The 72,089-nt window shown below is 44.2% G+C and overlaps 2 protein-coding genes and 1 pseudogene across 2 annotated transcripts; all 3 read left to right on the top strand.

The window, feature by feature from the left end:
• The first annotated feature begins 21,146 nt into the window (after positions 1-21,146).
• Positions 21,147-24,346, top strand: LOC142312646 (olfactory receptor 5B21-like). The gene is made up of 2 exons (XM_075351644.1): positions 21,147-21,246; positions 23,397-24,346. The coding sequence occupies exons 1-2, from the start codon at positions 21,147-21,149 to the stop codon at positions 24,344-24,346; spliced, it is 1,050 nt and encodes a 349-aa protein (XP_075207759.1).
• Positions 24,347-50,531: 26,185 nt separating this feature from the next.
• LOC142312645 (olfactory receptor 1G1-like) lies at positions 50,532-51,221 on the top strand (annotated as a pseudogene).
• Positions 51,222-58,468: 7,247 nt separating this feature from the next.
• Positions 58,469-59,470, top strand: LOC142312644 (olfactory receptor 1G1-like). Its single transcript, XM_075351642.1, has one exon. It carries the CDS (start codon positions 58,469-58,471, stop codon positions 59,468-59,470), a length of 1,002 nt encoding a protein of 333 aa, XP_075207757.1.
• The last annotated feature ends 12,619 nt before the right edge of the window (positions 59,471-72,089 follow it).

Here is a 72,089-nt window from a genome sequence, read left to right as displayed (position 1 = left end):
TGATTAAGAGGGCTAGACCGGCCACTGTAGCATGTAGAGGGGGTAATTAATGTTATTGTATTGCTGTGTAGAGTTGAGCGCGGTTCGTGGTTCGAGGTTCTCCAGTTCGCGGCTCGAGTGATTTTGGGGGCTGTTCTAGATAGAACTAGAACTCGAGCTTTTTGCTAAAGCTCGATAGTTCTAGATACGTTCGAGAACGGTTCTAGCAGCAAAAAGACCAGCTAATTACTAGCTGGCTTTCCGCTGTAATAGTGTAAGTCACTCTGTGACTCACACTATGAAATTTCAGTGTATAGTGTGCGGGAACAGCGCATTCAGATCACTGCTGTATGGATAATGGCGATCGCCATTTTTTTTTTTTCCTAGTCTTCCTTCGCTAAGCGCGCACGTGTAGTGGGGCGGGCCAGCATGTCATCCAATCCCAGACACACACACAGCTAAGTGGACTTTTAGCCAGAGAAGCAACGGCATGTGTGATAGGATGTCCATGTCACATGTCCCTGCATTATAAAACCGGACATTTTCCTCCAGCACGCCATTATCTGCCTTCTGCGTCCTTGGTGTCAGTCATCACTGGCGCAGCTCCTATCGCCGATACTGCTGTGTACGCTCCATACACAGCGCTGTACAGCATAGGGATAGAACTTTCTATCAGTCCTTTTAAGGACTCATACCGGCAGGGTAAGAGCCATAGGTGACAGGTCCGTGAAAACAGAGTTTAACAGCTACAGATGACAGCGTCTGTGTAGCTAAGGTCAGGGATTTCCTCGCTGCATTTCCCCATTAGGAGGGATAGAAAGGCAGGCTTCCTTTCCTCTACCCAGAGACACACAATCCTGCCACTGTACCCTCCTGCCCTTTGCACACTCCAACTCATTGTTACTAAGCCATTATACTAGCAAACACTGAGTGAACTTAGTGGCATCCTAAACGTGGCTGTTGGACTTCTGTATTGTCCCAAAAGTGCAAAGATATTTGCAGCATGTCTGCCTGCATTGCACACTCAAACTCATTGTTACTAAGCCATTTTACTAGCAAACACTGAGTGAACTTAGTGGCATCCTAAACGTGGCTGTTGGACTTCTATATCGTCCCACAAGTGCAAAGATATTTGCAGCACGTCTGTCTGCATTGCACACTCAAACTCATTGTTACTAAGCCATTATACTAGCAAACACTGAGTGAACTTAGTGACATCCTAAACGTGGCTGTTGGACTTCTGTATCGTCCCACAAGTGCAAATATATTTGCAGCACGTATGCCTGCATTGCACACTCAAACTCATTGTTACTAAGCCATTATACTAGCAAACACTGAGTGAACTTAGTGGCATCCTAAACGTGGCTGTTGGACTTCTGTATAGTCCCACTAGTGCAAACATATTTGCAGCACCTCTGCCTGCATTGCACACTCAAACTCATTGTTCCTAAGCCATTATACTAGCAAACACTGAGTAAACTTAGTGGCATCCTAAACGTGGCTGTTGGACTTCTGTATCGTCCCACAAGTGCAAAGATATTTGCAGCACCTCTGCCTACATTGCACACTCAAACTCATTGTTACTAAGCCATTATACTAGCAAACACTGAGGGAAATTAGTGGCATCCTAAACGTGGCTGTTGGACTTCTGAATCGTCCCACAAGTGCAAAGATATTTGCAGCACCTCTGCCTGCATTGCACACTCAAACTCATTGTTACTAAGCCATTATACTAGCAAACACTGAGTGAACTTAATGGCATCCTAAACGTGGCTGTTGGACTTCTGTATCGTCCCACAAGTGCAAAGATATTTGCAGCACCTCTGCCTGCATTGCACACTCAAACTCATTGTTACTAAGCCATTATACTAGCAAACACTGAGTGAAATAAGTGGCATCATAAACGTGGCTGTTGGACTTCTGTATCGTCCCACAAGTGCAAAGATATTTGCAGCACGTCTGCCTGCATTGCACACTCAAACTCATTGTTACTAAGCCATTATACTAGCAAACACTGAGTTAACTTAGTGGCATCCTAAACGTGGCTGTTGGACTTCTGTATCGTCCCACAAATGCAAAGATATTTGCAGCACGTCTGCCTGCATTGCACACTCAAACTCATTGTTAGCCATTATACTAGCAAACACTGAGTGAACTTAGTGGCATCCGAAACGTGGCTGTTGGACTTCTGTATAGTCCCACTAGTGCAAAGATATTTGCAGCACGTCTGCCTGCCTTGTGCACTCAAACTCATTGTTACTAAGCCATTATACTAGCAAACACTGCTGCCAGTTTAAGGGCCGTAGTTGCATTGTCAGTGATAATTATTGTTGTTTATTCTGCTGTTAATAAAGATAGACCACCGCTGCAATCTACACCACCTCTCAATTTTTACTACCACATTTTAAGTGCACAATCTTGTCGCAATAAAAATGAGTGGCAAAATGACAGATGCTGGTGGAAAGGGTAAGAGGCGTGTTGGAAAAGGAAAAAAAGGGTTTGTCCGTGGGGAAGGTGGCATAGCTCCATTATCATCTGCTGAAGTAGACCATCTTCCAGCAAAAGTAAGATGTCTACTACTTACCGTGGACAATCCGATGTGCTCCCTTTTTTACGGACACGGACAACTGGAACAAAGCTAGATGATGGCCAAGAAAGGAAAATGCTTGAATGGATCTCAAGTGGTCCAACAAGTGCCCTCTCCGCCACCTCAACTACCGCATCCAAAAAACACCAGTCCTCTGAGTTGTCATCCCAATCAAACTTGCTTTCTCCCAGCTCTGAAGTCTCCATCCGTCCTGCACAGTATGGTGGAACTGAGATGACTGAGTCTGCAGAGCTGTTCAGTCACACTATAGCCTGGGAATCAGAGGTCTGCTCCCAAGCTACAGTGAGTACAGACCAAGAAATGGTCTGCAGTGATGCCCAGAACCTTTGTGACTCTGATTCAGGCCGTGAGGACCAAGTTTCTGAGCATAATGTTGACCCTTTTTCACCAACTGTAACACCTGTTGTTATAGACAATGAGGAACATACTGATGACGATGAGACGCAGATACCAGATTGGGATGACAACTTAAATATTCGGTCAGGGCAAGAAGAGGCTTGGTCTGTGGGTGAGGGGAGTGCAAACACAACAATTGATGAGGAAGTTCTAGATCCCACCTACTGTCAACCCACAGTCAGGCACTCGAGGAGGTCAACAGAGGTGGTGGAGGAGGATGCAACTGATGACGAAGTTACCTTGCGCCTTCCTGGACAGAGTCGGAGTACTGGTAGCACGTCTACAACTGCATCCTCAGCCACCACTCTGCCTCTGAGCACTAGTCGGGGTGGATAAACAGGTCGCATGCCCTCTGAGCCTTGCCTAGCCTGGTCCTTATTTGACATAGCAAAAGATCGCCCAAATTATGTGATCTGTAAAATTTGTCATGATTCTGTTAGTAGAGGTCAAAACCTCAGCAGTTTGACAACTTCTTCCATGAATCGTCACATGAATAAATATCATATGTCCCGGTGGGAAGCTCACCGTGCTGCAATGCGGCCTAGCGGAGCGAACCATCCACCGCCTGCCCCTTCTAGTGCATCCGCGCGCTCTTCATCTTCTAGGACTGTGGGGACAGCTGTCACACCTGGTTTTCCACGCACAACTTCCACCACTGTAACCGCAACAGGCAGTTTGCTTGGTAGGTCGTCAGTTGGTTTGGAAGGGGAAACAAGTGCGTGTGTACAGCTCTCTCAGACATCGATAGCACAAACGTTGGATGAAGGCAACATCATGTCTACGCCTGCACTTTCCTCACAAAGCTGCATTTTTCCAGGGACACACTACTCAACACCGTCTACACACAGCAGCCAGATCTCTGTCCCTCAGATGTGGACAAATAAAAGGCCATTTCCTGCGACCCATGACAAAGCTAAGAGGTTGACTTTATCCCTCTGTAAGCTCTTGGCTTAAGAAATGCTGCCTTTCCGCCTGGTGGACACACAGGATTTTAGAGACCTTATGTCTGTCGCTGTGCCCCAGTACTAGATGCCCAGTCACCACTACTTCTCTAAGAAAGGTGTGCCCGCGCTACACCAGAATGTCGCACACAACATCACCGCTTCCTTGAGAAACTCTGTGTGTCAACGGGTGCATTTCACCACCGATACTTGGACCAGTAAGCATGGACAGGGACGTTACATGTCGCTGACTGGGTACTGGGTAACTATGGTGATAGATGGTGAAGGGTCTGCTGCACAAGTCTTGCCATCCCCACGACTTGTGTGTCAATCCTCTGTCTGTCCAAGTTCCGCCACTGCTTCTGCCTCCTCCACCTCATCTGGGTCCTCCACCTCCGCCCCAAGCCTGCCTGGTCAGGCCACCAGCGTTCTCACTGCGCAGAAGGAATCACGCACCCCTCATTACTATGCTGGCAGCAGAGCGCAACGGCATCAGGCGGTCTTTAGCTTGACATGTCTTGGGAATAAGAGTCACACAGCGGCTGAGTTGTGGGCAGCTCTGGAGACTAAGTTTGGTAAATGGTTGTCTCCACTCAACCTCCAGCCTGGTAAGGCCGTGTGCGACAATGCTGCAAACCTGGGTGCGGCCCTTCGCCTGGGCAAGGTGACACACGTGCCTTGTATGGCTCACGTGTTGAACCTTGTTGTCCAGCAATTTTTAATACACTATCCCGGCCTAGATGGCCTTCTGACCAGGGCACGAAAACTGTCTGCTCACTTCCGCCATTCAACCGCCGCAGCTGAGCGACTTGCATCGCTCCAGAAGTCTTTCGGCCTGCCGGTTCATCGCCTGAAATGCGATGTGGCGACACGCTGGAATTCAACTCTCCACATGTTACAGCGACTGTGGCAGCACCGCCGAGCCCTGGTGCAATACCTCATGACGTATAGCCTGGGCCAACGAGATGCAGAGGTGGGGCAGATCACCCTGATGGAGTGGTCTCAGATCAAGGACCTATGCACCCTTCTGCACAGTTTCGACATGGTGACGAATATGTTTAGCGCTGACAATGCCATTATCAGCATGACAATTCCAGTCATTTACATGCTGGAGCACACGCTAAACACTATTCGGAGTCAGGGGGTGGGACAACAGGAAGGGGAGGAACTACAGGAGGATTCATATGCGCAAGAGACAACAACATCACCAAGGTCCAGACGTTCATCATCACCAACGCGGCAGGCATGGGACCATGGGGGACAGGGATCAACAAGGGCACATGGTAGCAGGCGAAATGTTGAGGAAGGTGCAGGAGAACATGAAGAAATGGATGACGAACTATCCATGGACATGGAAGACTCAGCGGATGAGGGAGACCTTGGTCAAATTTCAGTTGAAAGAGGTTGGGGGGAGATGTCAGAGGAAGAAAGAACGGTTAGCACCTCTATGCCACAAACACAGCGTGGACTTGGTCCGCATGGCTGCGCAAGGCACATGAGCGCCTTCTTGCTGCACTACCTCCAACATGACCCTCGTATTGTCAAAATTAGAAGTGATGATGACTACTGGCTTGCCACACTATTCGATCCCCGGTAAAAGTCCAAATTTTGTGACATAATTCCAGCCATAGAAAGGGACGCACGTATGCAGGAGTATCAGCAGAAGCTGTTACTCGATCTTAGCTCGGCTTTTCCACCAAACAACCGTGCAGGTGCAGGAAGTGAATCTCCCAGTTGTAACTTGACAAACATGGGACGGTCTCGTCATCTTCAACAGTCTACCCGTACCAGTAGCACCGTATCTGGTGCTGGTAACAGCAATTTTATGGAATCTTTTCATAATGTTTTTAGACCGTCCTTTGCAAGGCCACCAGAGACAACAAGTCTGACACATAGTCAACGGCTGGAGAGGATGATACAGGAGTATCTCCAAATGAACATTGATGCCATGACTTTGCAAATGGAGCCTTGCTCATTTTGGGCTTCAAATCTTGAAAAATGGCCAGAGCTCTCCACTTACGCCTTGGAGATTTTGTCGTGTCCAGCTGCCAGCGTTGTCTCTGACCGTGTCTTCAGTGCTGCTGAGTGTGTGCTGACAGATAAGTGCACGCGTCTGTCCAGTGACAATGTGGACAGACTAACGTTCATCAAAATGAACAAGTCATGGATCCACAAGGAATTTACTACCCCTGTGTCATCCTGGGGAGAGTAAATGCTTGTAGATTTGGAATGTGCTTGATGCAAATCAAAACATCCTGTTTGCAACTAGGGCACAAGTGCTGCCACTGATGGGGTGTCTGTGTGGCCCAATTTTTTAAAAAAAGGGAGAGTCCGCTTGGAGTAACCCTTGCTTGCTGTGTTTTTTAAAAGGAGCCAAGATGAACAAGTCATGGTTCAGCAAGGACTTTATCTACCTACCCCGGTGTCATCCTGGGGACGGTTAAGAATGGCGTATTTTTGAATGTGCTTGATGCAAATCTAGCTGTGAAGTGTACAACTAGGGCACAAGTGCTGCCACTGAAGGGTTGGGTGTGTGTGGGGCCCAATTTTTGGAAAAAAGGGAGACTCCGCTTGGAGTAACCCTTGCTTACATTCTTTTTAAAAATGATCCAAGATGAACAGAGCTGGGATCAGGAAAGACTTAGCTACCTGCCCCGGTGTCATCCTGGGGACGGTTAAGGATGGCGTATTTTTGAATGTGCTTGATGCAAATCTAGCTGTAAAGTGTACAATTGGGGCACAAGTGCTGCCACTGATGGGTTGTCTGTGTGGCCCAATTTTTGGAAAAAAGGTAGACTCCGCTTGGAGTAACTCTTGCTTACATTGTTTTTAAAAATGATCCAAGATGAACAGAGCTGGGATCAGGAAAGACTTAGCTACCTACCCTGGTGTCATCCTGGGTACGGTTAAGGATGGCGTATTTTTGAATGTGCTTGATGCAAATCTAGCTGTGAAGTGTACAACTTGGGCATAACTGCTGCCACTGAAGGGGTGGGTGTGTGTGGGGCCCAATTTTTGGAAAAAAGGGAGACTCCGCTTGGAGTAACCCTTGCTTACAGTGTTTTTAAAAAGGAGCCAAGATGAACAAGTCATGGTTCAGCAAAGACTTTATCTACCTACCCCGGTGTCATCCTGGGGATGGTTAAGAATGGCATATTTTTGAATGTGATCGCCATTATACAAACAGCAGTGATCTGAAGGCGCTGTTCCCGCACACTATACACTGAAATTTCATAATAGTGTGAGTCACAGAGTGACTTACACTATTACAGCGGAAAGCCAGCTAGGAATTAGCTGTTTTTTTGCTGCTAGAACCGTTCTCGAACGTTTCTAGAACTATCAAGCTTTTGCAAAAAGCTCGAGTTCTAGTTCGATCTAGAACAGGCCCCAAAATCACTCGAGCCTAGAACTGGAGAACCTCGAGCCACGAACCGCGCTCAACTCTAGTCATGATCAGGACAGTATCTGTGCCCCCCATTGAGGACTGTAGCTGCGCTGTGGAAGAACCACAATATAAATGAGAATTACCGCTGCAGTTCCATAAATCATTTTCATCTAATATTGGACAACATTTATTATATGACAGTATTTAGGAAAGCCATGACATACAGTATGTTTGAAGTTTGTATGATATATGGTAGCACACAGAGTTTAGACTGGTTTCAAATCAGCATTTTTATGAAATGTGCAAGAATGTTTTTTTTGCCGCAAAAATGGATCTGTTTTTCATCCAATGTATTTTCAATGGACTTGCAGTAACATGCGTTCGCATGCGTTACCATCCGGATTCGGTGACTTGCAGTTTTTTACTTTTTTGAATGTTGTGTTTTTCACCTGCGTCCAAATACTGCAGGTCAACGGATCCTGTACATTGCGGCCATTGGTGCAATGTAGTTCAATGGGCGCCGGATCCTGCTTGTGCATGTGCGGTTGTATCCTTTCTGAAGGATCCTGTTAGGTGTACTGGGCATGCTCTGAAGCTGCATCTTGCTCTCTCTCTCTCTCTCCATGCAGTCACCTCAAATTCACTTCAATCCACGCCCAATACAGCTCATTCCCAATCACATAACTCATAAACTGCAACTTACAGGATCCTGTAAATAACACTTGCGTTTGCATGCGTTTGTCAATAATTTCACAGGATCCAGTCACTTGCGGCTTGCATTTTTATTGCCTGAAGACAAAAAAAAAACTCGCTTATATGAAACCAGCCTTATATGGGTCCATATTATGGAACCTTAGGGTATTCGACATGTTGATTGGTCAGGGTTAGAGTTGAGCACGGCTCGCGGTTCGAGGTTCTCCAGTTCGCGGCTCGAGTGATTTTGGGGGCTGTTCTAGATCGAACTAGAACTCGAGCTTTTTGCTAAAGCTCGATAGTTCTAGATAAGTTCGAGAACGGTTCTAGCAGCAAAAAGACAAGCTAATTCCTAGCTGGCTTTCCGCTGTAATAGTGTAAGTCACTCTGTGACTCACACTATTATGACATTTCAGTGTATAGTGTGCGGGAACAGCGCATTCAGATCACTGCTGTATGTATAATGGCGATCGCCATTTTTTTTTTTTTTTTTCCTTGTCTTCCTTCCCTAAGTGCGCGCGTGTAGTGGGGCGGGCCAGCATGTCAGCCAATCCCAGACACACACACAGCTAAGTGGACTTTTAGCCAGAGAAGCAACGGCATGTGTGATAGGATGTCCATGTCACATGTCCCTGCATTATAAAAACGGACATTTTCCTCCAGCACGCCATTATCTGCCTTCTGCGTCTTGGTGTCAGTCACCGCTGGCGTAGCTCCTGTCTCCGATACTGCTGTGTACGCTCTATACACAGCGCTATACAGAATAGGGATAGAAGTTTCTCTTAGTCCTTTTAAGGGCTAATACCAGCAGGGTCAAAGCCATAGGTGACAGTCAGATCCGTGAAAACAGATTTTAACAGATACACAAGATGACAGCGTCTGTGTAGCTAAGGTCAGGGATTTACTCTCTGCATTTCCCCATTAGGAGGGATAGAAAGGCAGGCTTCCATTCCTCTACCCAGACCTACAACCCTGCCACTGTACCCTCCTGCCCTTTGCACACTCAAGCTCATTGTTACTAAGCCATTATACTAGCAAACACTGAGTAAACTTAGTGGCATCCTAAAAGTGGCTGTTGGACTTCCATTAGTGTCCCCCTGGTGCAAACCTATGTGCAGCACCTCTGCATTGCACACTCAAACTCATTGTTACTAAGCCATTATACTAGCAAACATTAAGTAAACTTAGTGGCATCCTAAAAGTGGCTGTTGGACTTCCATTAGTGTCCCACTGGGGCAAACCTATGTGCAGCACCTCTGCATTGCACACTCAAACTCATTGTTACTAAGCCATTATACTAGCAAACACTGAGTAAACTTAGTGGCATCCTAAAAGAGGCTGTTGGACTTCCATTAGTGTCCCACTGGTGAAAAGCTATTTGCAGCACCTCTGCATGACACCCTCATGCACAATTTGCTACGCTAATTTTATAGCAAACTCAGGGAATTCCTTGCTGCATTTGATCTATCGGAGGGATAGAAAGTGAGGCTTCCTTTACTGTCCTGGTACCCACAGAACACGGCCACTGTACCCACCTGTTCACTTTTGCCACGCTATTTAATTTGCCCAAAGAGCTGACTCTTTTTCTGCCTTCCTAAAATTGTCTGTAATACTAAGTTAGTGTTCCTTTGCTGCCAAGCAAGGTACAACACATGTGCATTCTACACTCCTTTCCATTTCTAGAATGCAATTATTAACTGCAGGTAGTCCAGCCAATCTGTGACGAAGGGGCAGGTGTTGATATAATGTAGCCTGCATCCAATGATGGTTTTCTCGATGTCTGACAGCTCAACAATACCATCTGTTTCAACTTCCAAAACAAGTGATGACCTGCCAATCACACTCCCTGTTGTGTGTAAAGGGGTTGAAGTTCAGTGTGAAAAACCATGTGAGACTGCTGTCCCCACAGTCACAGAGGATGAAGAGCACGCAGATGCACTTGATGGGGCAGGCGGTGGTTGCACAGGCACACTAGGCCGCATTGTAGCACAGTGAAATTCACATTGCGACTTATGCTTCATTTTAAGTCGTGTACAGGGTGGGCTCCCCAGTATGCAGCAAAACCAGGCAACAGGAAAAGGACTCTAGTCAGTTGGGTTGATAAATGATTGTTTAACTTTACCAAAACAAAGAATAAGAACCATGCATACAATTTAAATAATTGAACAATCTATTCTGTTGCCTACTACCTGATAATCCCTCTGCGTAGCAGTAATTGTGTGTTTGTGCGTGTGTGTGTGTGTGTGCGAACACGACTTACCAGTGGCGCATCACAAGAGCTTCCCAGTTATCTACCTAAACATAGACAAAACACATTACCCCCCCTGAATACCCTTGTTAGCTGAAGCCTCACAGATAAGGCAGCTGATAACAGTGTGAATGCAAACCACACAGCTCTGCAACACAGTCATGGAAATATTGAAAATCAACAGTCAATGCAAACATGTGTCGCTGTCCCTCTATGATTTAAACTGTACGTGACAATTTGACAGTGCAGAGGCAGCAAGTCTTATTGTCTATAAATAGTCAACCTACCCAGAACAGATATGTGTTTTGCTAATAAAACAAAGTGTTGCGTGCCCGCATTATTGTCTGGGCACAGCCTACCGTACCCGGGTACTGTGATGTCCGGTTGCCAGAAATAAAGACTTTACGCTGCTCTCACGGTAAGCAGTATAGACAGCACCGTAAGAATGTTGGTCTGTGGCACAGGATGCTGCTCACTGGCGTTACGGTACTCCTCACCAAATTCCAAAATGACTCCCCTCACAATTGAACGAAGTGTTTCCGCGGTGGCTCCTTGCTGTCACACACCTTTAGCTTTTTCTTCTATTCATAGACAGCATCTCCAAGTCCACACTCGAAGAGCAATTTCTCCTCCATGTCTAAGTGTGGAGAGGCAGCTAGTGCGCATGCGTGTGCCGATTTACCCCAGCCGCAGCCTAACTACAGTGTTTCGCCTAGTGACTATGCTCAGCCTGACTGTGCCATTCCTGAGGCTAAGTCTTCATTTTGGGATACAGCGCATGCTCCCACACTTAGTGTGAAAAGCCTCTTTGCACAGGTACTTGCACTCCGTGCCGGGTCTATGCCCTGTTTTGTGCCTAGACACCATGCTAAAACTGATAGTCTTTTTTCAGAGACTGTATTTCATGCTACTGAGCATGCTCAGGCACTTACTGCATCAGAGACTAGGTCCGGTAATGAACTCTTTGGCCCTGCCCCTGATGTGGGGGGCCCATATAGACCACAGGGCATCAGGTGTCCTGACGATGTGGCCATGCCACTCCCAAATGGCTTGCAGAGGCCCGCCCCTATGACTTGTCACCTCATTATTGATGGTCAGACGATGACTGGTGAGGTGTTTATGTCGTGGCAGCCATGAGGTCACAATTGAAGTTGCGGTTCCAAATAGGACGCTAGTTATGCCACTCATGACGTGTCGCTCTGCTTTTGTCTCCAGGAGGTGCATTGTGGTCCACCCTGGTTTGGGGCGGACCCAGGTTATAAAACGGGCTGGAGCCAACAAGGAGGTGCACAGTCTTCTATTATGCTCCGAGAGAGCACAGCTCCATATGTTGAACCCATTGCGGCTTTAGGCCAGAGGTAGGCAGGAATAGGGCATCGATGCAGGCCGCCACCACAGTTGGTAACGCAGAACGGTTAAGACCAGCTCCTGTCCTACCAGTCCTGCTTGTGCAGCCCAGTGGCATTAACAGGCCTGCTGCTGCTGATGCGCCTGCTGTCCACAGGTGTGGCCCCAATGCACATGGTCAGCGTACTCAATGGCCCCTGTGATGTTAACAGGGAGTTCCTGGGCTGGGTGGGCGTGTGGACCCTGTGACGCTAACAGGGCTCCCCATCTTGAGATCCGAGTGGCGTCTAACTCGGTTCAGGCTACTATTAGTTTCATAGCCACACAGCTCTGTATCCTTCACCTAACCTTCCAGTTGCCAACCTCTCCTTTTCCATCTGGGAGCACGGTGGACACTGACTGCTGATGGGGATATATACTTTTCTCTTTCTTTTCTTATTAATTTTCGTTATATAGTGGTAACATAGTATATACCACCTTATCCAAATCTGCCAGTCCCACCGTAACAGATGGTGTTTCTTCAGCAAATGTTACTTTTGCTTAACCACCAAACCCACGGACAAAAACTTTTTTCCCCTTTCCAACACACCTGTTCCCCTTTCCACCAGCATCTGTCCTTTTTCAACTCATTTTGTATATGACCAAAAGTGCAACTCTGCAGGGACACCGTACTCAATGCCATCTCAGCACAACAGCCAGCCCTCGGTCCCTCAGATGTGGACAAGTAAAAGATCATTTCCTCCTATCCATGACAAAGCGTTGAGATTCACTCTGTGCAGCACTGGTGTTTAGAGGAAAAGCAGATCTAAGATTGCGTACCACCTTCTGCAGATACTCCTGTATACGTGCGTCCCTTTCTATGGCAGGAATTATTTCGCCAAATTTTGTCTTGTACCGGGGATCTAACAGTGTGGCAACCCAGTAGTTAGCATTACTTCGAATTCGTACAATCCGAGGGTCATGTTGTAGGTAGTGCAGCAAGAAGGCGCTCATGTGTCTTGTGCATCCAGGAGGACAAAGTCCTTGGTGTGTTGGTGGCGGAGAGGTGAGAATCGTGCCTCCTTCCTCTGCCCTCTCCCCCCAACCTTGCACAACCGAAATGTGAGCAAGCTCTCACTCCTCTGCTGAGTCTTCCATGCCCATCGCCAGTTCGTCCTCCATTTCTTCATGGGCTCCTGCACCATCCTCAACACTTTTTGCTGATACTATGCGCCCTTGTTAATCCCTCTCCCCCACCATGACAGCCGCCTAGGTGCCGCTGACTATCTGGACCTCGTAGATCTTGTTATCCCTTCCGCATATGACTCCTCCTGTACTTCCTCCCCTTCCTCTTGTCCCAACACCTGACTCCGAATAATGCTTACAGTGTGCTCCATCATGTAGATGACCAGAATTGTCATGCTGAGAATGGCATTGCCAGTGCTCAACATCTTCGTCAACATTTGTAAACTGTGTAGAAGGGTGCATAGGTCCTTGATCTGACACCACTCCAGCAGCGTGATCTTCACCACCTCTGGATCAAGTTAGGCCATAACGTATTGCAGCAGGGTTCGGCAGTGCTGCCACAAACGCTGCAACATGTGCAGATTCAAATTCCTGCGTGTCGGCACATCGCATTTCAGGCGTTTAACCACCAGATCTAAAGACTTCTGGAGCGAAAAAGTTGTTGAGCTGCTGTGTGCGAACGATGTAAGTGAGCACATAGCGAGCGTACCCGCTGCACAAGGCCATGTAGGCCGGGATGGTGTTTTAAAAATTGCTGGAGAATTAGATTCAACACGTGAGCCACACAAGGTACGTGTGTCACATTGTCACGGCGAAGGGCCGACCCATGTTTGCATCATTGTCACACCCGGCCTTCCCTGGCTGCTGGTTGAGTGGAGACAACCATTGATGAAACTTGGTCTCCAGAGCTAACCGTCCACAACTTCTCAGCGGTGTGACTCACATTTCCCATACATTTCAAAGTAAACATTTGACCGCATGATGGCATTGAGCTCTGCTGCCAGCATAGTAAGGAGGTGTGTGGTTTTCCTTGTGCGCAGTTACAAGGAAGGGTGCCCAGACCACACAGGGTTTGGGCCGAGGTGAAGGACCCACACGAGGTTGAGGAGGCAGAAGCAGTGTATTAACTTCTACATACAGAGGAAGGATTGATACAACTCATGGGGACAGCAAGACTTGTACAGCAGACCCTTCTCCATCTCTCCCCATAGTAACCCAGTGCCCAGTCAGCGACATGTAACGCCCCTGTCCATGCTTACTGGGCCAAGTATCTGTGGTGAAATGCACCCTGTCACACAGTTTCTCAAAGAAGCGGTGATGTTTGGTGCGACGTGCTGGTGTAGCGCGTGCACGCCTTTGTTGGAGAAGGAGTGGTACCTGGGCATCGGCTCTTGGGGCACTGCGATGGGCATATGGTCTCGAAAATCCTCGGTTAAAAAGGTTGGAAAGGAAGCATTTTGGTAGCCAACAGTTTGCAGATGCTGAAAGTCAAGCTCTAAGCCATGTCATGCCCTTCTAAAAGCATGTAAAACACAGCGAGGGGACTCCAACCACAGTCTCCCTCGTTTCCACTAATTGGGCCACACACACCCCACTTGACTGGCATCAGTTGACCCCATTTTCAAGATGAAAAAGATGCTTTGCATGAAGCACTCTCAAAAATATGCGTGCCTTTCACCTCCCCTGGCTGAGCCAGGGGAAGAAAAGTCCTCTGAGAGCCATGACTTGTTCATCTTGGTTCTTTTTTCAAAAGCGAGGGGACTCCAACCACAGTCTCCCTCGTTTCCACTAATTGGGCCACACACACCCCACTTGACTGGCATCAGTTGACCCCATTTTCAAGATGAAAAAGATGCTTTGCATGAAGTACTCTCAAAAATACGCGTGCCTTTCACCTCCCCTGGCTCAGCCAGGGGAAGAAAAGTCCTCTGAGAGCCATGACTTGTTCATCTTGGTTTTTTTTTCAAAAGCAAGGGGACTCCAACCACAGTCTCCCTCATTTCCACTAATTGGGCCACACACACCCCACTTGATTGGCATCAGTTGACCCCATTTTCAAGATGAAAAAGATGCTTTGCATGAAGCACTCTCAAAAATACGCGTGCCTTTCGCCTCCCCTGGCTGAGCCAGGGGAAGAAAAGTCCTCTGAGAGCCATGACTTGTTCATCTTGGTGAACGTTAGTCTGTCCACATTGTCAGTGGACAGATGCGTGTGCTTAGCTGTCAGCACACCCCCAGCAGCACTGAGGACACGTTCCGAGAAAACGCTGGCTGCGGGACTCAACAAGATCCCCAAGGCGTACGTGGTGAGCTCAGGCAATTTATCCAGATTGGAAGCCTAAAATGAGCAGGGCTCAAGTTGCACAGTAATGGCATCGACGTTCCCTTGCATATACTCATATCTGTGTCTCCTCCTCTTTTTCCTTGTCCTGCTCTTTTGTTTTCGCATGAGTATATGTCCTTGTCACTTTCCCATGTGTTTGTGTTGTGAGTTGTTTGTCACCTTTTGGACACCTTTGAGGGTGTTTTCTAGGTGTTTTTATGTGTTTGTGATTGCCTGCCATTGTTTCCTATGCGGTTCGAGTTCAGTTCGTCGAACGTTCGCCGAACCGAACTCGAATGAGACGTCCATTCGGCGAGCCGAACCGCGACCAGTTCGCTCATCTCTAGTCAGGGTGCATTCCACTGTAGCACAATATGCAATATAACATGCCACATTTTTCTTACTTTTGTACTTGTCTGCTTATTTGCAATATTAGAGGCATATAGAGGTAGTTTGGGCTTTTAACAGGGTAGTGGCACTGTTTTATGAATCTAAACAAAATGAACCTGTAATTTTCTGTAGTGATTTTCATGAGACCATTTTTGTTATGAAACTAATGGAGGATGGATTGTTTATTTGTTTTTTATTGCTCGCTGCCTGGTTACAGCACCTCTATACTGTCTTTAATAATTTACCGATTTCCTACACAAAGAAGGCAGGGCTCGCAAGCTCTTTGCCATAGAGCTTGCAAGCACTGCTATGAAACTAGGCGGATAACAGGATCTGGCCAACTTCAAAGACTCTCTAGTTCTCCATGGACTGTGACACAACCATGCCGCTGGTCCAAATGTCAATTATTCAAGAGCCCACTTACAATGGTGAATGGCTCCTAATGATCAATCATAAGAGCAAACTTTTAAGTAGCGGTAGTTAGTCAAGTTAAAGTGTAAAAGTTTTTGCATACTACTTTTACAAACACTTTGAAAACTAGGTTGCGTAATAAAAATTTGATTTATTGCCAGGATTTGTAAACTCCAGTGAGGATTAAATAAAGCACATAAAGTAAACGCTTTATAAGTAGGACGTGACTTGCCACATAAGAGACTCCACAATGAAAAGTGGAGGGTGCCATTTTTATAATTAATTTTTTAATGATCTAAACTGAATTTCATAACTGTAGAAACTGGTAAGTTTTGTAGAGCTAAGGCAATGTGATATTTTAAAGCACCAATTTAGCATTTTTTATTGCACTGCTGGAGTTGTGCTTTAAATCTAAGTCTCCAACCTTCTGTCTCATACTCACCTGCCGCCATCTTCACCTTCTACCATCAGTGCTCTGGTCGATCTTCGGCAATTTGTGACTTGCTGGTAGCTCCAGTGTTTTATGTAGCAGCTAATGCAAGTCTATAAGAGTCTCATTCTGGCCTCGTACTGTCTCTCATAGAGATGTAACTTCTGACTTCTAGCCAGTCAAGTTACGAGCACAAGGTGGCTTCATGGGTCTTGAGCGGCGTCAGTAACGAAGCCGCCGGAAGGTGAATATATGACAAAGGGCAGGGGACTTAGATTTAAACAGTCACTCCAATGCTGAAAAAAAATGCTGGGGTGGTGCTTTAAGGAAAACTTATGTTATGTTTTAGGTTTTATTTTAATAGGGGTAGGTTAAAAGAAAAGTGTATATACTTAAATGTGGCACAATAAAAAAAATGTATATCATGTGATTTTTCAGAATTAAGAACTGCAAATGTGTTTTACCTCTTATCTTTCTAAAACATGTGTAGTTTTATACCAAATAGAAATCTAAAATGAAATATTTTATAGCTAGTCCTTTTACTTCTGCTGTCTTCTGCACAAGGATTAAAAGAAGCTTTTATCAAAGTAAGTTGTCTTCAGCTATTTTAGGTTTTCTCTTAACATACATTTTAATAATATGGACGATATCCACTACGTTTTAGAAAAATGGACCCATGATCCAAAACTAAAATGTGACCACGGATTGTAGACCGGTCGTGACCATGTGTGTTTAAAAATTAGACTAATCAGGTTTGCAATAATTTGTAAATTACTGTTTTAAATAATAATTAGAGTTGGGTGAATCAATTTGCAGGACACTGATACTTTGGCCCAGTCAGAAGTGAATCCATGATCCCCAACATGGCTTTTGGTTAGCCAGACTGGCGGGATGGGATGTCATCTGTGTATCACGTCCCAATGATGACATTGCACCAGCCTGGTTAATCAAAAGCTGCTACAGAGACCCCAGAAGGTAAACGATTTGCAAAACTCCCCTCCAGCAGCTAGAGGCTAAAAACCTGGCCAATGGGCCCCAAATCTAAAATCGATGCAGTTCTAAGAATAATATTAAGTTAGAGATCACATAAATATTCAATGTAATTAAATTATGTATAGTGTCTCACTTTATTCCGTATGTGTAGCAATGTCCATTACTAACAGTGTCCTCCCTTTATATTGAAGAGTATTGTTCTTTTTACATAGTGTCCTCCCTTAGCAATTATAGCATAGGACTTTGTTAAATTGTGTCCTCCTCAGTATGTATAGCATTGCTCTTTATTACATACCACTTTCTCCCTTAATGTTTTCTTTCATTATTATATATTTTATTAGTATATACAGTGTCCTCCCTTATTGACATATATTGTGCAATACATGAATAAGAGATGTATTGCTTCTTATTATCCTTTTTGGTGTGTCACAGACATCTCTCCCAAATGTTGCCCAATATACAGTACTTATATGCCAAACCACCAGGAAAGCAAGTCTTCATATGTTAAATAATGGTTTGGTGTAAAAATAAAAGCTACTCAGGAAATGCAATAAATAGATTGTTCACATTGTTTTTATTTGCACACCATTAGATTGTATTGCCCTCCTTAAGGAAAATGATTTTTGTGCACCCCTTGGTAGTAGAAAACATAATAGTAGAAAACATCTGTTATATGCAAAAAAACTACTTAAGTGGATTCTGCCATTTTTGTCTCAGTCATCACAGGTCCACCAACACAAAATTAACAGAAATAATACTTTCTTTAGAGCATGGAAAATTAATTTCATTAATTAAAAAGTAAACAATACATTTTTGACCATTACCATTACTAACATGACTCTTTTTGCAGTTTTGGAAAACTTTTGTAAAGAAATCTGTGTAATCGAATAAGAGCAAAAAAATGCAGAAATCTAAAGGTAACTAATGATATTGTTCTCACCATTTGTTATCATCACATAATCACTGTATATACTGGTATGGCATCGTATTGATAACGTTTCAATCATATACAATGGTTACCTATTTTGATTTTACAGTAAAAATTCAACTGTTCCTATATAGCAAATATGAATCCATGTGTAAGTGACTGTAAAAAATAGTTGCCGGGAAATTAAGAAATTACATGTGTATCTTACTTTGACGCTTTATTTTGCTTCAAGTAATCTCTACACAAGAATCAACTCTGTAACTCTGGCCAAAGCAAGTTCAGAAATTTCATGAAAGTTTTTTTTTTTTACAACATAGTTGTAAACAACAATGCTAGTCTAGTGCAGGAGAAGAAATCAGTTACATGACATATAGTACTGTTGGTTCATTTTGTTTGCACTAGCTTTTACATGAGCAAAGAGAGCATTATCAAGACCAAGATGATTCATGAAAAGGTATGAGAGAACCGAAACTGTAACGTTCAGGCTTCAAACCGAACAGTGGGAGCCTGGGTCTTGGACCTGAACACGAACTAAAAAAGAGCCCAAAACTATTACCCCGATTGCCACTGCCCCAGGGCAATGGGGAAGAGATGGGCAAAGTGCCAGAACTTGAGCATCTAATGGATGTGTAAGGGCCCAGATGTTCCCTGCTATCCACCCCCACACAGTATCCACAGCTGATGGACAGTCCACAGACACGGTCTTGGGGATAACAGTTGCTTTAATATAGCAGGAACAAAGCAAATCAATACGGAATATATGTTTCACAGTCTCTCGTGGGTAGGCCATGGCAAATACAGCTTGGAGTTGAATGCTGAAGTGCAATTAGGGTACTGGAGCTTTAAGTGCACGATTTGTTTCAGAATTAATACTGGTATGTTTTAGGTTCAGAGTCTCTTGAGTTTAGAGGGTAGATATGATAAGATTGTACAGACCTGGAGTCCTGGGGTTAATTTCACTGCTAGTTCAGACACGTGCAGTACTTGTAAGCAAATGAAGACAGTTAACCAGCGTGCTACGGGGAGCAGACGGCTGGTGCATGGACAATGGCATGAAAGCCACTAATATTGCAGTGGGGCGGGAGACCCTCAAACTTCCCCAATCTGCGTGCAGTAGGGTCTGGTATATAGTCAGTATGCCCTACTGTCTGAAGAGATGCACAATGTCAGGATAGGAAGCCTTCAGCATATTGGCTGTAAAAATCAGGAAATGATGAAATTCTAGGCCTCGGGCCTAGGAGGAGTCTTGTGGTGAAGAGATTCTCCACATAATGTCTTCTCTCAGAGGAGACTCATCCAGAACCAGCTCATTCCACTTGTTTCTAGACAGAGGCTGGAGAATAGCTCCACCTATTGAGCCATGTGACCAAGAACTAGCTAATAGGATAACACCCAATTAACACTTCAGATTCTTACAGTTTTCACCATTAGATGGTGCTAGAACACAACAAATGAAAAATGCTTTACTTATAACATATAGCATAATATTAGATATAAGTAAATGTTCTTAAAGAAACAGACACAATCTGGACCGGGCCACTACAGATGTACTACTTAAGGGTGCAGGTGCAGGCTTCTATTTTTGAGCTGGGAAGGAGACAAGTAACCATGGGCTTTCCCAGCCTGATAATACCAGCCCCCAGCTGTCTGCTTTATCTTGGCTACTTATCAAAAATAGGGTGGAGAACACACCTTTTTTAAAATTATTTATTTATATACATAATTTAAGAAAATGGTGTGGGATCCCCTCTTTTTTTGATAACCAGCCAAGGTAAAGCTGAAAGCTGAGGGTTGCAGCCCGCAGTTGCCTGCTTTACACTGCTTTACCTGCGCTGTTTAGATAACTTTTTTATTTATTTCTTCCCTATCCCTATCTATAGGATGTTTTCCACCATCTTGCATGCTTTTGCACCCTTCTAGGCCTTTCTACAACCATTTTACAGCACACACGTGTGGTTCTCCCTTGGCTTATATGTAGAGATGCGCAGAGCCTTTGAAGTTCAGGCTCACTGAGTTCAGCCAGAGTTTAGATAAAGATCAGTTTGGGACCCGGACTTTACCTGAACACCTTTGTAAATCACTGATTGGGCAGTTCAGCTTTCCGCCCACATGCATCCATAAACAGATCACTTCCTGGGAAGGGGCAAGGCTTTTTCATTTTTTTTGTACACACTACATCCCCCAATGTGAGCTATTTAAACACTGCAAGTAGCTCACAATGGGCCGAGAACTGAGTTTACCAGAGCAGACCGATACTCGCTCGAGTGGTTTGCATAAGAAAAACACCCGAAACTCTGATCTCGACCACTTACTTTTTTTGTAAAGTCTGTGTTTGGTACAAACACCGATGTTTACTGTTTGGGTCTGCTCATCTCTATTTAAAAGGAGTTCGGTGTCTGTGGTCAAGGTTGGGTCCTGAACTGCACTTTTAACTAAAGTCCAGCCAAACCCGAATATTCATGGGTCTGGTCATCACTATTTATGAATAATAACAAAAGATTTATGTATGAAAAGAGACCTTTATTAATAAATGTCTAGTAATAACTCTGATTGATCTTAAATGGCACAAATTATTGAGTCAAGACTAAGTTGAAATTAGGATTTGTTATGTTTGTAAAAAAATGAAGTCTCCTAGTATATACTTTGAAATACATCATATGGCTGACTTTGGTTATGAATTATACTTCTGGTTCGCACAGTGATGAACATGTACATACACACAATCTGGAATTCACAAAGTATGTTTTGTGATTAATAAGTCAGTATTTGGTTATACAGCTTACATAGGCATATAGTGTTAAGGGAGATGGTTTCATTCGTTTTCAGGCTCAGAATGATGAAGGGGTCAGATTTGGGATGTACTCTTTCAAAACGACTAAGGGCCCACATACATATTATACTGAAGTTGTCTGCACCCATCAATATCAATTGATTCGACTGATGGTCTACTGTGTATGGGGTGTTGGCCGACTGACTGATGGATGGGAGAGATGTTGTTTGTTGATTGGGCATGTCCAATTTTGGACTGCTGATCACTTTATTCTCCGTCTGACAAGCAAACAGGCCGATATGTCATATGGTGGCTTTCTCATAGACATTACAGGAGTGCTTGGCCAAGCGAATGCTCCTGTGTATGGGAGAGTCAGTTCAGACGGCTGCTGGTTGAATGGTAAGCCAAAACATAGTTTGGCTGACAGCCACCTAATGTTTATTGCCAGCCTTACTTTTCAATAGCCTGACTCCATGCAAACCAGTTCGGTTTCAGAAATCCCATGCACACTGTTTTGGTGCTCACTGATTTTGAGAACAAGAGCATTTCTTAAACCTGCAGAATGTCAATTCTTTCAGCGTTTTTGCAGCACTTTTCTTTTCTGTAGAAAGCAATGGAAATAAAAATTCTGCAAAGCAACAAAATAGCAGAGAAAATGCTGCAAAACATGCATTTTGAACATAGAGTTTTTACTGCCAAGAGAGTATGTTTGGCTGCAGAAAAAAGCAGCAAAAACAATGTGTGTGAACAGTGAACCTAGCCTAAACCTGGCAACATTTTCAACTGGTTTAAAGTGAACCTGTCAGGTCTAATATGCACCCATAACCACGAGCAGTTCTGTGTACATATTGCTAATCCCTGCCTAAGAGTCCCTGTATCTAGTAGTATAGATAAAGAAATCTTTAGAAAAAGTTTTCTATAGATATTTTATAATATACTAAAGAGGGCAGCGACTAGTCGCAAGGGCGTTACTTCCCCTGACTAGTCGGCCCCCTTAGCATGTAAGCATATCCCTGTGGGCATACTAACATGATAATGAATGCGCAGTATTAGAAGCATAGTCACATTCGCCTCTCTGCTGCCACTGCTGGTTTTTGCTTCAGTTTGCAGGATCAGAAGTCCATTCCATTCAAGCGTACAATGAAGCCAGATGCATCCTGGCTTCAAACGGGTATAGTGTGCATGACCGGAAGTCCAGGGACATTCTGATCTTGTGAACTGAACCAAAAACCAGCAGTGGCAGATGAGGTGAGTGCGGCCATGCCTCTGACGCTGCGCATTCATTATCATGTTATACGCCCACAGGGGCATGCTAACATGCTAAGGGGGTCGACTAGCCAGGGGAAGTAATGCCCTTGCAAATAGTCCCTGGCCTCATTAGCATATCATAAAGGATCTATAGAAATACTTTTTCTAAAGCTCTCTTTACCTATGCTACTAGATACAGGGACAGTTAGGCAGGGATTAGCAATATGCACCCAGAACTGCTCGTGGATCTGGGTGCACATTGCACCTGACAGGTTTCCTTTAAAACAACAAATGAACCTTAAGGCACCATTACACGATTTATCGTGCGATCGCATGTGCGATCCCACCGCCCCCATCATTTGTGCATCACGGGCAATTTGTTGCCCGTGTCGCACAAAATCGGTAACCCCTGTCACACGTACTTACCTTCCAAACGACGTTGCTGTGGGCGACGAACATCCACTTCCTGAAGGGGGAGGAACATTCGACGTCACAGCGACGTCACATAGCGGCCGCCCATTCGAAGCGGAGGGGCAAAGACGAGCGGGACGTAACATCCCGCCCACCTCCTTCCTTCCGCATTGCCGGCGGGATGCAGGTAAGCTGTGTTCATCGTTCCCGGGGTGTCACACGGAGCGCTGTGTGCTGCCTCAGGAACGACGAACAACCTGCATCCAGGAATGTGACCGATATTATCAAAATGAACGACGTGTCAATGAGCAACGATAAGGTGAGTATTTTTGCTCGTTCACAGTCGCTCATAGCAGTCACACGCTACGATATGTCAAAGGATGCCGGATTTGCGTCACTAACGACGTAACCCCGACGACATATCGTTAGGTATATCGTACCGTGTAACGCCGCCTTTACTCACTGACTCTTTCCCACACCGCTACTTTATGTCTTCCCTAATCTTTGTTCACTTTACGGTAGTGGTGACGTCAAATGTAAACATCACGTAACCATTTCAGACAATCAGTGGGCTCATCAGTCTTCTGATTTTACAGCAGCATTACAGCTGAGCCCAGAGATTGGCTGCAGTGGTTACATGTGATCAGCAGACATCACTGCTGCAACCATGGAAGCAAAGACCAGGAAAGAAAAACAGCGGCAGCATCTAAGCAGACGTCAGTAAGTAAAGCAGGTTTCGTTTATTTTTAGCCAGCTGAAACCACGTGTAGGTTTTTCTATGAAACCAGGTAACTCATTTACAAAAGAACAGTGTTTCAATTTTCTATTAAAAAATTAATTAAAATAATTAAAATGTGCATTTTAGAGCAGTAACATTTTTCTATTTCCAGAATGCTCCTTATGCCACAGTGATACTTCTCATAAATTTAATGGGACTGACTTTATAATTGAAGGCTTATCTGATTTTCCAGAGCTCCAATATCCAGGCTTTATTATATTTCTCTTCATCTACTTGGTTATTATTTTTGGAAATGCTAGCATCTTTTGGGTCATTTGTTTAAATTCCCACCTTCATACTCCTATGTACATATTCTTGATGAATCTCTCAGTCATTGACATACTTTATACCTCCAGTATTCTGCCTAAACTTCTAAACATGCTCATCAGTAAGAACAATACAATCTCATTTTGGGGATGTATATATCAGATGTATTTCTTTTTAGCTATGGCTTGTGCTGAAGTCTTGTTGCTGGCAGCCATGGCATATGACCGATATGTGGCCATCTGTCACCCTCTGCATTACATAACCCTAATGAGTGTGAGGCAAGCCGCCGCTCTAGCAATGTCTGCCTGGAGTATTGGCTTTTTGGACCCAAGTGGTCATGCGGTACTTATATCTAGACTGTCTTTTTGTGCGTCCCACCTTATTGACCACTTCTTCTGTGATGTTATTCCACTGTTAAAAATTTCCTGCAGTGACACATCCGAGGTGGAGTTGATTAATTTCCTTGAAGGATCATTAATTTTATCATCTGCCTTTGTGTTAACATTGGTTTCATATATATTCATTATTTCCACTATTATGAAGATAAAGTCTGCAGAAGGTCAACGTAAAGCTTTCTCCACCTGCTCCTCACATCTGACGTGTGTTATCATATTTTATGGGACAATGATCTGTTTGTACATGAGACCTACAACAAGTTATACCCCCAAAAAAGACAAGTTTGTTTCTCTTCTTTATGCTGTTATAGTTCCTGTGCTGAATCCTGTTATTTACAGCCTAAAAAATCAAGAAATTAAAAGTGCGTTCATTAAATTTAAGAACAAATTAGCTTATTGAAGAGTCAATGTGTAATTTTATGCAAATGTGCCAAATAATAAATCAAATCAAATGTCAAGACATTTCCTGCATCATATTTGTTTTTATTGTCATCATCACATCTACATGATAAAATTGATTAGATCAGTTAAACAGATGTTTCTTAAATGAAGGGATCAATGTACATGAACTATTCTGAATGCACCCTCAGCCTGGCATCCTGGGTACCTCTTGGGTTAACAAGGACCCTTGATGTGTGGGGGCTAGCAAATGCCATAGGCTCCCACGATGCCGGGTCAAGGTTGCCAGCACAAGTAAACTCTTCCCCGCCACACTTGATCGCACTGACCATTGTGATCAACTCTAATGTGCCACCCTTGTACAAAAACTGAAACCCAGCTGATATGCTCTGAACTGAAGATTTTGATGCTGCCATGATTTACTATGTCTTATAAGAAACTATGGAGTAACTGATCCAAAAATTTACATAATTTCAATATATTTTAAAAAAATTGCATAAGTTTATAAATAAAAAACACATAAAGGACAGTACAGTATAAAAACAGAGGAGATAAAGTGCTAGGTTAGGCAGTGATTGCGTCACAGCACTCTCCCACTCACCATATAGTAAGATAAGGGCAAAAGTGACATAATAGAGTACAGCAAAAAGTCACAGCAACAAATTATAGCAACATATTATATCCCTGCTCTGTACATCAACCTATAACATGTGTACTGTATAGGTAACTACCGGTACAAGTTGGCTACAGCATGTGATCACTAGATCCATGTATCAAATACCAACATCAGAGTGATACCATATACAGACATCAATAGTTATAGCAATAGAGTACCCAGTGTACATTAGAGAGAAAAATCTCAGGAAGGGAACACTCAAACTAGAGCGCTATGTCACTCACTCATTTTAGTCCTCATCGGGGGGAGAGGTAGGACGACAACCACAGGCCCCGACGCGCGGATTTCGTGTAGGGCTTCCTCGGGGATCATGTAGAATTGTGTGTCCTATCATCCTATATGCGGTCCTGGCAGGTGTTCAAAATAAGTGCATTAATTTGCACATGCGCACCCACACACTGCGGCCCCACACTGTCTCTTTTCGACAATCACACCGGTGTGCGGGATTAGAGGAAATCCTCTGTGACATCACCTTGCAGCAAGACAATGACAAGTGAGTGTTTTTAATAATGATTAGCACCTATCCATTACTAACCCCTTGCTTGATGCCAGCTAAAATTACACAACAGACATCAAGCCCTTTATCCTATTACCCCACTTGCCACTGCAACAGGGCAATCAGGAAGAGCTGAGGTGAGGCGCAAGAATTGTCGCATCTAATGTGATACGCCAATTCTGGGGAGCCTGCGGCCTACTATTTTTTGACTGGGAAGGGCTCAATAATCATGTGCCTTTCCATCTGATAATACCAGCCCACAGCTCTGTGTTTTACTTTGGCTGGATATCAAAAATGGGGGGGATCCCATACCATTTTTTTAGTTTTGATATATTTATTTATTAGGTTAAAGGATACTGACATCATCGAATGTGAGAAATTCTGGTTCTGGCGCTGACCAGGTGTGAGCTGTAGAATCACTCCTAGTCAGCGCCAGACTGGTAGTTTCTCACACTCTGTTACATCAGTAACTCAATGAAGTCACTATGCTTGAAAAGTTTAGAGTCTGTTACTGACCAATAGTTACCTATGAAGCGTCGTCCCAAAAACAAGCTTGACAATACCAGCCAGTAGCTGTCTCCTTTAGCTTGGCTAGTTAGGAAAAATGGGGAGGACCCTACACTGATTTCTTTTATTTCTATATATATTTATTTATTAAATTATTTATTTACCTTGCCTGGTTATAAAAAACAGGGAGGGCCCAGGAACTATTTTTTTAAATTATTGATTGATATATTAAATTAAGTCAGCCTAAAAACACCCTTTAATGCCACATACACTGTCTAAAATAACCTGCATTTGCAGCACATAGGGCGATCACATGATTGCATGCATACAAATTGCGTACTTACTATCATGTGTCAATTACAGTCTTAGCAGTTTAATAATTGAGAGAAACAGATTAAATTCCTCTTGATAAGATACTGCAAGTATGAAAAATGTAAACATTAAGTCACATAATTGTGCTTCCCGCAGCAAATACAGGGAAATCACGACTGTGCACAATACCCATTGTTAAGATACAGCAGTCTGGAGACAGACAGGGAGACTTTTTGTTTCAACCCAGAAAACTCCTTTAAGAAATTTCAATAGTTCATAAAGTGCTATTCAAAGTGTAGACAGTAATTTTTATTAAGTTTCGAACAAAGTACTTTTTAAATATATAATTATAATACTTTTTAGTGGAAACTTTTTTCTACTGTGCAATAATCCCTGGGGTTTATCACGTAGTTCATTTCATTATATAAAAGCAGAATCTTTATTGACATTTGATAAACCTCATAATGAATTAAAATAGACCACATGGGTTGGCGGTTACATAGTTAGATAGTTACATAGGTTGAAAAAAGATCTAAGTCCATCTAGTTGAACCTTCCTTCCTTCGGTAAGTCTTTAATTTTCCTTATATAGGTGATAAGAAGATATGATCGACAAATATAACACTATTGATAGATAGATAGATAGATAGATAGATAGAGATAGGTAGGTAAAAACATGACTGTTGCACAGAGAAAGATTATAACATTTTCTGTAGGTAACAACAGTCACCAGTCAGTAGGACGTGCACAGGCCTTTGCTTTGAATGACTTCAGCACATCTGCGGCCACAGGACATCACTAGTCTTAAACACTGCTCTGGTGGAATTTTGGCCCACTCTTCTTCCAGTCTCAACCACAGTCTTCGACTGTTGTGAGTTTCTTGGTCACAACTTTGTCACCAAGGATTTTACTGAGGTTTTTCTTTTGGGTTTGGATCATTGGGCATTTTATTGTTTCAATATTTTCTTTTTCAAAGAACTGCTTTACCCATTTTGCTGAGGGACAGGGGACATTGTCCTTATGAAAATTGCTGGCTGATTGAGTGATGAACGCAAGTAAGGAAACACGTGTTGTTGAAGAAGGTTCTGATACACACTTGCATTCACTTTGCCATGTAGCTGTATGAGAGGTCCAGCTGCTGCTTCAGAAAACATTTCCCAGACCATGACACTTCATCCACCACCTTTCACTGATTTCTTCAGACAATTTAGGTTAAGTCTTTGCCCAGTTTGTCAATGGGCATAATGTTAACCATCTGACCCAAATAAATTAAACTTGCTTTCACCACTAAAGTGAACTGTGGACCACTTTTTGTTTGTCTACACAACATGCTGCTCGCCAAGCCTTTTGATTCTGTCTGCTATTGATAGGTTTGATCACTATAAAAAAACCAATGAGAAAAATTATAGGAAAAATACCCTGACTATAAAGAAATAAATTGCAAGTGCTTAATAACAGGGTACTTAGTATATACATTTTTGCAAAAAGGTAAGAAGCTGTCTCACCTCGTCACGGTGTACCCATCTGAGACAGTCCCTAACCTACTAAAGTTAAAAACATTCTGTACCTGACTTGTGTCATGTCAAAACTTCAATATGGATGGTAAAGTGGTCAGCTGGGTCCCAGATTAAATACACAGCAAAAAGTGAGAAGCAGGTAATTGTTCAGCCTCAGTATCAGGAGGGCTGCACCCCCAACTTGCATTAAAGCAAGATAACAGACAAAAAACACCAACAAACTGAGCTGTAACAAATGTTCAATAAACATGCAACCTTACAAGCATGTGAATGCTTGTTTGTTGGTGTTTTTTGTCTGTTATCTTGCTTTAATGTAAGTTGGGGGTGCAGCCCTCCTGATACTGAGGCTGAACAATTACCTGCTTCTCACTTTTTGCTGTGTATTTAATCTGGGACCCAGCTGACCACTTTACCATTCATATTGAAGTTTTGACATTACACAAGTCAGGTACAGAATATGTTTTTAACTTTAGTAGGTTAGGGACTGTCTCAGATGGGTACACCGTGACGGGGTGAGACAGCTTCTTACCTTTTTGCAAAAATGTATATACTAAGTACCCTGTTATTAAGCACTTGCAATTTATTTATTTATAGTCAGGGTATTTTTCCTACAATTTTTCTCCTTGTTTTTTTTCTAGTCTTGAGGCTGCAATTCACATGCTTGTAAGGTTGCATGTTTATTGAACATTTGTTACAGCTCAGTTTGATGGTGTTTTTTATAGGTTTGATCACTGCAGAATGGGCTTTCAGTACAAATACTCTTAAGGCTATGTGCGCACGTTGCTTCGGAGTACCTGTAGTTTATTCTGCACGTTTTCCTTCCCTTGGTTTTTGATCAAATGGCTTTTGGCCATTTTTAGCGCTAAAAACGCATGCGTATTTACCGTGTTTTTAGTGCGTTTTCAGCGCTTTTTACCTGCGTTTTCACCTGCGTTTCTGCAGATGCGTTTTGTAGATCAAGACACTGAGAAATAAAGTTGGAATAGTCAAAAAGAATGAAAAAAGAGAAAAAAAGGATAAAATTAACTTTTAATAAAAATATATGGAACATTATCAATTTTAATGAAATAATAGCGGTTATGCACATTTTAACAGAAAAATAGGTAAAGTTTAATATTTTTTATCATTTAAATTTTCGGTTTTTGTTTGTGTGTAAAGGAACATTATAACCCTTTAATTTTATGCCAGAAAAGCATGCGTTTTTAAAGCTAAAAACGCAATGGAAAAGCAGGTAAAAAGCATGAAAAACGCAGGAAAGTTGATTTTGGTTGCGTTTTGCCATTTCTCATTGACTCCAATGTTAAGGAAACGCTGCAGAAATGGCAAAAACAACTGACATGCTGCTTCTTTTTCAGCATGGTTTTTGACCACAAATATGCAAATTAAACGCTGCAGAAAAAAAAGCAAAGTGCAGACAGGATTTCTGCTTTTCCCATAGACTTTGCTGGCAATCAAAAACGCATGCGTTTTAGCGCAAAAACGCTGCTGCTAAAAACGCTGCAGAAACGCGGGAAAAAACGCAACGTGCGAACATAGCCTTAACATTGTGACACTGTATGACGAGACAGATCCTTACCCTGTTCAGTGCTAAACTTGCGATCAATTCCAGCTGCAGTGTTGAAACAATTACTCATGGATAGAGTTGAGCGCGGTTCGTGGTTCGAGGTTCTCCAGATCGCTGCTCGAGTGATTTTGGGGCCTGTTCTAGATCGAACTAGAACTCTAGCTTTTTGCTAAAGCTCAATAGTTCTAGATATGTTCGAGAACAGTTCTAGCAGCAAAAAGACCGCTGTAATAGTGTAAGTCACTCTGTGACTCACACTATTATGAAATTTCAGCGTATAGTGTGCGGGAACAGCGCATTCAGATCACTGCTGTATGGATAATGGTGATTGCCATTTTTTTTTTTTTTTTCCTTGTCTTCCTTCCCTAAGCGCGTGCGTGTAGTGGGGCGGGCCAGCATGTCAGCCAATCCCAGACACACACACACAGCTAAGTGGACTTTTAGCCAGAGAAGCAACGGCATGTGTGATAGGATGTCCATGTCACATGTCCCTGCATTATAAAAACGGACATTTTCCTCCACCACGCCATTATCTGCCTTCTGCGTCTTGGTGTCAGTCACCGCTGGCGTAGCTCCTGTCTCCGATACTGCTGTGTACGCTCTATACACAGCGCTATACAGAATAGGGATAGAAGTTTCTCTTAGTCCTTTTAAGGGCTAATACCAGCAGGGTCAAAGCCATAGGTGACAGTCAGATCCGTGAAAACAGATTTTAACAGATACACAAGATGACAGCGTCTGTGTAGCTAAGGTCAGGGATTTACTCGCTGCATTTCCCCATTAGGAGGGATAGAAAGGCAGGCTTCCATTCCTCTACCCAGACCTACAACCCTGCCACTGTACCCTCCTGCCCTTTGCACACTCAAGCTCATTGTTACTAAGCCATTATACTAGCAAACACTGAGTAAACTTAGTGGCATCCTAAAAGTGGCTGTTGGACTTCCATTAGTGTCCCACTGGTGCAAAGCTATTTGCAGAACCACTGCATTACACCCTCCTGCTCTGTTTTTAATAAGCTATAATAATAGCAAAAAATGCTGCCATTCAGTGGCATACAAAAAGTGGCTGTTGTACTCCATTTGTGCCCCACAGGTGCCAAGCTATTTACAGCACCTCTGCATTACACCCTCCTGCTCTGTTTTTAAAAGCTATAATAATAGCAAAAAATGCTGCCATTTAGTGGCATCCTAAAAGTGGCTGTTGGACTTCCATTACTGTCCCACTGGTGCAAAGCTATTTGCAGTACCACTGCATTACACCCTCCTGCTCTGTTTTTAAAAGCTATAATAATAGCAAAAAATGCTGCCATTTAGTGGCATCCTAAAAGTGGCTGTTGGACTTCCATTACTGTCCCACTGGTGCAAAGCTATTTGCAGTACCACTGCATTACACCCTCCTGCTCTGTTTTTAATAAGTTATAATAATAGCAAAAAATGCTGCCATTCAGTGGCATCCTAAAAGTGGCTGTTGGACTTCCATTAGTGTCCCACTGGTGCAAAGCTATTTGCAGTACCACTGCATTTCACCCTCCTGCTCTGTTTTTAATAAGCTATAATAATAGCAAAAAATGCTGCCATTCAGTGGCATCCTAAAAGTGGCTGTTGGACTTCCATTAGTGTCCCACTGGTGCAAAGCTATTTGCAGAACCACTGCATTACACCCTCCTGCTCTGTTTTTAATAAGCTATAATAATAGCAAAAAATGCTGCCATTCAGTGGCATACAAAAAGTGGCTGTTGTACTCCATTTGTGCCCCACAGGTGCCAAGCTATTTACAGCACCTCTGCATTACACCCTCCTGCTCTGTTTTTAAAAGCTATAATAATAGCAAAAAATGCTGCCATTTAGTGGCATCCTAAAAGTGGCTGTTGGACTTCCATTACTGTCCCACTGGTGCAAAGCTATTTGCAGTACCACTGCATTACACCCTCCTGCTCTGTTTTTAAAAGCTATAATAATAGCAAAAAATGCTGCCATTTAGTGGCATCCTAAAAGTGGCTGTTGGACTTCCATTACTGTCCCACTGGTGCAAAGCTATTTGCAGTACCACTGCATTACACCCTCCTGCTCTGTTTTTAATAAGTTATAATAATAGCAAAAAATGCTGCCATTCAGTGGCATCCTAAAAGTGGCTGTTGGACTTCCATTAGTGTCCCACTGGTGCAAAGCTATTTGCAGTACCACTGCATTTCACCCTCCTGCTCTGTTTTTAATAAGCTATAATAATAGCAAAAAATGCTGCCATTCAGTGGCATCCTAAAAGTGGCTGTTGGACTTCCATTAGTGTCCCACTGGTGCAAAGCTATTTGCAGTACCACTGCATTACACCCTCCTGCTCTGTTTTTAATAAGCTAAAACAGATTTTAACAGCTACACAAGATGACAGCGTCTGTGTAGCTAAGGTCAGGGATTTACTCGCTGCATTTCCCCATTAGGAGGGATAGAAAGGCAGGCTTCCATTCCTCTACCCAGACCCACAACCCTGCCACTGTACCCTCCTGCCCTTTGCACACTCAAGCTCATTGTTACTAAGCCATTATACTAGCAAACACTGAGTAAACTTAGTGGCATCCTAAAAGTGGCTGTTGGACTTCCATTAGTGTCCCACTGGTGCAAAGCTATTTGCAGTACCACTGCATTACACCCTCCTGCTCTGTTTTTAAAAGCTATAATAATAGCAAAAAATGCTGCCATTTAGTGGCATCCTAAAAGTGGCTGTTTGACTTCCATTACTGTCCCACTGGTGCAAAGCTATTTGCAGTACCACTGCATTACACCCTCCTGCTCTGTTTTTAATAAGTTATAATAATAGCAAAAAATGCTGCCATTCAGTGGCATCCTAAAAGTGGCTGTTGGACTTCCATTAGTGTCGCACTGGTGCAAAGCAATTTGCAGTACCACTGCATTACACCCTCCTGCTCTGTTTTTAATAAGCTATAATAATAGCAAAAAATGCTGCCATTCAGTGGCATCCTAAAAGTGGCTGTTGGACTTCCATTAGTGTCCCACTGGTGCAAAGCTATTGGCAGTACCACTGCATTACACCCTCCTGCTCTGTTTTTAATAAGCTATAATAATAGCAAAAAATGCTGCCATTCAGTGGCATACAAAAAGTAGCTGTAGTACTCCATTTGTGCCCCACAGGTGCCAAGCTATTTACAGCACCTCTGCATTACACCCTCCTGCTCTGTGTTTAAAAGCTATAATAATAGCAAAAAAGGCTGCCATTTAGTGGCATCCTAAAAGTGGCTGTTGGACTTCCATTAGTGTCCCACTGGTGCAAAGCTATTTGCAGCACCTCTGCATTACACCCTCCTGCTCTGTTTTTAATAACCTATAATAATAGCAAAAAATACTGCCATTCAGTGGCATACAAAAAGTGGCTGTTGTACTCCATTTGTGCCCCACAGGTGCCAAGCTATTTACAGCACCTCTGCATTACACCCTCCTGCTCATTTAGCTACTATTTTTATAGCAAATTGATGGAATTCCTTGCTGCATTACTTTATTAGGAGGAATAAAAAGTGAGGCTTCTCTTACTGTCCTTGTACCCACAGAACACGGCCACTGTACCCAGCTGCCCACTTTTGCCACGCTATTTTATTTGCCCAAAGAGCTGAGTCTTTTTCTACCATCATAAAATTGTCTTCAATACTAAGTTATTGTTCGTTTGCTGCCAAGCAAGGTACAACACATGTGCATTCTTCACTCCTTTCCATTTGTGGAACGTAATTATTAACTGCAGGTAGTCCAGCCAATCTGTAACGAAGGTGCAGGCGTGGATATAATGTTTCCGTCATCCAATGGTGGTTCTCTCGATGTCTGACAGCTCAACAATAACATCTGTTTGCACTTATAAAACAAGTGACGACCTGCCAATCACACTCCCGCTTACGGGTAATGGGGTGGAAGTTCAGTGTGAAAAAGCATGTGTGACTGATGTCCCCAGAGTCACAGAGGATGAAGAGCACGCAGATGCACGTGATGGGGCAGGCGGTGGTTGCACAGCCCCGCTAGGCCGCATTGTAGCACAGTGAAATTCTCATTGCGACTTATGCTTCATTTTAAGTCTTGTATTTGGTGTGATCACCAGTATGCAGCAAAACTACGCAACATGAAAAGCACTGTTTGCAGTTGGGTTCATAAATGATTGTTTCACTTTCTGAAAACAAACAATAAGAACCATGCATTAAATTGAAATAATAGAACAATCTATTCAGTTGCCTACTGCTTGGTAAGCCCTCTGCGTAGCAGCAGTAATTGTGTGTTTGTGTGTGTGTGTGTGTGTGTGCGCACGAAGACAACTTACTAGTGGCGCATCACAAGAGCTTCCCAGTTATCTACCTAAACATAGACAAAACACATCACCCACCCTGAATACCCTTGTTAGCTGAAGCCTCACAGATAAGGCAGATGATAACAGTGTGAATGCAAACCACACAGCTCTGCAACAGTCATGTAAATATTGTAAAGCAACATTCAATGCAAACATGTGTCGCTGTCCCTCTATGATTTAAACTGTACGTGACAATTTGACAGTGCAGAGGCAGCAAATGTGATTGTCTATATAGTCGTCCTACCCAGAACAGATATGTGTTTTCATAATAAAACAAAGTGTTGCGTGCACGCATTACTGACTGGGCACAGCCTACCGTACCCGGGTAATGTGATGTCCAGTTGCCATAAATACAGACTATACGCTCCTATCATGGTTAACAGTATAGACAGCACCGGAAGAATATTGGTCTGTGGCACAGGATGCTGCTCACTGGCGTTACGGTACTCCTCACCAAACTCCACAATGACTCCCCTCACAATTGAACGAAGTGTTTCCGCAGTTTCTCCTTCCTGTGTGCCGATTTACCCCAGCTGCAGCCTAACTCCAGTGTTTCTCCAACTGAGCATGCTCTGCTTGACTGTGTCATTACTGAGGCAAAGTCTTAATTTTTGGCTTCAGCGCATGCTCGTTTGGACTGTGCCTGAGTCATTCTGCGACCTGCGGCTCAACACACTTACACAGGGCCCTGGTGCTTGACTCACTCTCGGGAGGCCACTAAAACTAACTGCACCCAACATCAGCCCCAGGTGTCCCCTTACACTGCAGTGGCGGTCCCCATTGACCGCAATACTGAGAGTGGCATCACGAAAATACATATAAAGAAGCAAACTAAGTGTGACCAGACTCTTCCTCCACGTGGAGTCCCTGAAGGTAATGCACCAACACAACACCTGTGGGGCTTCACACTGACTGAGAAAAGCCTCTTTTCTCAGGTACTTGCATTCCGTGCTGGGTCTAAGTCCTGTGTTGTGCCTAGACAGCTTGCTGAAGTGGATAGTCTTTTTTTCAGAAACTGTATTTCATGCTACTGAGCATGCTCAGGCACTTACTGCATCAGAGGCTAGGTCGGTAATGAACTCTTTGGCCCTGCCCCTGATGTGGGGAGCCCATATAGACCAAAGGGAATCAGGTGTCCTGACAATTTGGCCAGGCTACTCCCAACAGGCTTGCAGAGGGCCGCCCCTATGACTTGTCACCTCATTGTTGTTGGTCAGACGATGACTGTTGAGTAGTGATGAGCGAGTACTAAAAAGCTCGGGTGCTCGAAGCTCGGGCCGAGCCTCCCAAGATACTCGTGTACTCGGGCCGAGCAACGAGCCCAATGTTATCCTATGGGAGACCCGAGTATTTTTGTGAAATGACCCCCGGCAGCATGGAGAAACCCTAAAAATGGCACAAAAGTCTCAGAAGAGTGCTCAAATGACATGGCAACAGCATGGGGAAGACCCCTTGAAGCATTTATCACTGAAAAGTCACAGCTGTGAACAATTTTGTCCGCGTTTTACGCCATTTTTACGGACTCACCAGAAAACCTTCCAAAATGACCCCAAAATGATTTTTCATGGCGGAAATGTTAAGGGCACATACCCAATAGTGAGATAGAGCTGGTGTATGTTACTTTTTGAGATTAATACATGAAAGATTTTACGTGAAAACATTGTGTGGCACTCCGATGTCCCTGAGAAGAGACGTACATGAAGGCCTCTTGAGTCTAATGTGCCCATTTTGAGGAAGTGAGTCTTTGTAGTATTTTCCTTTGCCAGGGCAGTCCAAAATTGTGAGGTTCACCAATGCCCCTGCATACAGACGTGCATGAGGGCCTCAAAACATTAAGTGTCTATTGTCAGGAAGTGGGTGTATTATAGTATAGCCCTTAGGCAGGGCAGCCAAAAATTGGGAGGCTCCACATTGTCCCTGGATAGAGACGTGCATGAGGGCCTGTAAACCTGAAGTGCCCATTGTAAGGAAGTGGGTCTATTGTAGTATAGCCCTTAGGCAGGGCAGCCAAAAATTGGGAGGCTCCACGTTGTCCCTGGATAGAGACGTGCATGAGGGCCTGTAAACCTGAAGTGCCCATTGTAAGGAAGTGGGTCTATTGTAGTATAGCCCTTAGGCAGGGCAGCCAAAAATTGGGAGGCTCCACATTGTCCCTGGATAGAGACGTGCATGATGGCCTGTAAACCTGAAGTGCCCATTGTAAGGAAGTGGGTCTATTTCAGTATAGCCCTTTGCCAGGGCAGCCAAAAATTGGGAGGCTCCACATTGTCCCTGGATAGAGACGTGCATGATGGCCTGTAAACCTGAAGTGCCCATTGTAAGGAAGTGGGTCTATTTCAGTATAGCCCTTTGCCAGGGCAGCCAAAAATTGGGAGGCTCCACATTGTCCCTGGATAGAGACGTGCATGAGGGCCTGTAAACGTGAAGTGCCCATTGTAAGGAAGTGGGTCTATTTCAGTATAGCCCTTTGCCAGGGCAGCCAAAAATTGGGAGGCTCCACGTTGTCCCTGGGTAGAGACGTGCATGAGGGCCTCAAAACATTAAGTGTCCATTTTAAGGAAGTGGGTGTATTATAGTATAGCCCTTAGGCAGGGTAGCCAAAAATTGGGAGGCTCCACGTTGTCCCTGGGTAGAGACGTGCATGAGGGCCTCAAAACATTAAGTGTCCATTTTAAGGAAGTGGGTGTATTATAGTATAGCCCTTAGGCAGGGCAGCCAAAAATTGGGAGGCTCCATGTTGTCCCTGGGTAGAGACGTGCATGAGGGCCTCAAAACATTGTTCCCATTGCAAAGGAGCGGGTCTCCTGTCGTTGTAATGTCCATTCTGCAAAGAATGGGCGAAAAATTTACCACTGGGGGTATACCTGAAACAAAGGCCTAAGTATTGCAATTTGTAACGGTCATCATCATGGTGGCGCATGAGGAGAAGGAGGAGCAGTCCAGCGATTATCCAAAGTCCAGAAGTCTGTACCCATGGGTGAGTGGAGGTACATGGCAAACTTTAAATTCCGCTCTCATTTGCTGGTGGTGTGGTGAAGTCTGGCCCAATCCAACCCTTGTTCATCTTGATCAGAGTCAGCCTGTCAGCATTTTCAGTTGACAGGCGGGTGCGTTTATCTGTAATGATTCCACCTGCGGCACTAAAAACACGCTCTGACAAAACGCTAGCAGCAGGGCAGGCCAGGACTTCCAAGGCGTAGAGAGCCAATTCATGCCACGTGTCCAGCTTGGATACCCAATAATTGTAAGGCACAGAGGAATGTCGGAGTACAGTTGTTCGATCTGCAAGGTACTCCTTCAGCATCTGGGCAAACTTAGGATTTCTTGTGGCACTACCCCGCACCTCAGGGGCTGTGGTACGTGAGGGGCTGAGAAAACTGTCCCACATCTTAAAGACTGTTCCCCTACCTCTGGCGGATTGGACTTGTGCCTCTCTCGGCTGTACACCTCGGTTGTCCACTGATTCCTGACCTATGCCGCTAGCGTTTTGTGAGGGGAATGCTTTGCCTACTTCCGTGAGTATGGCCTTCCGGAACTGCTGCATTTTGGTTGACCTCTCCTCCACGGGAATAAGAGACAAAAAGTTCTCCTTGTAGCGTGGGTCTAACAGTGTTACCAACCAGTAATGATTGTCGGCCAAGATGTTCTTAACGCGAGGGTCACGAGACAGGCAGCTTACCATAAAGTCAGCCATGTGCGCCAGACTCTTAACAGCCAGGACTTCAGTAGCCTGACCAACAAGATAACTGAACATGCTGTCCTCCTCCTCCTCCTCCTCCTCCCCCTCCTCATCTACCTTGTCCTCTGGCCAGCCACGCTGAACCGAGGATATGACTGGTGTGCATGTCATATCCTCAATTTGGCCGGAGAGTTGCTCCATGTCTTCATCCTCCTCCTCGTCATAGTCCTCCACTGCACGTTGTGATGAGACGAGGCTGGGCTGTGTGTTATCACCCACACCCACTACTGTTTCTTGCTGCAACTCATCGCGCTCCGCCTGCAATGCATCATGTTTGTTTTTCAGCAGAGACCGTTTTAGAAGGCAGAGTAGCGGTATGGTGACGCTAATAATGGCGTCATCACCACTCACCATCTTGGTGGAGTCCTCAAAGTTTTGGAGGATGGTACATAGGTCTGACATCCATCTCCACTCCTCAGGTGTTATGTGTGGAGTTTGACCCATTTCCCGACGGCTTAGGTGATGCAGGTACTCAACAACTGCCCTCTTCTGCTCACATATCCTGACCAACATGTGCAGAGTTGAATTCCAACGCGTGGGGACATCACACACCAGTCTGTGAGCCGGAAGATGCAAACGGCGCTGAAAGCCGGCAAGGCCGGCTGAAGCAGTAGGTGACTTTCGAAAATGTGCAGACAGGCGGCGAACTTTTACCAGCAGATCAGACAGCTCTGGGTATGACTTTATAAACCGCTGAACCACGAGGTTGAGCACATGGGCCACGCATGGAACATGTGTCAGCTGGCCTCGCCTCAAAGCCGCCACCAGGTTCCGGCCATTGTCACACACGACCTTTCCTGGCTTTAGGTTCAGAGGTGTGAGCCAGTGATCTGCCTGCTGTTTCAGAGCTGTCCACAGCTCTTCTGCATTGTGGGGTTTGTCACCTATGCAGATTAGCTTCAGCACAGCCTGTTGCCGCTTCACCGAGGCAGTGCTGCAGTGCTTCCAGCTTGTGACTGGTGTGGAGGGCACAGTGGATGAGGATGCGCAGGAGGAGGAGGAGGCTGAAGAGCATGACATTCCGGAGCTGTAGAGTGTGGGTGAAACACTGACTGAGGTAGGGCCTGCAAACCTTGGTGTGGGAAGGACGTGTTCCGTCCCTCGCTCAGACTGGGTCCCAGCTTCCACAATATTAACCCAGTGTGCCGTCAACGAGATGTAGCGGCCTTGCCCACAAGCACTTGTCCACGTGTCTGTGGTTAGGTGGACCTTGGGTGAAACAGCGTTGTTCAGGGCACGTGTGATGTTTTGTGACACGTGGTTATGCAACGCGGGGACGGCATACCGGGAGAAATAGTGGCGGCTGGGGACCGAGTAACGTGGGACAGCTGCCGCCATCAGGTCACGGAATGCTTCTGTCTCCACCAGCCTAAAAGGCAACATTTCCAGCGCAAGCAGTCGCGAAATGTTAGCATTTAGAACTGTGGCATGTGGGGTGTTGGCAGTGTATTTGCGCCTGCGTTCAAAGGTTTGCTGAATGGATAACTGAACGCTGCGCTGGGACAAGGACGTGCTTGATGATGGTGTTCTTTCTGCGTAGGCAACTGCAGGTGCAGGAGTGGAGGAGGCTTGTTCGCAGGCAGCATGGACAGAGGATTGGCTCGCATGCACAACCAGCGAAGACGTAGCAGTGACATCAGCAAGCACTGCTCCTCGACTCTGTTGTACTTCCCACAAAGTCGGGTGCTTGGCTGACATGTGCCTGATCATGCTGGTGGTGGTCAGGCTGCTAGTTTTGGTACCCCTGCTGATGCTGGCACGGCAGGTGTTGCAAATGGCCTTTTTTGAATCATCTGGATCCAACTTAAAAAACTGCCAGACTCGGGAAGACCTAACATTTGTACAGGCACCTTGTGTCGTCGTGTTGTTCCGGGGAACGGTTGCCTGACTTCTGCCTGGGGCCACCACCCTGCTTCTTACTGCCTGTTGTGATGCTACGCCTCCCTCCCCCTGTGCACTGCTGTCCTCGCTCTGCATATCCTCCTGCCAGGTTGGGTCAGTTACTGGATCATCCACCACGTCGTCTTCCTCTTCCGCACCCTGCTCCTCCTCCTGACTTCCTGACAATTGTGTCTCATCATCGTCCACCACTTGTTGGGACACGTTGCCAACTTCGTGAGAACGTGGCTGCTCAAATATTTGGCTATCTGTACAGACGATCTCCTCATGACCCACTTCAATATGAGCTGGCGAGAGGCCAGAATGTGTGAATGGAAACGTGAACAGCTCTTCCGAGTGTCCAAGTGTGGGATCATTAATGTCCGAGGAGGACGTGTACTCAGCATGGTGGTAGGAAGGAGGATCAGGTTCAGAAATGTGCGGTGCAGTATCACGGCTACTGACACTTGACCGTGTGGAAGACAGAGTGTTTGTGGTGGTGCCAATCTGACTGGAAGCATTATCTGCTATCCAACTAACAACCTGTTGACACTGGTCTTGGTTCAAGAGCGGTGTACTGCTGCGGTCCCCAAGAATTTGGGACAGGACGTGCGACCGACTAGATGTGGCCCTTTGTTGTGGCGAAATTAGAGCTTGTCCACGACCTCGGCCTCTGCCTGCACCACCATCACGTCCACTTCCTTGTTCCTTGCCAATGCCCTTGCGCATTTTGCAATGCTGTGCACTGCTGACGTGTATATTCACTACTTGTGCGTTATATCAAAGTTTGTGGAAATTGCACACAAGTGCACCTGTACGCTGCCACCAACAGGCACACACGTGCGGTTTTAAAAACCAAGCACGGACGCAATAAGAACCTAACAGGTTTTTTTGGGGAGCGACAATTACAGACAAGTCAGACACTATCTGGACTGTTTTACACTGTGTACACCAGCCCCAGATATGATGAAGGCTGGTATACGGTCACCACTACCCTGCCTGCCTGCCTGCCTGTATACTGGTACAATAGTCCTGACAAGGACTCTTTTGGTCACTAGCCTGTATTCAGACCTGGCTATACCCTGCCTGTATATAGCAACAATAGTCCTGAGAAGGACTCTGCTACTGTACTCCAACCTGGCTATACCCTGCCTGCCTGTATACAACTAGAATAGTCCTGAGAAGGACTTTTGGTCACACTGTTTGCAGCCCTGCAACTGAAAAAGCTATAAAGGGCCGCAAAGCTTTCCCTGAATCAGCGACACTCTCCCTGCACTGACAGTCTGGAGAGCTGTGAGCACAGCACAGCGCGCCGGCCGATATAAAGGCTCGGTCACGCTGTGCACGCCGGCCAATCACTGCAATTCCACAACTAACAGGGCTGTGGCATTGCAGTGGTCTGCCAGCCAATCCCTGCATGAGGGCTGGCTCTCAAAAGAGCGCCAACATGCAGAAATGAAGACCACGAGTACAGCACGAGTATCGCGAGATTACTCGGTCCCCGCCGAGCAGCCCGAGTACAGCGATACTCGTGCGAGTACCGAGTAGTGACAAGCATGCTCGCTCATCACTACTGTTGAGGTGTTTTGGTTGTGGCAGCCATGAGGTCATCATTCAAGTGGCGGTTCAAAAGAGGACACTAGTTATGCCACTCATGACATGTCACTCTGCTTTTGTCTCCAGGAGGTGCATTGTGGTCCACCCTGGTTTGGGACGGACCCAGGTTATAAAAGGGGCTGGAGCCAAGAAGAAGGTGCCCAGTCTTCTATTATGCTCCGAAAGAGCACACCTCCATGTGTTGAACCCATTGCGGCTTTAGGCCAGAGGTAGGCAGGGATAGGTCATCGATGCAGGCCGCCACCACAGTTGGTAACGCAGAATGTTTAAGAACAGCTCCTGTCCTACCAGTCCTGCTAGTGCAACCCAGTGGCATAAACAGGCCTGCTGCTGCTGATGCGCCTGCTGTCCACAAGTGTGTCCCCTACGCACACGGACTGCGTAACCAATGGCCCCTGTGTTGTTAACAGGGAGTTCCGGGGCTGGGTGGTCGTGTGGACCCTGTCACGCTAACAGGGCTCCAAGTCTCCAGATCCAAGTTGCGTTTAACTCGGTTCAGGCTACTATTTGTTTGAGAGTCAACCTTCTCTCTATCCTCCACCTAACCTTCCAGTTGCCAACCTCTCCTTTTCCATCTATGAGCATGGTGGACACCGAATGGCGATTGGAATATCTACCTTTCTCTTTCTTTTCTTCTTAATATTTTTGATATAGCGGTAACATAGTATGTACCACCTTATCCAAATCTGCCAGTCCCACCATACCGATTTCAGACAACCGGAGAAAAGCAGGTTTGAATACCGCGCCAAACCACAGGAGTCCAGATGAAGTTAGTAAATCTCTTTTCTTTATTTTCACAGGTCTACGCGTTTCAAGGACATATCCGTCCTCTTCCTCAGGACAAAATGCAGAGAATACTATAGCAATATATTATACTCTAGTATTCTCTGCATTTTGTCCTGAGGAAGAGGACGGATATGTCCTTGAAACGCGTAGACCTGTGAAAATAAAGAAAAGAGATTTACTAACTTCATCTGGACTCCTGTGGTTTGGCGCGGTATTCAAACCTGCTTTTCTCCTGTTGTCTGAAATCATTCCGTTTTGCGGGCCTGCTGCCTACCACGTAACTTTCATGGTGTCAAAGGGGTTGTGACTGGCACAACCACATCAGGTAAGTGTTCCTGCTATACATTCACCTCTCATTGCTATATTGGGTAAGACCCTATTTGCGCCTTTTTTTCCCACAGTTTTTTTGAGTCCCACCATACCAGATGTTGTTTCTTCAGCAAATGTTAATGTTGCTTAACCACCAAACCCACGGACACAAAAGTTTTTTACCCTTTCCAACACACCTGTTCCCCTTTCCACCAGCATCTGACCTTTTTCAACTCAGTTTGTATATGACCAAACATGCAACTCTGCAGAGACACCGTACTCAACGCCGTCTCAGCACAGCAGCCAGCCCTCGGTCCCTAAGATGTGGACAAGTAAGACCATTTCCTCCTATCGATGAAAAAGCGTTGAGATTCACTCTCTGCACCACTGGTGTTTAGTGGAAAAGCAGATGTAAGATTGCGTACCACCTTCTGCTGATACTCCTGCATACGTGCGTCACTTTGTATGGCAGGAGTTATTTCGCAAAATTTTGTGTTGTTCCGGGGATCTAACAGTGTGGCAACCCAGTAGTCAGCATGACTTGTAACTCGTACAATCCGAGGGTCATGTTGTAGGTAGTGCAGCAAGAAGGCGCTCATGTGTCTTGAGCATCAAGGAGGACAAAGTGTCTTGGTGGCGGAGAGGTGAGAATCGTGCCTCCTTCCTCTGCCCTCTCCCCACAACCTCGCACAACCAAAATGTGAGCAAGCTCTCACTAATCTGCTGAGTCTTCCATGCCCATCGCCAGTTCGTCCTCCATTTTCTTCCTGGGCTCCTGCACCTTCCTCAACTGTTTTGTTGATACTATGCTCCCTTGATAATCCCTCTCCCCCACCGTACCATGACTGCCGACAAGGTGCCGCTGAACGTCTGGACCTTGTAGATCTTGTTATCCCTTCCGCATATGACTCCTCCAGTACTTCCTCCCCTTCCTCTTGGACCAACACCTGACTCCGAATAATACTTACAGTGTGTTCCATCATGTAGATGACCAAAATTGTCACGCTGAGAATGTCATCGCCAGTGTTAAACATATGCGTCGACATTTGTAAACTGTGTAGAACGGTGCATATGTCCTTGATCTGACACCACTCCAGCAGCGTGATCAGCATCACCTCTGGATCAAGTTAGCCCAGGGTATACGTCATAATAACGTATTTCAGCTGGGCTCTGCGGTGCTGCCACAGACGCTGAAACATGTGCAGATTAAAATTCCTGCATGTCGGAACATCGCATTTCTGACGTTTAACCGCCAGACCTTAAGACTTCAGGAGTGATGAAAGTTGTTGAGCTACTGGGTGCGAACGATGGAAGTGAGCACATAGCGAGCGTGCCCGCTGTACAAGGCCATGTAGGCTGGGATGTTGTTTTAAAAATTGCTGGAGAATCAGATTAAACACGTGAGCCATACAAGTCACGTGTGTCACATGGGCCTGACGAAGGCACGCTGCCATGTTGGCATCATTGCCGCACACAGCTGTTAAGTCATCACCGTAGTCCGCTACGTCAATTTGTACTCCTGTCGCAAGGTGACAACGTGTTCCTTTCGTGCATAGTGCTGATGATGGGAGAGGAGTCGATGCCAGCGGTGCAGGTGGACACAGGTTATGCTCACCCACTGGGATGCGTTACCTTGACAGATGCAGAACCACAGGCTGAATGCAGGTGGTGGGTATCTCACAGATGAAGTACCATCATTCAGCTACAACCAATGGGAAGACACAACACCCTTTTTTAGGCCCCTCCTGTCTGAAGACCACTGCCAGACATTGCTATGAACCTCTGGTTACTGTTACCCTCAGTTTAGTTTTATGAGTTTGTGTGCTTGTTACCTGACTACTTTTCCTGCTTGCTGTTTAGGTACCTCGTTGGCCGATTTGCATTTCCCCTCTGCTTGTTTTCTGATTAAGTCCTGTCCCTCCCATTCTGTTCCTCTTCCTCAATTATGTTTTGACCCTGCATAACTACTATTCTCTGGAACTGCAGCCTTCCACAGGTATTGATCAACTTGGGCCCTGTTTCATTCAACATCACTGTATAGGGATTAAAGGGTTTCAGGGTTCTGGGGGTCCAGCTTGGTGAGTGGGTTCCCTTTAGCCTATCCTTTACAGCCTGTCCGAGTGTGTCAATCCAGGCAGGCGTTACACCGTGCCCTCGACAGAAGGACATGTAGGCCGGTATAGTGTTTTAAAAATTGCTGGAGATTCAGATTCAACACGTGAGCCATACAAGGCACGTGTCACTGTAGAGATAAAAATATAGCGCATATGAGAAGCACCCGTGGAGTGATTTCTGTATATCTATATTATAGAATTGCTCACCTGGTTAGGTTGTGCGCCCTCGCACAACCCTGGTGTTAGATGTATAATTCCTCTGGGGGATGAGGGACTGTCTCAGCTGGCGTTATCCGTTGTTTTGCTGGGTGGATCCAGGTTTGTTGCCACTGCTGGCTTCAGATTGACCGACTTTTTGAATCCTGGAGCTCTGTGCGGACCTGTGTCCTCCCGCTGTTAGTTCAAATGATCTGATGGATTCTATTACTCACAGCAGCTCTACCCGGATTCCCTTATGGGAGTAGGCATGTAGAAAAAAGATTCCGGTCTTTGTGAGCGCTAGAAATAGATCTTTGGTCTTTGATCTTTTAAGAAATTTGGCTTTATTATTAATAACATAAAGCTCTTGTATTAACACAATGCTTTTCAGCAAGATACACTTGCCATCCTCAGGTGTCTGGACCGGAATCTTTTTTCTACATACAAGGCACGTGTGTCACATGGCCCTGAAGAAGGGCCGCAGACTGTTTAGCATCATTGTCGCACCCGGCATTCCCTGGCTGCTGGTTGAGTGGAGACAACCATTGATGAAACTCGGTCTCACTCTACAGAGCTAACCGTCCACAATTCCTCAGCGGTGTCTCATATTTCCCCTACATTTCAAAGTAAACATTTGACTGCATGATTGCATTGAGCTCTGCTGCCAGCATAGTAAGGAGGTGTGTGGGATTCCTTGGGCGCAGTTACAAGGAAGGGTGGCCTGACCACACAGGGTTTGGGCTGAGTTGCAGGAACAATATGAGGTTGATGAGGCAGAAGCAGTGGAGGAACTTGTACATACAGAGGAAGGATTGAAACACACAACTCGTGGGGACGGAAAGACTTGTACAGCAGACACTTCTCCATCTATCACCATAGTTACCCAGTGCCCAGTCAGCGACATGTAACGCCCCTGTCCATGCTTACTGTTCCAAGTATCTGTGGTGAAATGCACCCTGTCACACAAAGTTTCTCAAAGAAGCGGTGATATTTGGTGCGACATGCTGGTGTAGTGCGGGCACGCCTTTGTTGGAGAAGGAGTGGCGCCTGGGCATCGGCTCTTGGGGCACTGCGATGGGCATAAGGTCTCGAAAATCCTCGGTTAAAAAGGTTGGAAAGGCAGCATTTTGGTAGCCAACAGTTTGCAGATGCAGAAAGTCAACCTCTAAGCCATGTCATGCCCTTCTAAAAGCATGTAAAACACAGCAAGGGGACTCCAACCACAGTCTCTCTTGTTTCCAAAAATTGGTCCACACACACCCCACTTGACTGGCATCAATTGACCCCCATTTTCAAGCTTACAAAGATGCTTTGCATGAAGCACTATCAAAAATACGCGTGCCTTTCGCCTCCCCTGGCTGACCCAGGGGAAGAAAAGTCCTCTGAGAGCCATGACTTGTTCATCTTGGTTCTTTTTTCAAAAGCGAGGGGACTCCAACCACAGTCTCCCTCGTTTCCACTAATTGGGCCACACACACCCCACTTGACTGGCATCAGTTGACCCCCCTTTTGAAAAAGAAAAAGATGCTTTGCATGAAGCACTCTCAAAAATACGTGTGCCTTTCGCCTCCCCTGACTGACCCAGGGGAAGAAAAGTCCTCTGAGAGCCATGACTTGTTCATCTTGGTTCTTTTTTCAAAAGCAAGGTGACTCCAACCACAGTCTCCCTCGTTTCCACTAATTAGGCCGCACACACCCCACTTGACTGGCATCAGTTGACCCCCCTTTTGAAAAAGAAAAAGATGCTTTGCATGAAGCACTCTCAAAAATACGCGTGCCTTTCGCCTCCCCTGGCTGACCCAGGGGAAGAAAAGTCCTCTGAGAGCCATGACTTGTTCATCTTGGTTCTTTTTTCAAAAGCGAGGGGACTCCAACCACAGTCTCCCTCGTTTCCACTAATTGGGCCGCACACACCCCACTTGACTGACATCAGTTGACCCCCCTTTTGAAAAAGAAAAAGATGCTTTGCATGAAGCACTCTCAAAAATACGCGTGCCTTTCGCCTCCCCTGGCTGACCCAGGGGAAGAAAAGTCCTCTGAGAGCCATGACTTGTTCATCTTGGTTCATTTTTTCAAAAGCGAGGGGACTCCAACCACAGTCTCCCTCATTTCCACTAATTGGGCCGCACACACCCCACTTGACTGGCATCAGTTGACCCCCCTTTTGAAAAAGAAAAAGATGCTTTGCATGAAGCACTCTCAAAAATATGCATGCCTTTCGCCTCCCCTGGCTGACCCAGGGGAAGAAAAGTCCTCTGAGAGCCATGACTTGTTCATCTTGGTTCTTTTTTCAAAAGCAAGGGGACTCCAACCACAGTCTCCCTCATTTCCACTAATTGGGCCACACACACCCCACTTGACTGGCATCAGTTGACCCTCCTTTTGAAAAAGAAAAAGATGCTTTGCATGAAGCACTCTCAAAAATACGCGTACCTTTCGCCTCCCCTGGCTGACCCAGGGAAAGAAAAGTCCTCTGAGAGCCATGACTTGTTCATCTTGGTTCTTTTTTCAAAAATGAGGGGACTCCAACCACAGTCTCCCTCGTTTCCACTAATTGGGCCACACACACCCCACTTGACTGACATCAGTTGACCCCCCTTTTGAAAAAGAAAAAGATGCTTTGCATGAAGCACTCTCAAAAATACGCGTGCCTTTCGCCTCCCCTGGCTGACCCAGGGGAAGAAAAGTCCTCTGAGAGCCATGACTTGTTCATCTTGGTTCATTTTTTCAAAAGCGAGGGGACTCCAACCACAGTCTCCCTCATTTCCACTAATTGGGCCGCACACACCCCACTTGACTGGCATCAGTTGACCCCCCTTTTGAAAAAGAAAAAGATGCTTTGCATGAAGCACTCTCAAAAATACGCATGCCTTTCGCCTCCCCTGGCTGACCCAGGGGAAGAAAAGTCCTCTGAGAGCCATGACTTGTTCATCTTGGTTCTTTTTTCAAAAGCAAGGGGACTCCAACCACAGTCTCCCTCATTTCCACTAATTGGGCCACACACACCCCACTTGACTGGCATCAGTTGACCCTCCTTTTGAAAAAGAAAAAGATGCTTTGCATGAAGCACTCTCAAAAATACGCGTACCTTTCGCCTCCCCTGGCTGACCCAGGGAAAGAAAAGTCCTCTGAGAGCCATGACTTGTTCATCTTGGTTCTTTTTTCAAAAATGAGGGGACTCCAACCACAGTCTCCCTCATTTCCACTAATTGGTCCACACACACCCCACTTGACTAGCATCAGTTGACCCCCCTTTTGAAAAAGAAAAAGATGCTTTGCATGAAGCACTCTCAAAAATACGCGTGCCTTTCGCCTCCCCTGGCTGACCCAGGGGAAGAAAAGTCCTCTGAGAGCCATGACTTGTTCATCTTGGTTCATTTTTTCAAAAGCGAGGGGACTCCAACCACAGTCTCCCTCATTTCCACTAATTGGGCCGCACACACCCCACTTGACTGGCATCAGTTGACCCCCCTTTTGAAAAAGAAAAAGATGCTTTGCATGAAGCACTCTCAAAAATACGCATGCCTTTCGCCTCCCCTGGCTGACCCAGGGGAAGAAAAGTCCTCTGAGAGCCATGTCCACATTGTCAGTGGACAGACACGTGTGCGTATCTGCCAGCAGACCCCCAGCAGCACTGAAGACAGGTTCCGAGAGAACGCTGGCTGCAGGACACGACAAGATCCCCAAGGCGTACGTGGCAAGCTCAGGCAATTTATCCAGATTGGAAGCCTAAAATGAGCAGGGCTCAAGTTGCACAGTAATGACATCGATGTTTCCTTGCATATACTCATATATCTGTGTCTCCTCCTCTTTTTCCTTGTCCAGCTCTTTTATTTTTGCATGAGTATATGTCCTTGTCACTTTCCCATGTGTTTGTGTTGTGTTGTGAGTTGTTTGTCACGTTTTGGACACCTTTGAGGGTGTTTTCTAGGTGTTTTTATGTGTTTGTGATTGCCTGCCATTGTTTCCTATGCGGTTTTAGTTCGGTTCGTCGAACGTTCGCCGAACCAAACTCGATTGAGATGCCCGTTCGGCGAACCGACCTCGAGCCGAACCGCGACCGGTTCGCTCATCTCTACTCATGGACATTCTCCACATTATCATTTCCTCTTGCATTTGCCTTTTGAGGGTGGCCAGCCTTCTTGGGAGACTTCAAAGAGTTTGTGAGGTTGTAAAGATGCAATATTCTCAAAATCATAGACTTGGAATGACCAGCTTCTCTTCTTGTGGCTGATAGGGTCACCCCTTTGGCCTTCATCTGGACAGGACAACCTGCTGCCAGAAGGTTACAGTTACTGTGAAACAACACACCTTTTTTGCAAAGTCAGTGGAAACTGGAAAGTTAGGCGCCAGTTAAATAGGGTTTGTCAGATAATTAAGGAAATTAGCACCAGGTGCAAGGTTAAGGCTATGTGCACACGTTGCGTATCTGCACCGCAGCGTAACTGCATGCGTCGTGCGTCCCCTGCACAATCTATGGAGATTGTGCAGGAGCCGTGTGCACGTGGCATCTTAGAGCGCAGCGCTTCGGCTGCTGCCCGAAGCGCGCCTTCTAAGAAGTGACACTTCTTTCCTGCGCTTTGCCTGCATCCCCCGCCCTGTCTATGGGAGGGGCTGTAGTCAAAGCGCATGGAATCGACTTTTTTTCTTTTTCATTCAGACTGTTTCCGCAGCGATTTGAAGTGCACGTGTGCTGTTCAAATCGGTGCAAATTTCAAATTTCTGCAGGGACAGTACGCAACGTGCGCACATAGCCTAACACTAATAACTTGCATGTATCTGAAAGTTTCTCAAATTTTGATCAACATTCTTTTTCATTTATCTCATTTACATTTTTATTATGTGCTTTAGAATAAATTCAATTTTAAGTTTACTCATGTTAGGATATAGTCACATAGGACTGCACAAGAACCTTAACATTTAGGAAATGGTTGTTCTCTAATTTTGATCTCCAGTGTATATTTGTAAGGGAATGGTTACCAGGGCAGCTTGGCACCCACAGCTAAAATGTGTAAGCAAAAGTGTTGCTCTAATCTTCTTTTTTTGCTTTGTTATTGCTACACAATGGATAGTGGGGTATAAATAATATTTTACCTAATAAAAAGAATTTATAACTTTCAACTTTGCTGAAGTTGAAGTTGTTACAATGATCTCAAGTGTTTAAATTATTTTTTTTTTACTAATGTTACTGAATAAAATTGATTTATGAACACAACGTAATGAAAAAAAAATCAATACTCCAGAATTAAGTTTTGGGGGGGCTACCGCATCATTGCAATAAAATGCAATAAGAGATGCGATCATACATCGTATCTACCCCTAAATGGTAACAATAAAAAGGTCAGCTCAGGGTTGAACAAATAACTCCTTATACAGCCTCAGATCCTGAAAAATGAAAACATAACATGTCTGGGAAAATAGCGAACACAAGTGCAATTTTTTTTTCTTACAAATTTCCATATTTCTTTTCACATTTCACCAATTAAATGAAAAAAAAAAAAAAAACCCAAACTATACATGTTTGGTATCTGCATACCCGAACTGACCTGGATGTTTATATTACAATATAGTCAACAAGGTAAATAAAAAAACTAAAAATAATAATGTGGAATTGTACTTTTTTTTTTTACAATTTCACGGCACTTGGAATTTTTTACCCACTGTGCATCACATGACAAAATGAATGGTGTTATCCATAAGTAGAACTTGTTCTACAAAAACAAGCCCAAACAACTATGTGTTTGCAAAAATGGCTCTTGAAATAAGCGAAGGAAAAAAACAAAAGATCGCAAAGTAGTGAAGGGGCTAATGTTTATTTTTTAAACATCCTATATCCTATATTTTGTATGCTCTGTCTTCTGGAGCGAGGGCACAAGGAATCATCAAATTTCCATGTAAATGTCAGGTGATTTCCCAAATTTGATTTTCATCTCTAATTCCGCTCTACAGAAATGTTCTACAGAAACTCTAGTAATCAGGTTAACGTGAATGGATTTTTCCTTGTTGGATTTTCTGATGTTCCAGACGTCCGGGTCAAAATTGGCATATTATTCTTACTTGCCTACATCATCATTGTTGGGGGTAACGTCACCATCACATCATTGTTGCTGTTTGCAGAAGTTCTCACCTGCACACTCCCATGTACTTCTTCCTCTTGAATCTATCCATTATTGATATCTTTTCAACATCAAATATTCTACCTAAACTGTTAAATATGCTCTTTACAAACTGTCATATCATTTCATTTGCAGGATGTATAACTCAGACATATTTTTTTGCCAGCACGGCTTGCGCCGAGGTCATTCTTTTGGCAGTCATGGCTTATGACCGATATGTGGCCGTTTGACACCCTTTTCATTACACAGTTATCGTCATCTTACATCAAACTGCAAGCCTTTCCTTAGCCACTTGGATTATTTCCTTTTTATTGCCAATTGGACATATTTTTTACATTATTAACAAGTCATTTCGTGCATCAAAGATCATTGACCACTTTTTCTGTGATGTTTCACCATTGCTAAAGATCGCGTGCAGTGATACATTCTCAGTAGAAAAATTGTCGTTTATTGAAAGGATAATCGTTGGATTTACATGTTTTCTCTGCACTCTTACATCATACTTGTTTATTATTTTTGCCATTTTAAAGATCAAATCTGCAGAAGGCCGACAGAAGGCTTTTTCCACATGCACCTCTCATCTGACTTGTGTTATCTTTTTTTATGGAACATTATTCTGTTTGCATATGAAGCCGTCCTCGATGTATTCTCCCCTGGTAATGGGCTGCCTGATTGCCCTCCAAAATTTATCAGTGAGGGCCACTTGCTGCTAATTATGAGTGAGGGTCAGCTTCTGACCCTCCAAAAATTTTGAGTGAGAGACAGCTGCTGGAACAGTGACGACTGCATGCTGAACCTAATAACATTGAGTAAGAGCTGGCTGCTGGCCCTCTAAAAATTATGAGTGAGTATCTTATAAGATTATTAACTTGCATGCTAGCGTCATGCCAGTGGTCCTGGTGCTTACATTCCTGGAGATAATATGAGGTTATTACGTCATGCGAGCCCCACACCCAATCACTGCAAGCTTCTCTTTCCCTACCTTCAGATGTATAAATAATCAATAGTGGTGAGCAAATATATAATGTACTATTAGTTACATTCACGAATATTAAAATATTGGGGCTATGTTACTCATCGAGTATTTTTGTATTCGCTGCGTGAGTTTCAAGTCTCCTTCCTGCATGTTTGGAGCCTGATTTTCAGCCACTAAACACACAGGGATTGCCTGCCAATCACAGAAATGCCAAAGCCATCGTGCTACTGGAATTACTGTGATTGGCAGACAAATAAAAAAAAAATGAAGTGAGTTCTCCCAGCTATTTGTGGTAGCCATCGTAGGTAAAGTAGACAGCTGTGGGCTGCAGCGACAGCTTTGTGCTTATCTTGGCTGGTTATCAAAATGGAGGCTCCCTTTTGATTTAAAAAAGATAAGATTTAAATAAATAATAAAAAAACTTTGTGGGCTCCAGCCCATTTTTGATAACTAGTGCAGATAAAGTAGACAGCTGGTATTCTCAGGTTGGGAAGGTTAATGGTTATTGGGTCCTCCCCAGCCTAAAATTAGCAGCCCGCAGCTACCCCACAGTTGGCGCATTCATTAGATGCACCAATTATAGTGCTTTAACCTGCTCAACCCATTTGCCCTGATGCAGTGGCAATCAAAAAGCATGGCTGCCATTAAGCCCTAGGCTGTAATGGAGAGGTATCTATGAGACCCCCCATTACTTACCCTGTAAGTAAAAAGAAAAAAAAAACACTCAAAAATCCTTTGGTTTTAATAATAAAAACACACCATTCTCACCAATTTATTAATCACCCAAACACCCTTGCAGGTCTGACATAATCCAGATGACGACCCTGCCTCTACTACATCCAGAAGCTACAGTCATGGAAAAAATACAACTGATCACTGCAGCTACTGGGAGATGCTAGGGGCAGAAGGGACCTGGATGTGAGAAGTGGCAACATCACTCAGGTCAATGGAGTTCACAGACAGGTTGCCATGGTACCAAGTGTGCCACTGGTGAACCTACTGCCGGATTGTGGGACATGATGGCACAATCCAAAAGTACAGAAATCTGGCAGCAAGTTCAACTGAATTCACTGAGAGCAACACAGGAGACTTGAGTGTGAACTTTGGTGACCTGACTGCCAGATTGCCAGACTGTCACATTGCGGGACACAGCAGTACAGCAGTCCTACAGTCCAATAGCTGTGAGGCTGTAAGTTCACAGCCTCCATATGTCTCAGCAACTGAGATGCCAGGAACTTTAAAGGCTTCCTTAAGACTATCGGGTTGGCAGCCTCTACAAGCCCCAATTGTTGTAATCTTTGGTAATCTAAAAGGTTACCAGAGCTCATAGCAACCAGTCTCCTGACAGGTGTGAGACCCAGAAACATTAAAGATGCAATCAAGGGAGCCCTTAAGGTTTCTGGAGTTCCTAGCTGTTGGGACACCTGGAGGCTGTGAACTATGATAAGAGAGTTCACAACCTCCAGATGTTCCAACAGTTGGCAACTCCAGGATCTTTATAGGCTCCCTTAAAAGTGCCCTTAAATTACCAGGTTGACAACTGTTGTGAGACCCAGTGTCTGTGAGCTGTGTTAACCTAGAATTTTACCAGAGATCACAGACAACAGGTCTCCTAGCAGCTGTGAGGCCCAGATACCTTAAAAGAGCCTTTAAGGGAGCCTTTAACGTTCCTGGAGTTCCCAGCTGTTGAGACACCTGGTTGCTGTGATTCTGAATTTTTACCAGAGTTCACAACCTCTGGGTGCCCCAACATCTAGAAAATCCAGTAATCTTAAAGTCTACCTCAAAGTATCCCTTAAGGTTTCTGGGCCTTAAAGCTACCAGTCTGTCAGATGGCACTGCAGCTGTGTCAAGCAGTATTGTCATTGAGTTCCCCTCAGGTCACTTCTGGTGGTTCTTACAGTACCCTCTGTGTGAGCCGCTAGCTGTGACCTCAGTTGAACTCAGTGCCAGGCTGTTGGACTGCGTTGCAGCTGTGAAATGCAGTCTGACTTTCTGACACTAAGCGTTAAATAAATAAGGTGTGCATGAAGTTTGCAGTAATGTTTTTAAACTCATTTATTGCATGTTCACAAATAGCCGCTGGCTTATAAAGCCCCTATAATGCTGTGCAGCCAAGGCAATCACAGTAACACCACAACAAAGATGTTTGCCGCATTACTGTGAGGGCAAGCAACAACAGATGTGTTCATGGGCTGGAAAAAGGCGCCAGGAAGTCCAGAAATGAAAATGAAAGTATTGAAGCGAATACCATATTAGGCGTCGGATATCGAATACCTCGAATACCACATCATCCGTCGGATACCGAATAGTGGCGAATACATTCGCTCATGCTTACTTAATACCCCCATTGCCACCACACCAGGGTAATGGGGAAGAGCTGTGGTGATGTGCCAGAATAGGCAAATCTATTGGGTTTTCCCAACCTAACAATACCAGCCCGCAACTGTCTGCTTTACCTTGGCTGGTTATCAAAAATGAGGGGAACCTCATGTCTTTTTTTTAATTGATACAGTCATATGAAAAAGTTTGGGCACCCCTATTAATGTTAACCTTTTATCTTTATAACAATTTGGGTTTTTGCAACAGCTATTTCAGTTTCATATATCTAATAACTGATGGACTAAGTAATATTTCTGGATTGAAATGAGGTTTATTGTACTGACAAAAAATGTGCAATCTGCATTTAAACAAAATTTGACCGGTGCAAATGTATGGGCACCTCAGCATAATAGTGACATTAATAGTTTGTAAATCCTCCTTTTGCAAAAATAACAGCCTCTAGTCGCTTCCTGTAGCTTTTAATGAGTTCCTGGATCCAGGATGAAGGTATATTTGACCATTCCTGTTTACAAAACAATTGCAGTTCAGTTAAGTTTGATGGTCGCCGAGCATGGACAGCACGCTTCAAATCATCCCACAGATGTTCAATGATATTCAGGTCTGGGGACTGGGAGGGCCATTCTAGAACATTGTTATTGTTCCTCTGCATGAATGCCTGAAAGGATTTGGAGCGTTTTTTTGGATCATTGTCTTGCTGAAATATCCATCCCCTGCATAACTTCAACTTCGTCACTGATTCTTGCACATTATTGTCAAGAATCTGCTGATACTGAGTTGAATCCATACGACCCTCAACTTTAACAAGATTCCCGGTGCCAGCATTGGCCACACAGCCCCAAAGCATGATGGAACCTCCACCAAATTTTACTGTGGGTAGCAAGTGCTTTTCTTGGAATGCCATGTTTTTTTGCCTCCATCCATAACGCCTTTTTGTATGACCAAACAACTCAATCTTTGTTTCATCAGTCCACAGGACCGTCTTCTAAAATGTAACTGGCTTGTCCAAATGTGCTTTTGCATACCTCAGGCGACTCTGTTTGTAGCGTGCTTGCAGAAACGGCTTCTTTCGCATCACTCTCCCATACAGCTTCTCCTTGTGCAAAGTGCGCTGTATTGTTGACCGATGCACATTGACACCTTTTGCAGCAAGATGATGCTGCAGGTCTTTGGAGGGGGTCTGTGGATTGTCCTTGACTGTTCTCACCATTCGTCTTCTCTGCCTTTCTGATATTTTTCATGGCCTGCCACTTCTGGGCTTAACAAGAACTGTACCTGTGTTCTTCCATTTCCTTACTATGTTTGTTCCTCACAGTGGAAACTGACAGCTTAAATCTCTGAGACAACTTTTTGTATCCTTCCCCTGAACAACTATGTTGAATTTTTCAGATCATTTGAGAGTTGTTTTGAGGAGCCCATGATGCCACTCTTCATAGGAGATTCAAATAGGAGAACTACTTACAAGTGGCCACCTTAAATACCTTTACTCATGATTGGATACACCTGCCTATGAAGTTCAAAGCTCAATGAGGTTACAAAACCAATTTAGTGCTTTAGTAAGTCAGTAAAAAGTAGTTAGGAGTGTTCAAATCAAGAAATTGATAAGGGTGCCCATACATTTGCATCGGTCAAATTTTGTTTAAATGAGGATTGCACATTTTCTGTTAGTACAATAAACCTCATTTCAATCCAGAAATATTACTGAGTCAATCAGTTATTAGATATATGAAACTGAAATAGCTGCTGCAAAAACCCAAATTGTTATAAAGAAAAAAGGTTAACATTAATAGGGGTGCCCAAACTTTTTCATATGACTGTATATCTATTTATTTATCTTACCTGATTATAAAAAATAGGGGGGCCCACATTGTTTTTAAAATTATTTATTGATTAATTAAATTAAACCAGCCTAAAAACATCCATTAGTGCAACATACACTACCTAGATTCCCCTGTTTTTACAGTGCAAGGGGCGATCACATGATCCCATGTATACAATTTGCATGCTTGCTGTCACGTGCCAATTATAGTTTTTGCAGCTTAATAATTGAGAGAAACAGTTGAAAATCTACTTGGCAAGTTACTGCAAGTATGAAAAATATAAACATAAAGTCATGTGATTCCGTCTCCCGCAGCAAATACAGGTGAATAATGACTGTGCGCATTGCACATTGTTAAGATTTAGCAGTCTGTAGTCAGACAGGGTGACTTTTCATTTCTCCCCAGAAAACCCCTTTAAGAAATTTCAATAGTTTATAAAGTGTTCTTCAAAGTTTAGACAGCAGTTTTTATTAAGTTTAGAACAAAGTAATGTTTAAATAAATAATTATAATACTTTTAAGTAGAAACTTCTCTTCTACTGTGCATAAATCCCTTGGGTTTATCACATCATTCATTTCACTATATAAAAGCGGAATCTTTAGTAACATTTGAAAAACTTCATAATGAATAAGAATAGATGATACCACATATAGGTTGGCGGTAAGTCTTTAATTTTCCTTATATAGGTGATAATAAGATATGATCGACAAATATAACATGAAAAATAGATTGATAGATATAGTACATAAATAGACTAATATATACAAAATGTCAGTTAAGAGGTACACGAACGCACAGGAGTCTGCACTGCTCCGATCATTACTGTTATAACTTCCTAATGTGCCCCATGGACTGGGTACTGGACAAACCAAAGCAATAAATGTTGATAAAGGAATTAATTAACTTTTATTGCAAAAAGCAATGCCATAATCTTTTTTTGCTTTGTTAGTTTTGTTACACAATGAATATTGGGGTATAAATAATATCTTACCTAATAAAAAGAATTTATAACTTTCAACTTTGTTGAAGTTGCCACAATGATCTCAAGAGTTTACATTATATCTTTTTACTATTTTTACTGAATAAAATTGATTTATGAAAATCAATGTAGATGGTTGCTGGCTTAGAGTGTTTTGGAGCAATAGTTATAGTTTGTATTATTAATTATATATGCTTAATATATACCGTAATTTGTTACTTTGTTATACCAGCTCTTGTGGTTATACAACACTTTAGCTTTTTTTGAAACTCAGCTTTCTTGTTTCAAAGTGTTCGAGTAGAGCTTGATGCACGGCTCTGTATAGCGCAAGTGATCGGACGATCGCAGGTTCAAGTCCCTAAAGAGTACTAACAAATACAATAAAAAGTGAGAAATAAGTTTTTAAAGATATGATTTTTTTAAAAAAGCAAAGTTCAAACAAAGTTCAAACCCTTTGTACCCATTAAAATAAATCAATTTAAAAAAATACAATATTTGGTGTTTCTGCATTCATAAAAATCCAATTTATCAATATCTAAAATAAACTAATCCGATCGGTATACAATATAATGAGAAAAAAAATCACGACTCCAGATTAATTTTTTTTGGGTGTAGAGGAAGATTGCAATAAAATGCAATAAGAGGTGATCAAAATATCATATTTACTCCAAAATGGTAACAATAAAAAGGTAAGCTCATGTTGAAAAAATAACTGCTCATACAGCCCCAGGTCCTGAAAATTTTAAATATTACGGGTCTTGGAAAATGGTGACACAATCATAATTTCTTTAGGCTGCTTTACACCTTACAATTACACATACGATCTTATATGCGATGTGACACGCCCCCATCGTATGTGCGGCACGTTCAATTTGTTGCCCATGTCGCACAAATGATTAAATCCCGTCACACGTACTTACCTTCCATACGACCTCGATGTGGGCGGCGAACATCCACTTCCTGGAGTGGGAGGGATGTTTGGCGTCACAGCGACGTCACACGGCAGCCGGCTAATAGAAGTGGAGGGGCGGAGATGAGCGGGACGCAGACATCCTGCCCACCTCCTTCTTTCCTCATTGCCGGAGGGAGCCGTGGGACGCAGGTAAGCTGAGTTCATCGTTCCTGGGGTGTCACACACAGCGATGTGTGCTGCCGCGGGAACATTGAACAACCGGACGTTCAATTTTTAGTAATTGAAGATGTGTATGCGATCAACGGTTTTTCGTTTAATCGCAATTGCACGTAGGTTTCACACGCTACAATATTACTAACGATGCCGGATGTGCGTCACTTACGACGTGACCCCGCCGACACATCGTTAGATATATTGTAGCGTGTAAAGCCCACTTTACTTACAAAATTCCATTTCTTTTCACCACTTAAATTAAAAAAAATATACATATATTTGGTATCTGCGTACTCAAATCTACCTGGAAAATCATATTGCCAGATCAATTTTACTATATAGTCAACAAGGTAAATAAAAAAAACAAAAATATTAATGTGGAATTGCACTTTTTGTTTTTGCAATTTCAATGCACTTGGAATTTTTCCCCACTGTGCATCACATGACAAAATGAAGAGTGATATTTTAAAGTAGAACTTGTACAAAAAACAAGACCTCATATGTGGATGGAAAAGTAAAAAAAAGTTATGGCTCTTGGAATAAGCAAAGGAAAAAACAAAGGAGCAAAAATGGAAAATCACAAGGTAGAGAAGGGGCTAATGTTTATTTTGTATGCTCTGTGGTTTGAAGAGACGGCACATAGAATCATATCGAATTTCCCTGTACATTACAGGTAATTTGCCAAATTTGAATTTCATCTCTAATTTCGCTCTACAGAAATGTTCTACGGAAACTTTAGTAAGGAGGTTCATATCAATGGATTTTCCCTTGTTGGATTTTCTGATGTTCCAGACGTCCAGGTCGAAATTGGCGTATTATTCTTACTTGCCTACATCATCGTTGTTGGAGGTAACATCATCATCATTGTTGCTGTTTGCAGAAGTTCTCACCTGCACACTCCCATGTACTTCTTCCTCTTAAATCTTTCCATTATTGATATCTTTTCAACATCAAATATTCTACCTAAACTGTTGCATATGCTCTTTACAAGCTGTCATATCATTTCATTTGCGGGATGTATAACTCAGACATATTTTTTCGCCAACATGGCTTGTGCCGAGGTCATTCTTTTGGCAGTCATGGCTTATGACCGATATGTGGCCATCTGCCACCCTCTTCATTACACAGTTATGGTCAGTTTACATCAAACTGCAAGTCTTTCCTTAGCCACTTGGATAATTTCCTTTTTATTACCAATTGGACATATTTTTTATATTATTAACATGTCATTTTGTGCATCAAAGATCATTGACCACTTTTTCTGTGATGTTTCACCATTGCTAAAGATCGCATGCAGTGATACTTTCTCAGTAGAAAAATTGTCATATATTGAAGCGATAATCGTTGGATTTACATGTTTTCTCTGCACTCTTATATCATACCTATTTATTATTTCTGCCATTTTAAAGATCAAATCTGCAGAAGGCCGAAAGAAGGCTTTTTCCACATGCACCTCTCATCTGACTTGTGTTATGTTTTTTTATGGAACACTATTCTGTTTGCATTTGAAGCCATCCTCGATGTACTCTCCCCTGGTGGACAAGTTTTTTACTGTTGTTTATGTTGTTTTGGTGCCTATGGCAAATCCCTTTATTTATAGTCTGAAAAATAAGGATGTCAAAAAGGCACTGAATAACCTTAAACAAAATTTCTTCATTAAACCTTTTAAAGCCAATAACTTACGATTTATGGCAATTTCTGTAAAACATGTGACCATTTAAGCAATATATTTTAACTATAATCTTATTAACAATTTAAAATCCTGATAAATTTGTAAATTTTTTCAAAAGAACTGAGAGTCCTCAGTGGTTGATACCTTTTAATGGCTAACTGAAAAGATGGTAATGAATAGCAAGCTTTCCAGACTGCTACTACTGGCTAACACAGTACAATTATATATTTTGCCTGATAAATTTACAGAATTTAGGAAACCTATAATTTAGGGCACTTGGCATGTCCATAAATGTCAGTCCTGAGTCCCTCTAATTTGTTAATAACCCCTTCGCCACCCGGCAATGTCCCGTTTTTCTTTTTCGTTATATCCACTCTTTCTTCCAATATCCATAACTTTTTTATTTTTCTGTCAATATAGCCATGTGACGGCTTGTTTTTTTTCAGGTATAAGTTGTACATTTGAATGAGACCATTAATTCTGCCACACAGTGTATTGGAAAACAGGACAAAAATTCTAAATGCAGTGAAATTGCAAAAAAAGGGCAATTTCACAGAACACCTAACTTTCATACACATACATTGACCAGTAAATGGCAGCAAAGTACATTTAACAATTCCCAGTGTACGCATAGCATCACAGTGCAATTCATACTGCCTGACTCACAGTGCACAAAGTAATTCTAGCACACTGGAACAGATCTACTGCCGCACGACAACTGTTTAAAGCCTGCTTTACATGCTACAATTTCGCATACGATATCATATGCCATGTGTCCCGCCCCCATCGTATGTGCGGCACGTTCAATTTGTTGACTGTGTCGCACAGACGATTAACCCCCGTCACACGTACTTACCTTCCATACGACCTCGATGTGGGCGGCAAACGTCCATTTCCTGGAGTGGGAGGGATGTTCAGTGTCACATCGACGTTACACGGCAGCCGGCCAATAGAAGCGGAGAGGCGGAGATGAGCGGGACGTAAACATCCCGCCCACCTCCTTCCTTCCGCATAGCCGGCTGGGAGCCGCGGGATGCAGGTAAGCTGAGTTCATCATTCCTGGGGTGTCACACACTGCGATGTGTGCTACCTCGGGAACATTGAACAACCGAACGTTCAATTTTTAGTAATTGAACGACGTGCATGCGATGAACGTTTTAACGTCTGTCACATGCTACAATATAACTTACAATGCCGGATGTGCGTCACTTACGACGTGACCCCGCCGACACATCGTAAGAAATATTGTAGCGTGTAAAGCCCGCTTAACCCAGCAGCAACAGCAGAACAGGTACTGGGTTACCACACATTCTTTATTAAAAGGATATCATTTGGGTAAAAAAATTGCTCTTAAGTTATTCCCAATTGGTGTTACTCTTCTTTGAAATTTACTGTCAACTGCTTTTTGATAGGACTCTTCCAAGTCAACAACCTGCAAGACTGCTAGGAAGAGTCATCGACTTGTCTGCAACAGCGTTTGCAATCTCTAATTTATGCTGTTACTGGTTGGGGCATCATGATTCATGAGTTAGATGACAGATTCCTTAAAAAAGTGTGCATGAAGTTTACAGTAATGTTTTTAAACCGGTATATTACAATGCCTTATCTGATATACCTGTATGTCCAGTACATAACACTCCTTCCAACTATCAATAAATTCCATTTTTTAAATAAAAATTGTAGGTTGACTTTGTTAATATGAGCATTTGATCAGCTAATAAAAAGTTAGCAAGCTTTTGAGCTTGGGTAAGATACCTGCCTAAACTGGGACCTGTTCTAAAAAACTCCAGGTGAGTGGCAGTTATGCAATTATTGGAAGATTGTGAAAGGAAAAAACTATGAGGTGCTTTATTACTTTAAGGTTGTTTTTTGGCAATGACAATCTTGACATTGTAACTATTGCTCAGCAAATATACTCTGCATTTTTCGTTACTCACATGAATAGTACGGTATTTGCTCGATGAGCATTTTGCTCTTTGCCTCATGAGATTCGAGTCTCCTCCCCACATGTTTAGTGCTTGATTTTCAGCTGCTAAACAAGCTGGGTTTTGCTTGCCATACACAGTAATGCCATAGCCATCATTGCTACGGGCATTACAGTGATTGGCTAGCCGAATCATGTCATCGGGTCTATATAAGACCTACCGATGCCATCTTAGATGCATTCAATCTAGAGCAAGCATAGGGAGAGTTGCTCCTGCATAAGGGACATTGTTAGTGCATGGAAGGACCTGCTTGAAGATGCAACCAACAGCCTATTTCATGGTTAAATCACAAAATCGCTACAAGCTTGGTGTAGTGCAGTGCTATCTGACTTAATCAGAGATATCTGATTAAGATATAATTTGTGTAAAAAGGCATTTAGGCAGGGTTGATTGTTTTAAATGGTCTACTGCTGCTACAAAGAAGAAGCCATGTTCAAGGGATTATTCCATATCCACTGCTATAAAAGCATGTTCGTGCAAAGTGACATATCATTGTAATTTCTGATGTGTTTAAAAATATATTTAAGTAGGGTTGATTGTTTTAAATGACATAATGCTGCCACAAAGAAGACACCATTTTAAATGGATTATTCTAAAACTGCTGCTATAAAAGCTTGTTAGTATAGGGAGAGATTTTGGAGTAGGGTTCAGTTTGTTTAAAAAGAATTTAGTCCGGGTTGATTACATAAAATTACCTGCTGCACTAAATAAAACACTATTTTCAAGGTAGAAATCTCAAATTGCTACCATCTGAGCTTATGATGCTAGTAATGCTTATAAGTTTAATGGAGTAAGGGATACAGAGTTTTTCAAAAAAGCCATTTAGGGAGGGTTTACTGCATTAAATTACCTGCTGCCCCCACTAAAACATCATTTTAAAGAGACAATTCTAAAATTGCTGCTATCTGAGCATGTTAGTGCTTATAGAGTTTAATAGAGTAAGATAGACAGAGTGTTTAAAAAAAAACCTGTTAAGCAGAGTTGATTGTGTTAAATTACCTGGTGCAGCCCCTATCAAAACACCATTTTAAAGAGAGAATTCTAAAATAGCTGCTATCTCAGCTGGTTAGTATTTATAACGCTTAGTAGAGTAAAGCTGGGTTTACACACTGCAACATCTCAAACGACATCGCTGTAACGTCACCGGTTTTGTGACGCAATAGTGATGTTGTTTGCGATGTTGCAGTGTGTGAATCACATCAGCGACCTGGCCCCTGCTGTGAAGTTGTAATCATTACAAATCGTTCAGGACCATTCCTAGGTCCTTTGTTTCCCACTGTGCAGCAAGAAGTTTCAGTGTGTGAAGACTTTGCAGAGACTTTGTTAGCAACTTCCCTTTCAAAAGGCTGCTTATCAACGTCCCCAACAACCAGCTAGGTCGCTCTGCAGGTCCGGATCGCTGTTGCGTTGTTGGCCAGGTTTGCCTGTTTGAACGCTCACCAGAGACTTAACAGAGACTTAGGGAGGTCGCTATTGCGTCACAAAACCGGTGACGTTACAGCAATGTCCTTTGCGATGTTGCAGTGTGTAAACCCAGCTTTAGGTTTTTTCTAATTAAGTCAATGAGTGGAAGGGCTAAAAAAGACAGACAAAACCACACCAAGAATTTACATGCTGCAGATTATTTTCTGCACCAAATCTGCAAGGAAAAATTAAGCATCGTTCGCACAGCACTTCAGAAATCTTATTGATTTTGTTGGAATAAGGATAGACATCAAAAAAATCAAAAATGCAGTGTGTGCCTATTACACTTTTTTCGGTGAACCTTTTATTTTTAATCTGCACCTTCTGGCAAAAAATGCATCGTTAATGCATGCAAATTTGTATATCTTGGCCCCAAAATGCAAAAAACCCCCAAACAAATGGTTTTGATGCCAAATTGGTGTGATTTTCTGCGAGGAGGTGCAAATTTGGTTATGAAATCTGGTGCAGACGTTTCAGCACCAAATTTACACCTCCTGGCAGAAAACAGTGTAAAACTATTTTTTTGTGCATTTTTGGACAAGAGATGCAAATTTGGTGATACATTTTTACACCATAGTCATGTGTGACGCCCTGGCAAAACCAGGTAGTCACACAGATTAGGCCCCCGCATAACACCTTCCCACAAAGGGTTACACCTAAGCCGACAAAACCCTAGTCACCCCCCCAGGGAAGGACAGAAACACCAGTGGGCAGGACCAGGCGGATGGAGAACGCCCACCTGGCGGGCTGGAGAACCCGGGGCGGGAAGAGAGAGTGTGTTAGTTCAAGTTGAGAGTGGAAAGCAGGAGCTGAAGTGGAGTGGAGAAGTTGAGAGGAGGAAGTTTGAGTTGAGGAGACAGAAGGGAAGGAGATGGGAAGATGGCTGCCAGAGATTTGAGGTGGACGGTGGCAGGGTTGGAGCCTGCCGCTACCGACACCGGAGAACTGACCCAGAAACCATGCACAGAGGGGGTACTTGGACCCTGAAGCCAGGATCGGAACCAACGGCCTATCTAATTAACCAATTGAGGGCAGGATTATAGGTCCTGTCCCAAACAAAGTCCCAAAAGCAGACAACCACCCACCGAGAGGGATAGGGCATCCGCCAGGGCCCGGTAGATCCCAAGGGTCAGCAACAGCGGGCAAGGCTCCCAACCAAAGCACCGGGAGAGGACTCCCGTGTTCCACAACGGGAAGTCCAACACATCAAACACAGAGTGCAGAGGAAAGTGATACGGACCATCAGCCCAGTGTGAGACCAGAATACACCTGGCCGCGGCAGCCGGCCACCAACACCTTGGTTTACCTCAGGACTTGTGTGATTTATTCAACCGTGAGTAAGCTAACATCCCCGGGTCTGACCGGGTGCGCCGGCCCCTGCCGTCACCATCCCCAGCATAGAGACACTGGGCCCCGGGGCATCCATCCCTACCCACGGAGGGGTTAACATCCAGCTGCCAGCCCATTGCCCCCGGGAGTCCCACAATAGCAGTGGTGTTGCCACACCTCACCACACATCGTGGGTGGCGTCAAAGACAGTTTACGGCAAAACCCATACAAATACGTCCCCTTTTATTTGAAGTGGCCGCGCAACCCCAGGGTCCGGTAGAATCCCTCGAGCCACACTGCGGATCCGGATCCGAGCAGCTTGGCTGCTGGTATGGGGGCGGCACACATGCACCCAATCTACACCTCCTGGCAAAAAAAATGCATCAAAACTGCATGCGGTATGATGCGGTAGTGATGTGTTTTTTTTACCTGGAGCTGTGAATTTTGTTTAGGTATATGATGTAAAAATTTCAGCACCAAATCTGTATCTTTTGGTGAAAAAAACAAACGGTTTTCTGCCAGGAAATGCCGATCCGTAAACTCAGTGACCTCAGTCTCATAGACACATCTCATTACTAACCTAGGGCTTAATGGCAGCTGTTAGCTGCCATTAACCCCTTATTGCTCTGATTGTCACCGCACCAGGGCAATCAGGAAGAGCTGGATGAAGCTCCAGGATGCGACAATTCCAGGTGGCTGCAGGCTGCTATTTTTAAGCTGGGACATGGAGGAGAACACTGCTTGACAAAGACTTCATTCTTGTAGTTCAAACGCATCGCCGTTGTCATTTCTTTCCCTGCTGGATTGATTGCTTGACCTGACTTGCATGGCAATTGTCTGTTTTTATGAAATCGCTAAGTGCTTAATAAATCCTGGAAATTTTATTACCTGAATCCTTGTTATTGCGCTGGACAGAAGCTTTCTTTGTTCATCTTGATCTATAGGTCTCGAAAAATAAGAACGCTACGGATCACGTAAAATGGCAAAAAAAGGGCCATTTTCCGTGTTCTTTTTTTAAACAAACTTCTGACTTTTTAAAACCCCTTAGATAAAAGTAAGGCTATGTGCACACGCTGCGTTTTTTTGACGCTGCGTTTTTGTGCGTTTTTTGGCCGCTAAAAACGCACAAAAACGCACCCGTGGCAAAAAAACGCGGCAATAAACGCATGCGTTTTTACCGCGATTTGGTGCATTTTTGGCTGCATTTTGCTGCAATTTTGATCTCTTCGTTGTTCTGCGTTTTTCCAATGCATTGCATGGGGGGAAAACGCAGAAAAACGCAGGAAAGAATTGACATGTCCATTTTTTTTTTAAGCTCAAAAACGCAGCTTAAAAAAAAAGTTGTTTGCGGACAGCAAAAATGAAAACTCATAGACTTTGCTGGGGAGCAAAGACATGCAGTTTTGAGGCCAAAAACGCACCTGAAAAACGTGCAAAAACGCCACAAAAAACGCACTGTGTGAACTTATCCTAAGCCTATACATGTTTGGGGTCTACGAACTCATATCAACCTAAGGCATCACACTGACACATTGGTTTTACCATACAGTGAACATGGTCAATAAAATATCTAAAAAAACCATCATACAATCACACGTTTTTTGTAATGTTTCTGCCCTTGGAATGTTTTCCCCATTTTCCAGTACACTATAACGTAAAACTTATGGTTTAATTTAAAAGTACAACTTGTCCCACAAAATATAAGCCCTCATTTGGCAAGATTGACAGAAAAATATAAAAGTTACGGCTCTCGGAAGAAGGGGAGAAAAATAAAAACCGGAAAATCAGCCAGGGGTGAAGAGTAGAGATGAGCCACCCCCCTGGAGTTCGAGTTCGGTTCGACAAACCTTTCGAACCCCATTGAAAACAATGAGAGGCAATCACAAACACCTAAAAACACCTTGAAAACACCCTCAAAGTTGTCCAAAAGGTGCCAAACTACTCCCAAGACAACACAAACACATGGGAAAGTGACAAGGACAAATACTCATGCGAAATCTAAACAGCTTGACGAGGAAAAAGAGGAGGAGACACAGATATAGGCATGGCATGCCCTTCTAAAATCATGTAAAACACAGCAAGGGGACTCCAAGCAGACTCTCCCTTTTTTCCAAAAATTGGGCCCCACAGACACCACTTCAGTGGCAGCACTTGTGCCCTAGTTGCAAAAAGGTTGTTTTGATTTGCATCAAGCACATTCCAAAATACGCCAGCCTTAGCTGTCGCCCGGATGACACCGGGGAAGGTCTAGCAAAGTCTTTGCTGATCCCAGATCTGCTCATCTTGGCTCATTTTTAAAAACACAGCAAGGGTTACTCCAAGCGGAGTCTCCCTTTTTTCCAAAAAGTGGGCCACACAGACACCCCTTTAGTGGCAGCACTTGTGCCCCAGTTGCAAACTGTATGTGTTGATTAGCATCAAGCACATTCCAAAATATGCCAGCCTTAACTGTCCTCAGGATGACACCGGGATAGGTAGCAAAGTCTTTGCTGAACCATGACTTGTTCTTCTTGGCTCATTTTAAAAACACAACAAGGGTTACTCCAAGCAACGTTTTCCTTTTTTCCAAAAATTGGGCCCCACAGACACCCCTTCAGTGGCAGCACTTGTGCCCCAGTTGCAAACTTGACAGGTACATTTGCATCAAGCACGTTCCAAATCCACAAGCATTTACTCTCCCCAGGATGACACAGGGGTAGTAAAGTCCTTGTGGATCCATGACTTTTTCATTTTGATGAATGTTAGTCTGTCCACATTGTCACTGGACAGACGCGTGCGCTTATCTGTCAGCACACACCCAGCAGCACTGAAGTCACGTTCAGAGACAACGCTGGCAGCTGGACATGACAAGATCTCCAAGGCGTAAGTGGAGAGCTCTGGCCATTATTCAAGATTTAAAGCCTAAAATGAGCAAAGCTACAGTTGCAAAGTCATGGCATTGATGTTCATTTGGAGATACTCCTGTATCATCCTCTGCAGCCATTGACTATGTGTCAGACTTCTTGTCTCTGTTGGCCTTGCAAAGGATGGTCTAAAAAAATTGTGAAACGATTCAATAAAATTGCTGTTACCAGCACCAGATACGGTGCTGCTGATGATGACGAGACAGTCCCATGTTTGTCAAGTTACAACTGGGAGATTCACTCCGTGCACAACTGGGATTTGATGGAAAAGCCGAGCTAAGATTGAGTAACAGCTTCTGCTGATACTCCTGCATACGTGCGTCCCTTTCTATGGCTGGAATTATTTCACAAAATTTGGACTTGTACCGGGGATCTAATAATGTGGCAACCCAGTAGTCATCATCACTTCTAATTTTGACAATCCGTCGGTCATGTTGTAGGTAGTGCAGCAAGAAGGCGCTCAGTGTCTTGCGCATCCATGCGGACCAAGTCCTTGCTGTGTTTGTAATCCAAAATGAATCTCCGGCACTCCAATGGAAGAATGAAAACAAAGTCTGGGTATCTTTGATGTTTTTTATTGTGAAAAAAGTCTGTCTCTGTCTCAACGTTTCGGTCACACTTAGACCTTCATCGAGAGTATTTATCAGACTATGAGATAAAGGATCCTGATACATATACCATCTGTATACCTCTCTACGGTTCTTAACAGGCTGTCCCCTCTTGGAGGAGATAGGTGCCTTATCTATGCAGTAGCCACTGAGCCTTTTCACCTCTATTTGTGCTCACACGTACCAACCGTTCTCTCCCCATTTAAGTGGTGACCTACATCGTTCCTTTTTGGTGCTATTCATACATCGATTCCTTTATCTCATAGTCTGATAAATACTCTCGATGAAGGTCTAAGTGTGACCGAAACGTTGAGACAGAGACAGACTTTTTTCACAATAAAAAACATCAAAGATACCCAGACTTTGTTTTCATTCTTCCATTGGAGTGCCGGAGATTCATTTTGGATTACAGCTGATTTTTTCTCCAGAGCACCCTAGTATACTTAGTGAGCCAGGTCTATTCGATATATTGGACTTGCTGTGTTTGTGGCATAGAGGTGCTAACCATTCTTTCTTCCTCTGACATCTCCCCCCAACCTCTTTCAACTGAAATGTAACCAAGGTCTCCCTCATCTGCTGAGTCTTCCATGTCCATGGACAGTTCGTCCTCCATTTCTTCATGTTCTCCTGCACCTTCCTCAACATTTTACCTACTACCATGCGCCCTTGTTAATCCCTCTCCCCCACCACCCTTATGCCTGCCGCCTTGGTGATGATGAACGTCTGGACCTTGGTGATGTTGTTATCCCTTGCGCATATGAATCCTCATGTACTACCTCCCCTTCCTGTTGAACCACCCCCTGACTCCGAATAGTGTTTAGCGTGTGCTCCAGCATGAGAATGACTGGAATTGTCATGCTGATAATGGCATTGTCAGCGCTAAACATATTTGTCGCCATGTCGAAACTGTGCAGAAGGGTGCATAGGTCCTTGATCTGAGACCACTCCATCAGGGTGATCTGCCCCACCTCTCCATCTCGTTGGCCCAGGCTATACATCATGACGTATTGCACCAGTGCTCGGCGGTGCTGCCACAGTCGCTGTAACATGTGGAGAGTCAAATTCCAGCGTGTCGCCAAATCGCATTTCAGGCGATGATCCGGCAGGTCGAATGACTTCTGGAGCGATGCAAGTCGCTCAGCTGCGGCGGTTGAACGGCGGACGTGAGCAGACAGTTTTCGTGCCCTGTGCAAAAGGCCATCTTGGCCGGGATAGTGTGTTAAAAATTGCTGGACAACAATGTTCAACACATGAGCCATACAAGGCACATGTGTCACCTTGCCCAGGCGAAGGGCCGCACCCAGGTTTGCAGCATTGTCGCACATGGCCTTACCTGGCTGCTGATTGAGTGGAGACAACCATTTATGAAACTTGGACAGCTGAGCTGACCACAACTCAGCCGCTGTGTGAATTATTTCCAAGACATTTCAAGCTAAAGACCGCCTGATGCCATTGCGCTCTTCTGCCAGCATAGTAAGGAGGTGTGCATGACTCCTTGTGCGCAGTTACAACGCTGGTGGCCTGACCAGGCAGGCTTGGGGCGGAGGTAGAGGACCCAGACGAGGTTGATGAGGCAGAAGCAGTGGAGGAACTTGTATATACAGAGGAAGGATTGAAACACACAACTCGTGGGGACGGCAAGACTTGTTCAGCAGACCCTTCTCCATCTATCACCATAGTTACCCAGTGCCGAGTCAGCGACATGTAACGCCCCTGTCAATGCTTACTGGTCCAAGTATCAGTGGTGAAATGCACCCGTTCACACACAGAGTTTCTCAAGGAAGCGGTGATATTGTGTGTGACATGCTGGTGTAGCGCAGGTCCACCTTTCTTGGAGAAGTAGTGGCGACTAGGCATCTGGTACTGGGGCACTGCGACAGACATAAGGTCTCGAAAATCCTCTGTGTCCACCAGGCAGAAAGGCAGCATTTCGATAGCCAAGAGCTTACAGAGGGATAAAGTCAACCTCTTAGCTTTGTCATGGGTCAGAGGAAATGGCCTTTTATTTGTCCACATCTGAGGAACAGAGATCTGGCTGCTGTGTGTAGACGGTGGTGAGTAGGGTGTCCCTGGAAAAATGCAGATTTGTGAGGAAAGTGCAGGCGTAGACATAATGTTGCCTTCATCCAATGTTGGTGCTATCGATGTCTGAGAGAGCTGTCCACATGCACTTGTTTCCCCTTCCAAACCAACTGACGACCTAACAAGCAAACTGCCTGTTGCACTTACAGTGGTGGAAGGTGTGCATGGAAAACCAGGTGTGACAGCTGTCGCCACAGTAATAGAACATGAAGAGAGCGCGGATGCACTGGAAGGGGCAGCCGGTGGTTGACCCGCTACGCTAGGCCGCATTGCAGCACAGTGAGCTTCCCACTGGAAATTATGCTTGGTATTCATGTGACGATTCAATGGAAGAAGTTGTCAAACTGGTGGTTTTTTTGCCTCTACTTATAGATTCCTGACAAATTTTACACATCACATGATTTGGGAGATCCTTTGCAAGGTCAAAAAAGGACCAGGCTAGGCAAGGCTTAGAGGACATGCAACCTGCAGAGCCACCCCGACTTGTGCTCAGAGGCAGAGTGGTGGCTGAGGATGCAGTTGTAGATGTGGTACCAGTACTCCGACTCTGTCCAGGAAGGCGCAAGGTAACTTCGTCGTCAGTTGCATTCTCCTCCACCGCCTCTGTTGACCTCCTCAAGTGCCTGACTGTGGGTTGACAGTAAGTGGGATCTAGGACTTCATCATCAAGCGTTGTGTTTGCACTTCCCTCGCTCTCAGACCTAGCCTCTTCCTGCCCTGACCAAATATATAAGTTGTCATCCCAATCTGGTATCTGCGTCTCATCATCATCAGCATGTTCCTCATTGTCTCCACCAACAGGTGTTACAGTTTGGGAATGAGGGTCTACATTATGCTCAGAAAGTTGGTCATCAGGGCCTGAATCTGAGTCACAAAGGTTCTGGGCATCACTGCAGACCATTTCCTGGTCTGTATTCACTGTAGCTTGGGAGCAGACCTCTGATTCACAGGCTATAGTGTGAGTGAACAACAGCTCTGCAGACTCAGCTATCTCTGGTACACAATACTGTGCAGGGCGGGTGGAGACTTGATAGCTGGGAGAAAGCAATTGTGATTGGGATGACAACTCAGAGGACTGGTTTTTTTTTATGTGGTAGTTGAGGTGGAGGAGAGGGCACTTGTTGGAGCACTTGAGATCCATTCAAGCATGTTCTTTTTTTGTGCATCGTCTACCTTTTTTACAGTTGTTCGGGTCCGTAAAAAAGGGAGCACATCGGATTGTCCACGGAAAGTAGTAGACATCTTAGGATATGTGCACACACTGCGTTTTTTTGACGCTGTGTTTTTGTGCTTTTTTGGCCGCTAAAAACGCACAAAAACACACCCGCGCCAAAAAACGCGGCAAAAAACGCATGTATTTTTACCACGATTTGGTGCGTTTTTGGCGGCGTTTTGCTGTGTTTTTCCAATGCATTGCATGGGGGGAAAACGCAGAAAAACGCAGGAAAGAATTGACATGTCAATTTTTTTTTTAAGGTCAAAAACGCAGCTTAAAAAAAAAGTTGTGTGCGGACAGCAAAAATGAAAACTCATAGACTTTGCTGGGGAAGCAAAGTCATGCAGTTTTGAGGCCAAAGACGCACCCGAAAAACGCGCAAAAACGCCGCAAAAAAACGCACTGTGTGAACTTACTCTTATTTTGCTGGAAGATGGCTTATCTTCAGCAGATGTTAACGTAGCTTTGCCACCTTCCCCATGGACATAAACTGTTTTTCCTTTTCCAACACACTTATTCACCTTTCCACCAGCATCTGTCCTTTTGCCACTCATTTTGTTAGCGACAAGATTAGTCACTTAAAATGTGGTAGCAAAAATTGAGAGGTGGTGTAGATTGCAGAGGTGGTCTAACTTTATTGATAGCTGAAGAACCAACACTGATTATCCCTGACAATGCAACTATGGCCCTAAAACTGGCAGCACTGTTTGCTATAAAAATAGCGTAGCAAAATGTGCATGAGGGTTTAATGCAGAGGTGCTGGAAAATGCTTGGCACCAGTGGGACACAAAATTAGTATAGAAGCCACTTTTTGGATCCCACTTATGTCCAGCACTGTTTGCTATAAAAATAGCGTAGCAAAATGTGCATCAGGGTTCAATGCAGAGGTGCTGGAAAATACTTGGCACCAGTGGGACACAAAATTAGTATAGCAGCCACTTTTTGGATGCCACTTATGTCCAGCACTGTTTGCTATAAAAATAGCATAGCAAAATGTGCATCAGGGTTTAATGCAGAGGTGGTGGGACTTGCTTGGCACCAGTGGGACACAAAATTAGTATAACAGCCACTGTTTGGATGC

Source organism: Anomaloglossus baeobatrachus, chromosome 5, assembly GCF_048569485.1.
Source record: "Anomaloglossus baeobatrachus isolate aAnoBae1 chromosome 5, aAnoBae1.hap1, whole genome shotgun sequence".
In the NCBI taxonomy this organism is placed as follows: domain Eukaryota; kingdom Metazoa; phylum Chordata; class Amphibia; order Anura; family Aromobatidae; genus Anomaloglossus; species Anomaloglossus baeobatrachus.
This window is presented reverse-complemented; position numbering and strand designations above follow the sequence as displayed.

What these genes read in the sequence shown, in the direction of transcription:
- LOC142312646 (XM_075351644.1), top strand. Translation starts at nt 21,147, where the DNA reads ATGTCATATGGTGGCTTTCTCATAGACATTACAGGAGTGCTTGGCCAA. An exon ending in AGACGGCTGCTGGTTGAATG is followed by an intron (nt 21,247 to 23,396) that starts GTAAGCCAAAAC and finishes TTCTATTTCCAG; the next exon opens with AATGCTCCTTATGCCACAGT.
- LOC142312644 (XM_075351642.1), top strand. Translation starts at nt 58,469, where the DNA reads ATGTTCTACGGAAACTTTAGTAAGGAGGTTCATATCAATGGATTTTCC.